This window comes from Nuphar pumila, chromosome 15 (genome assembly GCF_984573655.1).
Source record: "Nuphar pumila chromosome 15, dmNupPumi1.hap1.1, whole genome shotgun sequence".
NCBI classification, from domain to species: Eukaryota; Viridiplantae; Streptophyta; class Magnoliopsida; order Nymphaeales; family Nymphaeaceae; genus Nuphar; species Nuphar pumila.
Window position 1 is genome coordinate 32,094,427 of NC_143263.1, and position 72,089 is coordinate 32,166,515.

Consider the following 72,089-nt stretch of genomic DNA (forward strand, 5'->3'; position numbering starts at 1 on the left):
ACAGAATTTGAGACAAAATTTTGTTGTCGCTAATTCGTGATGAATTTCTGATAGAATTTTTTCTGTCGCTAAAACCATAAATAAATCAAATGTTAGTGATGGATAGTTTTCTCTAGCTAATCCATCTTATTGGCAAAGAAAAAAATCCATCGGCAATTTCTGTGGTTAATTAAGGTTTTTCTGTAGTGTATGCAAGATAAAAAGAGATATAAAATATCTCATTTTTTGCAATTGAGAGTTTCAATCGTTCAACTTTACAACATTTCTATAAATCGTTACTTAAGTGTAAGTGCAAATAGTCACAGGCGGCTGAGTGCAAATCGTCAGACTGAGTGAGGCAGTGAAGGAAGCTGTAAAAGAAAAAAAAACTGCGAACTCCTTGTTACTGAGGCTCTCGACCTCCCTCACGAAGTCATACATCGGTGGCACCCGCCGTCCCCCTTGCTCCTAGCGAGCATGCCGACGGTGAAGATGGCAAACATCTAGCCAGGTGCTGCCGGCAAGTACCCGCAGGGACCATCAACGAGAATGACATTCAAGTCAACGCCATGGAGCTCGTTGGGGAGGTCATTGATGGCAAGCGCGCTGTCGGAGAAGAGGAGGTTATGAACCGGCTGGTAGTCGAAGGTGGCGCTAGCCACCACCGTCCATCAGAGCTCCTTTATCTCTGCCACCTTCGTAGTGTACTACATATTGTAGGCCATCCCCGGCGGACGCCGATGCTCGGCGCTGGAGGGAAACAGCTGCAGTGTCAGGGGAGGTGAAGGGAATTCCTCCGCTAGTCAGCCGTGCCCTGTGGCCCATCGAACAATTATTCTGAAAGAAGGGGATCGTCGGAGGCAACACCTGCCAGTCGAATGCCACTGTCAATGGTTCTTACCGCCAGATAAGAGGGGCTACAAGCAGATCGAATGGCTCCCCTCGCCCGAAATCCCAAGGACCGTCGACTGAGCCCGACGGTTCTGTCTAAGGGAGCAGCCACATAGGAGTAGGGTCGTCCACCGGAAATCCCAAGAACCGCTGGTTGAGACAGGTAGTGCTGTGTGAGGAAAAATGCTACAGAGTGGAGACCCCTCCACCGGTCGACCAAACCTTGCGGCCCGCAGGACGGTGGTGTCGGAACCACAGCGACAGCTGCGGAGGACATTGTTGAAGAAGAAAAAAAAAATCTTTGGGGTTTGAGAAGGGTCGAGAACCCGTTCTTCCTTTTCTGCATTTTTTTGTGATTTTATACTTTTACCCCTTACTTTTTTATTAATGCCAATTATACCTTTTTAGGTTATATTACCAGCCTGCCCTTGTTATTCTTTGATATTTTCAGGAGTGTCTTTTGTTTTTCAGAATAGAGGCCTCGATTTATGAATTTTTTTGGAAACAGGCATGTTCACTGGAAAACAATGGAGACAAGGTTAAAGTGTATTTTTTTTAGAACTGCTCTCAAACACTTTTTTGAAATTACAAAAAAGCTCCTACAAATTTCTGTTTAACTCAAGAAATTTTGAATATTCCGTTTTAGTGTTCTGATTTGTTGTTTTTCCCCGAACTGCCATATGATATTTTTTATTTTGCGAAAAATCATCTCTGGTTTGCTTAACACCTCCTGATGCTTTATCCAAACATGTTTGAATCTATTATTCGGATCATCAATTATTTTTATGAGTTCGATATTTGATTAAGGTAATATCCATAGAAATTAGATATATTATATTTTTGTGATAAAAAAATTCATGGTGGGTTTGGTTTCTTGGATTCTGCTATAATTTGGATTGGATCTCTACCCTGGTATGGGAGAGGTTGAGTTTTTTTTAACAGGCATCTATATTAGATTTTGAAATACTGTGTGTAATCGTAGTTTATTTTTTATATATTTTATGAGTTATTCATGTTTTGGATCATATTAATATATGGATTTAGTATGGCTTAGTATTGATCCAGTTTTTTATAATGGATCAAGTTTAACCGGACTAAGATCCATTAGATGTGATGCTTGGATCAATATTGAATCTGATGCTTGAATCAATATTGGATCTGCTTGAATTTGAATGGATCTAAATAGATCTAGTTGAATATTTTTGGATCCAGGAAACACCAATGAACATGATTGTAATACTCATACTTTTTAATATAAATTGTTAGATTTATTACGTAAGTTTGGACCAAGTTGTGATCCAAAATGGAAGATCTGGTTTAAATATGAAGGTGAAGCAGTATGAGCTCCAGATTATAAATCCAAACTAGTTTTAAATCGTTAAAGACTCCAGAAAACCTATTTAACAAAGCAACTAGTGTTCATTGTGGGTTGGATAAATATCCACAAACCCCGAGGCCCAAGCGGGCAAATACGAACCAAAATTTATGCAATCACCAAGAGGCAGCGCCTACTCCGTTATTTCTCTCTATTCACCTTCTCTCTCTTCTCTCTATTCATTTTTCTCTCCTCCCTCTACTTTCTCTATTATCTCTCTCTCTCTATTGTATCCTCTCTTACTCGCTCTCTCTCTCATCCCACTGCCTCTCTCTCTCACTCTCAACCCCATTAATTTTCACAAACTGACTTGCCCCTCTCTCTTTAAAAACTCACACTCTCTCTCCCTTACTTTAAAATATCTCTCAAACCCTCCCTCTATTCTCTCACCCTCTCATACATAAACCCCCTCTTGAATCCCTCACTCTCACTCTCTTATCTCTTTTCCCCATTCACAAACCCATCACCCACCATGACCACCATCCACCACCCACTTACGTCTGATGACACCGCCCGCCCCTTCATCGATTTCTCCACATTGGTCATGATCGCCAGCTGCACATCACTATCCTACTCAACCATCAGAGACCTCCCTCCGTTCGCAGGTCATTTGCAGAACACCGACCAAGCATCTCCAATTTCTCCCCTCCACTTTCACTAGAACACAACCATCGGGGCTTTAACCCCTGTCGCCAGCCATCCCACTTGACAGTAGAACTCAACTGGGGCTTCTGCCCAGCCAACCACAAGCTACTGGACACCAACTTGCTACTGGCCATCCTTGAATTTTTGAAGGCCCTACTAGCCTACCGCCGTCACCAGATCCTCCTCCGGCCACCTCTTCCCTCCTCTCTATCTCTACCCTCACTCTCAACTGCCTCCTCTATTCCACTGTAAAGGGGAACAAGAGGAAAAAAAAGAGAAGGAGAAGAAGAAGAATAGGAAAAAGAGACAAAGAAAGGAAAAAGAAAGAAAGGAAAAGGAAAGAAAGGAAAAAGAAAGAAAAAGGAAGAAGGAAGGAGAAGCAACTGCCCGTTGTCGCCGCACACCACCGTCCTGCTGTCACGGTCATAGCCACCTAGAGATTTATGCACAACCACCTTGGGATCTGTTCAAGTTGTCTTGAGAAGCATGCCATTGTTGTCTACACACGATTTGCCTCAAAATCTGCATCGTGCTTGCCTCGTAGTTGCCATTGATCGCTAGCATGATCAATACACCACCAAAGTTCATGTTGAGTTCAGGAAATTCCTGAAAAGAAGGACATGACTAGAGAGGTACGATTCTTCAGTTATTTGCCTCATTTGTAGGATAATCACACAAAAATTTGAGCAATCCCTGCCTTGACCTTTAATGAGATATATAAACCCCGAACGATGCTTTTTGGGATTTATAATATATATATATATATATATATATATATATATATATATATATATATATATATATATATATAAATTTCTAAACTAATCAAAGTTGGAAAATTGGCGAATGAGAATTTATAATTGAAGAATCGGAGTATTCAAAACTTTATGAAGTGTTTTGTTTTGTAGGATAACTGTTAAATTTAAAAGATAAAAATAGAATATAAAACTGTATGTTTTGCAGGAAAGAATACTAGAAGTGTTTATTGATATATGTGCATATGTATCAAGGAGAAGTATATATGAATGTATTTTTGACGATGATATGTGATATATACGTATGAAAACAAGCATATGTACGAATAGTCTTGTGATGATGTGTTTGTGTATGCAATAGAGCATACTTGTGAATGATTGCATTGTTAATTGTGTGTGTGTCAGAATATCACACAAATGTTTGTTTGTTTATGGGCATATGCAATGGAGGCATACACCTGAATGTTTGTGATGTGATGCTTGCATATGTATCTGACATACATAAGTACAAATGTTTTTGAAGATGAGGGATTACATGGAATAAACTCCATAAAATGCATTAGAATTTAACTGCATAAAATTTATTTCTTGCATTAAAATTGAACTGCATATGATGTATTGCATGCATTAGAAGATAATTGTTATTTATGAATTGCATAGAAATGAGTGGATATATAATTATAAAAGTATTGTGATGTGTGCTATGAATTCAAGGGTATTGACCCCATGTGATCCATGCAAAAGCAAAGTTTAGCCATTTGCAAATGTGGCAAATGGTAGATCATAAATGAGATACATGTATGTTTGTGTTCTTTCAATTGTAAAAGTGATGGGCATCGACCCACTGTTTTCTCGAATATGAAGGTTCGCTATTCGTATTTGATATTAGCAAGTTTGGCAAATTTCTTGTGATATGCATGTGATGTATAATTTTGATAGTGTAATAAATTTTGAATATTTACTCCAGTGCGACTGTGAATATCGTATTGTTTTGCTATGTATGTTCCTTGCAAAATGACATAACTCAAGAAAAAGGTTTTCATAAGAAAAGAGAGTGCATTGGATTGCGACCAGGTTAAATTCCTGTTGTAGATGCACTACCTACAAACGGGTAGAAGCCCAACAACAGTGCATTGAATTACGCTCAGATTAGAATTCTGACATAGTTGCACTAGTGTCAATCAGGTAAAAGTCTTGTAGTAGTGCATTAAATTTCAATCAATTTGGAGATGTATTTATCGAAGACTTGTCAGGTCTGCCACTTATGCTAAAAATCGAGTTCTTAATTGATTTGGTTTCCATAACTGCTCCAGTCTCAAAAGCACCTTATTGTATGGCTCTAGCCGAACTAGCTGCGCTAAAAAAGTTGTTGCAAGAGTTGATGGATAAGGGGTTCATTAGACCCAATGTGTCACCTTAGGTTACACTAGTCCTATTCGTACAAAATGATGATTTGATGCGGTTGTGTTGACTATCGTATGTTGAATTCAGGCTAAATAAAGAATAAGTATCATCTACTTAGGATTGAGGACCTGTTTGATGAGCTAAGGTTAGCTAAGGTGTTCTCTAAGATTGATTTTAGATTAGGCTACCACCAGTTGTGTATCAAAGCATATGATATTTCAAAGACAACTTTCAGGACCAGATATGGCCATTATGAATTCTTAGTAATGCATTTCAGACTCATGAATGTGTTAGTAACTTCTATGGATCTTATGAACCATATTTTTAGTAGCTATTTAGATCAGTTTGTCATAGTGTTCATTGATAACATACTGGTATATTCAGAAAATGAAGAACAACACAGAGTCCATCTTTGGATTGAGCTAGAAACTCTATGAGAACACATGTTATAGCCAAACTTTCAAAGTGCGAGTTCTGGCTAGATAGTGTTATGTTTTTGAGACATGTCATTTCTGGTAATGGCATGGAGGTAGATCTGGCCAAGGTTGAGGCAGTGTTGTCATGGGACCAACCCAAGACTGTCTCAAAGATTCATAATTTCTTGGGTTTAGCCAGATATTATCGTCGGTTTATCGAAGATTTTGTGAGGATAGATGCTCCTATTACAAAGCTATTAAAAAAGGAAACCAAATTTGTATGAAATCTTTAGTGTGAGGAGGGTTTTTAGGAATCAAAGAGACAACTGACTACAATGCCAGTGTTAGCATGGTCAAGCGGATCAGAAGCCTTCGTTGTGTACAGCGATGCCTCAGGTACTGAGTTAAGTTGCGTGTTGATGCAACATGGTAAGGTGATAGCTAGGGATGCACAACGATCCGAGCCTGCTCAAAGCTTGTTTGTGCTTTAAATGAGTCGAGCTTGAACATGGTTTTAAGGCTCGGATGAGCAAACAAGCCAAGCTTGATCAGCTTACCAATTTTGATAAAACTTGGTAGGCTTGATAAGGCTCGGATACAAGTATATCGATAATATATTTGCAATTTTGTTTAATAAGTCATTGTTAGTGTAATGAGCAGGTTGTTAGGTTTTTATCAAAAGGCTCCTAGTTTGAATCTCGTTTTTCACTTTTTTGCTGTTAATATAGAGTACTTTTAGTATGTATGCATTGTTTTTGGTGTTAATGACTAAAATGTATGCTTTGGCTTGGTGGTGGGTCACTTGGAAAACTTGAGAGAGGTTTGGGTTCAAAACCCACCTTCATCAATATTTAAAAAAAAAAAATTTAATGCCTTAAAGCTCAGCTTGGCTTGAACTTGGAACCGAGCCGAGTCTGGACAAAGCCATTCAAGCTCGGCTTTGAGCTCAAGTCGAACTTGGACATATATATTTTGCACTGAGTTGAGTTTGAACAACCTAGGCTCGGCTCGAACTTGGTTCATGTGCATCCCTAGTGATAGTGTATGCTTTTAGACGGTTGAGAATTCATGAGTGAAATTATCCCATTCACGACCTTGAGTTAGGGGTCGTATCACGCTTAAGATCAAGCATTATTCTTGTATGGTGAGAAGTTTGAGGTTTTCTCTGATCATAAGAGCCTCAAATACATATTCTCTTAGAAAGAGTTTAACATAAGATAGAGAAGGTGGTTGGAGTTTTTGAAGGATTACGATTTCTCCATTACCTATCACCCAAGAAGGGTGAATGTAATCGCAGATGCTTTAAGCAGGAAGGTTACGACTTCCTGTTTGATCAACCAGAGTTGAGAATTAGTCAAGAAACTTATAGCATGGCAGACATTTGTGGAAGAGTATGGAAGAATCCAGTGTTTGAACTTGAGTGCATGACCAGAGTTGTTTGATTGAATTACTCAGCTGTAAAAGTTGGATGTGGAATTCGAGAAATTTTTTAGTGCTACGTGTAATCTCTAGTCCTAGTTTGTCTGTGATAAGGATGGGACTATTAATTTCATGGGAAGATGGTGGATCCTAAGCGATTAGGCTTTGTGGAAAGAGTTACTTGCAGAGGCACACCGATCTAAGTACTCTATCCATCTGAGGAGTACAAAGATGTTCAATGATATGTAGCGTACTTTTTGGTAGAACGGAATCAAGCATGATGTCATTGAGTTTGTGTCCAGATGTCTCACCACCCAAAAGGTAAAGATAGAGTACCAGAGACTAGGTGGTTTGTTACAACCACTAGATATTCTAGAATGAGAGTTGAACGATATCACTGTGGATTTCATAATCTGGTTACCTTGAACCTACAGTCAACATGATGCAATATAAGTGATAGTAAACCATCTCATAAAGTCTTCACACTTCTTACCCGTTAGAGTGAATCAGACTTTGGAATGCTTAGCAGATTTATACATCGAAGAGATTGTTCGGGTATATTGTAACAAGGTCCATCATATTTGATCGCGGCCTGTGGTTGATGTCGCAGTTTTGGCAACTGTTGCAGAAGGCTTTTGGGACGAAGTTGCTAAACCTTATTTTGAGTGATTGGTGGCACAAAAGCATCTATGACCAGATGCTTGCACTCACCTCAATCCCCTTCCGTTGGATTGGAGAACCTCAGGTAAGCCTATTGCTTAATTTTAGTTCATACAGAAGTAGTTTCACTTTGCTTTTGTTCACATTAATAGTGATAAGTTTTACTTTGGATTTGTGTTTTTTGCAGACTCTGCTGATTCAGGGTAGAGGGCAGTTCAACTGCTCTCTTGCGAGTTATTCTCAGAACATTTGGACTTATCCGTGGCCTGACCTGATTCGGTGTGCGTGATTAACAGCCCTCAGTGCTCTCCTCATGTCCTCAGTGTCAAACCAAACCAGACCTATAGAGTGAGGATTGCAAGCATCACATCACTTGCTTCTCTCAATTTCGCCACTGGGCTAAGCCTTTATATGCATTTTTCTTAATAATATTTAGGCAAAACATCAGGGAATAACTTTTGGTGTGCCAAAAAATATGTGAACTTTCACCAACTGGGGCTCCGCTTGTCTGGTAGGACAGCTAGTGCACGTCACCTTGTGTTGGAAGGTTGCACGTTCAAAACCCAATGGTATAGTTGTATATCTGGTAGGGGTGCGCCTAATCCCAGCTTGCTTTTGAAAAACAAAATATGTGAACTTTCGTTTGCACCGAGATGTTCATGGTTTATTTGCTTTTTAAATCTAGCCGTACACGTCCAATCTACATGCTTTGGTTTTATAAGAACCAGCTCTTGGATCATCGGTTAAGATACCTAAGTAGATTTTTTTTTGTGATCTGAAAATCTAGAGCCCACAAATTTTATACATATTCAAGCTTCAAAAACTCCTATTTTTTTGTGGAGGAAAGATAATACAAATGATGATTGGAATTAAATCAACCACACCAATCACAAATACAGGGTTGAATTTATAAAAAAACATTGGAAGTGCTTCGTCCACACTAGAGTTCACACATTTGTGGTTCGTACGGTTCAGTTTCTCAACATGGTGATCAAATTATTATTTTTAGAAATTTTTGTTTTTAGCATTTTTGAAAAAACTCTTCCCACTAGCCTTTGCTTTAGAAAATCTAGTGATGAGTGACTAGCTCTAGCTAGTTTTTCGTAGACCAACAATGTCGTTTATCAATTACTGCTATTTGTCATGAAAAGCTAGTTGCAAAAAAATCCAAAAATGACAAGGGATCATTTTTATCTTTGTCTTGTTAATCTTCATCTTCAAAATTTTCATTTGATCTTTTTCCCAAGTTTTCCTAATGTAGTTGGGATTTAAGGCTTGATGATGATGATTTTTTTTTCTTATGTTCTATGATAAACTTTTCTGCAAAGTGTGATTATTTTTTTAATGAAGGTGTGGTTGTTGTTGAAATGCCTTTTCTTAGATCTTTGAATAGTACTGGTAGTCATGCCTTATCCCTGGCCGAATTAGGTGTGGGGCAGTATTTAGGGGTGTCCACAGGTCGGGTTTGGTTAGGACCCGGGTGAAACCAACTCTGGCCTCGATTTTTGGGTATGGCATCGGGTTCGGATTTGAGTTTAATCAGATCTACCATAAAGAAAAACATACCCGGACCCGATAAGAACTACCAGACCTGGGCCATACCCGTTAAAACAATATTTTTTTATCATTTTTACATTGAAAATTTGTGGGTCTTAATCGAAACTCAGGTCAGACCTGGTCTGTTATCAAATTTCACAAATTATACCTGGGTCCATGTATTAATCGGACCTTCAGGTCCAGGCCTTCTTATTTATCACCATACACAGACCCTATAGGGTTTAGAACGGGTCGTGTCTGGGTAAACACTACCCGTTTACACCGTTAACAGTATTGGACCTACCGGTTAGAAAAGCACGACCTTTTCTTCTGTCTTTTACTCTTTTATAAATTGCATGTTATGATTATAAGCGTGCAACTTTCTTGAAAGAAAATCTAAACGTACCCAAAGAATTTTTTATTTTCACACCAAAGCACAACACGAAGATGTCACTTCAAGAAAAGTTCGAAAGAGAAAACTTTTGGTCAATCGTATCCCTGCTTCTGTGTTGTCAGTACAAGAATCGCACCTTATCGTTTGGCAAACGATTCCGGTGAATCAGCCGATACCGATTCTCAAGTGAATGTTGTAAATCGACCAAAAAATAATAATAAAATATTATGTCGATCAGGACGTGACACAAGTTAATCTATTAAAATAATATAAAAAATTTATTTTTAAGTTTTTTTTTTATATTTATTAAAAAATAACTGATTCAAGTAAATATAGAATCAATTTTTTGGCGATACTATATGTATCGGCCGATATGTACCTATACTGGCAACACTACTTGAATTCATTGGATGGGTCTCTCTGTATTTTGGTAATGTTGAATGGTGAATGTTCTCTCTCTCTCTCTCTCTCTCTCTCTCTATATATATATATATATATATATATATATATATATATATATATATATATCCTTTGTCACAATCTGGGCACGCGGCTATGGCGTGAGCCCATTTTATCTGTCTAATGTTCTTTTCTCTTGTGCTTTCTTTATTTGTTTTGGCTTTTGTTCTTGTTCAGTTCATGGGTTCAACATTTTGTTGATCTTCATGAGTGGTAATGTTGAATTACTTTCGGCTCTATATATATATATATATATATATATATATATATATATATATATATATATATATATAAAGAGAGAGAGAAAGAGTGTAATGGGCAGGTGTGAAATGATAAGTGCTAAACGAGTTTTTCAGATCTTTTTCTTTTTATTTTTAACTTGACTTTACAGGGATCAGCTCTTGAAGTGTTCTGTTCCTATACATGGGTGGGTTTTATAAGGTTCTAAAAATCAACAGTCTATAATCTTTGTAAAATTTTGAAGCTCCGAATATCATTTTTTTCATAAAAAACAGATGATCCAAGTGCGGATTCCTCGTAAATCGATCATTTCCTACACATTTACAAAAAAATACTAAATAGACAGAAAAACCCATTTAACACGTATCAATTTTGCACCTAAGCATTCATATATATATATATATATATATATATATATATATATATATAAAGTAAGGAGTCGTGTTAAACCCATTTGGTGCTAAACCACATGCTAAATAAGTTCTTTGGGCTTTTTTATTTTATTTTTAAAATCTGATCATACAGATGTGATATATGTACTTCATTTTATAGAGATCAACTATTGAAGCCTTTGATCCCAACACATGAGTGGGTTTTTATATAGTTCAAAAAATCAACAGTCCAAAATCTTTGTAAAATGTTGAGGCTCCAAACATCATTTTTTTCATTGAAAACACATGATCCAAGTATGGATTCTTAGTAAATCGACCATGCCCAACACATTTATAAGGCCAAAACCATATGAAAAGCACCATAGAAGATGAAAAACCCATTTAGCACACAATTTAGCACCAAATGAAGGATCAGCTCTTGAAGTGTTCCATTCTGACATATGGGTTTTATCAAGTTCAAAAAATCAACCCTCGAAAATCTTTATAAATTTTTGAGGCTCCAAATATCATTTTTTTATTGAAAACACATGATCGAGGTGTGGATTACTCGCAAATCGACCATGCCCAACACATTTATGGTGTCAGAACTTCCAAAAAAATACAAAAAGAACAAAAAACCCATTTAGCACGTATCCATTACTCTCTCTCTCTCTCTCTCTCTCTCTCTCTCTATATATATATATATATATATATATATATATATATATATATATAGTAATGGGTCCGTGCTAAACCGTGTGCCAAATGGGTTTTTCAGCTTCTCCGGTGCTTTTTATGTGATTCCGGCTCTATAGATGTGTCGGGCATGGTTGATTTATTATGATTTCACACCTGGATCATGTGTTTTTGATGAAAAAAAATAATGTTTGGAGCCTTGAAAATTTATAAAGATTTTGAACCGTTGATTTTTAGAACTTTATAAAAACCCACTCATGTGTTGGAATCAAATGCTTGAAGAGCTGATCCCTGTAAAATCAAGTACATAGATGGTACGGTCATAATTTAAAAATGAAATGAAAAAAGGTCAAAAAACCTATTTAGCGTGCGGTTTAGCACCCCTCATTTTATATATATATATATATAGTCACGTAAAAGCCTCGGGACAAATACTTGGGCAATATCTGCTCCACAGATAAAAACTTTCCCAATTAATTTGAAGGGAAATTTTCTTTTAGGGGTGAAACTTTTGCCTTTCATTGCGGACATAGGCCTCACATTTTTTTAATTTCCTGACATGAACATCCGTTTTATAGAGAACTGCCAAATAAACGTTTAGCTTTATTATTATCTATTAACTTATGTTGAAATCACAAGTCAAATTACAATATTAAAATTTAAAAATAAAACGCTCCAAGTGTTTACCATCTTCTTTCTTATGAGAATGAATGAATATTAAATTTTTTTTTTTAACGACGAAGGAATGAATATATTTTAAATTTCAAACGACAATAAAGGAAACAAAAAAAAAATCACATTTTTAAAAGATGATGGATGTTAACCAGAAGTCCCTATTTGACAGTTGCCAAAAAACTTATGACCCATACCAGTTGTTCCACAAAAGTGAAGCTCATTTTTTAGATTAGTTTCAAAGTTTTTGGCCTTTAAATGAATTTTTCCTCATATGAATCATGTTCCAAGGCATTTTAACCTTTCTAAAAAAAAAAACTGTGTGGAAGAAAGAATAATGGAATCAACTTTTTCCTAGTTGGTTACCAAGAGACAATTGAAAAGGATATGAGACACGCTCTCATCCTAAGCGCAACTTCCCTTTCATAGCGATGTGAGTGAGAATGACATTGTTCCATTTTTAATGGAGGAAGCCCTTCCAGTCCTTAGCTTTGGACTACCGCTTGGGATTATTCTTTCCACAGAGAGAATAATATAGGATGAGAGGGTGCCCCATATCCTTTTCAGTCGTTTCTCTTGGTAACCAACTAGGAAAAAATTCTCATGCAGGAGCCACTGGCCCAGAAGGCGGCAAAAGAGGGAGAGCTAGCGTCAGCAGGAGGGAGCGGGAGATCACTAAGATGCATACACAGGATCGCATAAACATCCACCAAGATTTTATGCACCAGATTATGAATGTTAACCAGAATTTGACAGAAATGAGCATGGTTGCGCACCATCCAAACAAACCACCAAGAGGTAAGCAACCACGGGGGGAGAGAGAGAGAGAGAGAGAGAGAGAGCTGGTTTTGGCATCCGGCTCTATGGTAAATAGGGCTGCCGAGCTTGAAGCATTCAAGCCAAATGTTCAAGCTTGGCTCATTTTTGTGGCTAGCTAAACCAAGTTCGAGCTTATTATAGGCCTGAGTTAAACGAGTCGAGTTCAAGGTATCTTGTTTATAGGCAAAACACATTGTTTTTAGAGCAGGAAGAAACAGGATTACAAAAAGATGCATTAGTTCAGAGCTAGATGTAATATGGTTTTACTATAAAATGTATTTTGTACAAAACAAATAACTCAATCATATGTTCTACATATATTGTAATGGTATAAAATACATTTTTTTACTACTTAAACTCATTCGTGTCAAGCCAAGCTTCATGTTTAACTTATCGAGCCAATTTTAAAGAGCTTGAACGGGTTCTTTACGAGCCGAACATGAGCTGATCGATGGGCGGCTTGGCTTATTTCCTCGCCCCTAATGGTTAACTAAAAAAGCTTCCGGATTCTGAACATCAAAATACATGGCTCAAATTGTACTAAAACGTACATATTAATTGATAGCAAAAGGCATTTAAATATCAGTAAGCAACTAAAATGGACCATTGCTTATTCCCGTTTTTCTTTCTTTTTTGCAAGACTCAAATTCCTTTCTTATTAGAAGAAAAGATATTTCCTTGGGGGCCATGCATGAAAGCTGCTGTCAGTGCCATGACCAAGTCATGCCTATGCTTGTGATTCACTTTTTAGCATTTGGATTATTATCTTGACATGCTACCTTTTCTTTTCTTTTCTTTTGTTTTTTAGGCAGGAAAAAACCCTCTATTACCTATTGCGTATTGGCAGGCCTCAGATTGATAAAAGCCTCGAAGTCCCTCCCGTTCACCAGAAGATAAATACACCCACTTCGAGCTTGAAGCAAGGGATGCCCTCTATGAGTTTCGAACTTGTGACACCCTCATCAACTTGGTGACTTTCACAAGTCACCCCTACTAGATGAGCAAAGGCTTTGTGGGCAGCATGCAACCTTTAATAGATATGACTGATAAGGATGTAGATGGAACTAGCTTTTGGGCAAAATACCAAGGTTGGTTGTGAATTAAAAAATATGATAAATATGGCTAATTGATTTTTTTCTTGACAGTTTTGCCTTTTTGTTGCTTAAAAAATTAAGTGCCTTGGTCAAACCTACTTTTCTAAGTTCTCTTCCAAAAAAATCAGGCGCTTTGATTGAAAAAATCAGGCACCATAAAAAATTTTATCTGAAAAAATTAGGTACCTTGATTGAAAAAATGAGGTGCTATGATTTTGACCAAGGCACAGCTTGAGTTTTTAGGCAACAAAAGGGCAAAACGATCAAGAAAATAGTAAATTGGGTAGATGTGTCATATTTTTTCATTTGCAGCCACTTACGGTATTGTGCCAAAAGTTAATTAGTGCGACTCTAGCATACATGGTAAGTTGGATTTCTCCAGTTATATCTTGATATATCCAGATTTAGTTTAAGTTTTCCTAGATTGTGGACACCATCTCTATACATAACCAGTCAGCCCTATGAATTCATTTTGCACCATTACATTTCAGGTGACTCACGAACAATGTCCTTAAAATACCCTTTGCATTAACACAAACATATCAAGCTGCTGCACCTAATCCCGTTCACCCTATTGGTATAATAATTTCAACGATGTATTGCAAAGGTGTCATCAATTGTTGCTTATGTGCACATATATACAAGTTCCATTAGGCATGGCAAACCTGGATTCCTAGATCAATGTAAAAGTAATCATTTGTTTAATCTTTCTTTTTCATAATAGGGAGAAACCTTTATTATGGTTTGGACGTCCCATTATAGCTTGAGAGGTGGCACATTGACTTGACCCTGTTTCAGTAGAGGGAAGATCAGGTGCTCAATTCACCCACACTTCTCTTATGTTTTTCACATGCATCATCTATTCTTCTTATATGTTCTCAGATTTTCATGTTTTTTTTTTTTTGTGTTTCCTCTCATGCTTCTCACAGTCAGTCATTTTTAGATTTTGTTAAAAATTTAATTCTTACACCAAAAAATCATGAAATCACTTTTATTTTTGTTTTTATGTGTTATATTTTTATTTCCATTGAATTCTTACATTAATTTTTTTAATTCCTCGCTTCCTATACATTTAAAAATGCATAGCTTTCCCGCTTCCGCTTCCTAGTCTGACAACCTTGGTTTTTAACCAGTTATCTCAGCCATGAAATAAATATGGCACAACCAAGTGAGTCCCTCAGAGCAGCCAACCACCAAGTAAATGACGGCATTTAGGTGACTACAAAATTTGAGTAAATTATCATCAGTTCCAACTTTCCAGTACTAGAGGTGTTCCTATCATGCATTCCTTGACCTTCCAATAAGTGTTCAGTCAAGCTTAAACCACAGTTACGAGAGTAAAAAGCAGGCAAAAGAAGCGTGAAGTGTGAAGCGAGCAGTGTTAGTAAATGCTCAGCTGCGTAAATCGAGATTAAGAAACATACGGAAAATGAGTAGGAAACAAGTACAAAACGATACAAAGATGTAGTTAAAACTTGCAGTTCTTTAGTCAAACTGAATTTCAAGTATTTTTATCAAACAATATACATATATTTTGTAACAATAACTTCCCAAAAAAAATACAATCCTTTTAACATGAGAAAAGCGTATCCAATATCAAAGCTCACTTTCATATTACAAGAAAGCTTTTCATTGTTTAGAAGCAACTTGCTCATAATGTTTCAGAAGCATGAAAGAAAGTGTGATTTTAATCTTGAAGCAGGCTTCCAAGGTTTTAAGAAACTTTAACAATGGTTTAAATTATTTATGCAATCCAAGCATGTTATGATGCTCCCACTTCAAAAACTATAAGATTCTAATATATAGGATCAAATGAAAATACAAGATGTTCAAACAAGAAAAAATATCAAATTTTGGAACAAAGCACAGAACTACACTAGTCTTCTACAAAATCACCATTTTTCATGGCACATCGTAACATTATGGAACATGCCACCGCTTGAGGTCTTCTTTTCTGCTCCCCATACCTGTCCCTGTCTCCCCCTGCTCAAACGCTTTGCTTATTTGTTTGCATTGGCACCCTCTCTGTCTAGTTCCTGCATCAATCGATCTTCACAGAAGAATAGATCTTCCGAACAAACCAGAAGCAAGCATAGAAACCTATTGTTCCAGTCAACACGAAGAAAGCATAAGATATAATCAACATGTAGCCGAAGTAGAGAATGCCTGACACTATCTTTGTTATCTCAAGCTTTGTAAAGAAGTAGAAGACTGCATATAGAAAGAGATACAGAGCTGAGGAGCCTGCAGTCAGGTAAGCCCTCCACCACCAGTAGTAATCCTCACTGCATAGCTGGAAGTAGCACAACACGATCGTTATCTCTGCACATGTTATCAGTAAGATGACAAAGACGATGAAGAGGAAGCCGAAGATGTAATAGAACTGGTTCAGCCATATGGATGTCAAGATGAAGAAGAGCTCAATGAAAACAGCACCGAAAGGCAATATGCCTCCGATTAGAATGGAGAAGACAGGCTGCATGTACCATGCCTGCTCAGGGATCTGTCTGGGGATCTTATTCGTCTTCACAGGATCCTCAATTGATGGCTTCTTGTATCCAAGATAACTTCCAACAAAAACCAGAGGCACTGATATTCCAAACCACAGACAGACAAGCGCAAACATAGTCCCAAATGGAACTGCACCTGACGATTTCTCTCCCCAGATGAGTGCATTCAGTACAAAGAAGATGGAGAAGAGAATGGCAGGGAACATGAAAGCAGTCTTCAATGTATTCTTTTTCCATTCTGTTCCCTTGAACATTTTGTACAACCTGGCTGATGAATATCCTGCAAATAACCCCATGAAGACCCACAGGAGAACCATGGCAGTCATTAATCCACCACGATTTGAAGGTGACAGGAAACCTAGCAATGCGAATATCATGGTGACAAGTGTCATCCCAAAGAACTGAACTCCAGTTCCAACATAAACACAGAGCAAACCAGAATTAATTGGTGGCCTGAACACATCTCCATGAACAAGTTTCCAACCGGTTTCTTCCTGTGCTTCATCTTGTGTTTCCAGCTGGTTATAGTTGGCGATATCTCTGTATAGAGTTCGCATCATGATCATGGCCACCATACCAGAAAGGAATAAGACAATCATCAAGGAGTTGATAATGGAGAACCAGTGAATTTGATCATCACTCATGAGAAGGTACGTGTCCCAGCGAGAAGCCCATTTAATATCACTCAACTGTAGGGAAAAAAGAGTTAACAAATAGAGAATAACTAAAGCAAGAAGGAAAATAGGCCAGAAAGTCGATACCTGAAAGGTAACATCATAAGTGAATATGACCTCTTTATCTGCCTCTACTTCCTGGGGAACATTGCTCCCTTGAATTATATTTTTCGTGTTGTCACAAGTTATCAGCCGCGGATTCTTATCATCCCATGGAGGGTTGTACTCATGATTTACACTGATCCAGAAAAAGCAGTAAGATCAGAAAAAACCATAAAAAAACGTGAACATGGAAAATTACAATAGTTATCTGAATATCCAGGAAGACAATATAAGAAGTGAACAATTCAAGATCACAAGTGAAACCACACCTGCCAAAACGGCCCTCTTAATAAAGGAGGTCCAAATTAGAGGAAAAAGTTTCATGACTTCAAGTATGCACGTAAGAAATGGGTCCAATGGAATTGACAGGCATACGCAGCAAAGCTAATTTGACATGGCACTGGAGTTATGAGCCTCCAGAATCAGGATATTTTAAAGGAAAAAAAACTCAGAATGGCTGCATTATGATGCAATTTTGTGAAAAGTGAGAGCCAGGCTAGCCTCTCTCTCTCTCTCTCTCTCTCTCTCTCTCTCTCTCTCTCTCTCTCTCTCTCTCCATTCCACAAATAGCTCCAAATGCCCTTAATACAAACAAGAGGAAATCATGCTAACGGAAAAAAGGCTACTATATATATCATAGTCACCTGTATCGTTAAAGGTAATTTCTCGGCGAGAGTATTTCTTGGAGAGATTTTCAAAAGTTGATAAATCTAGGGAATATCTCAAAAAAGTCTCGGGAGTTTAAAAAATTGGAAAAAATATAAATAACAACAAAAAACCTAAGCAAATAATAAGTTTTGTATTATTTTTCTTTCAAAAGTATAAAGAAACACGGTTTAAAGGTTTTAAAATATAAAAGAAACAAAAAAATAGGAAATGCAAACTTAAAAAAAAATAAAAAATATCATGATAATATCACAATATTTTTTATTTGCAGATAATTTGAAAATATATTCCTTATATTATAATATCGCGATATATTCAAAAAATCGGCGATATCGGTGACAGTGATATATATATATATATATATATATATATATATATATATATATATATGTGTGTGTGTGTGTGTTAATATTTAGGGCTATTGAAGGCACAAAACTATTGAATATAAATCACCTTCTTTTCATATTTTTTTGGTTTTTTTTTTTGTAGATCAGACCTTATGGATGCAATCTACAAGGCTTCTTTAGTAGAAAATGGGTCTTGAATCATGTGATTATGACATGTAATCAGGTTTTCTAAGCGATTCAAAAACCAACAGCCCACAATGCACTAAAAGTTTATGACTCATTTTTAGATTTAAATAACACGATTCACGCTTTGATCCCTAGCAAACCAACCATACTGAACGCATCTACTTCATCAGATTGAGTTGATAAAGCTCGAACCTCTGATTTCTATTTCAATAGTTCCAAACCTTCAATAGAACCAAATCTTAACCATACATATATGGGAAATGGAAACCTACAAAATACAAAACCTACTAAATGAAACATGATAGTAGATTTTCATGAATTTCTGGTGTTTTTTTGAAATTCTGACCATACGGATGTGATCTATATGCTCATTTTTATAGGAATAACTTCTTGGAACATTTGATTCCGATGCATGGATAGGTTTTTATAAGGTTTCAAAAATCAACAGCCTACAATTTTCATAAATTTTTTAGGCTCCAAAGACCATTGTTTCCATCCAAAATGCATGATCCAATTGTCAATTTCTAGTAAATCAATCGTGCTAAACACATGGGGTCAGGATTTCGAAAAAAACACCGGAAAACCACTATCATGTTTAGTTCAGTAGGTTTTGCATTTTGTAGGTTTCCATTTCCCATATATATATATATATATATAGGAAAAGTGGTAACTGCCTACCACTTTTCTAGCCTACTGCCAGCCTACCACATGGAAAGCGGTCTTTTTGGGTTGGTTTTTGCAAATTTGTCCTTACAGATGTGTTTGATATAGTTGATTTGATAGGAAATCATACTTGGATCATGTTTTTTCAACAATAAACATGATTTTTTAAGCCTTGAATATTTATGAAAATCTTAGACCGTTGATTTTTAAACCTTATAAAAACTTAACTGCTTATCGGAATCGGACTATCCAATAGTCAATTCCTATCAAAATGAGCATGTAGAACACATCTACACAGTCAGATTTAAAGAACACATGAAAAAACCCTTCAAAACTCAGTAGGCTGGCAGTAGGCCAGAAAAGTGGTAGGCAGCTAACACCTACGATACTATGTCACATGGGTGCGGGGATTCGGCACTTCCAAAAAAACCGGGTGCGGGGGTGCGGCAGGGGCAAAAATGTAATATATATATATATATATATATATATATATATATATATATATATATATATATATATATATATATATATATATATATATATATATATATATGGTAGCTGTTAAGGTCCATGACATTTATGCCCAACTTACTTTTTACCATTTTTTTATCTTATATGGTTGTCCCCAAAGATGAAAGTGATGAGTTGTGGAGCTTGATTCATTGTTTTTGCCCTTTCAGGAAGGGGGGTCCGGGAGGTCCGGGGGCTCCTCCCGGCATGGGTCCCGCTGCGCGGTCAATGGGCTGGGGTCCAGGGGGGGTGCCCCTGGCGGGGGGTTATAGGGGGGCAGCGCCCCCCCCCCCCCACAAAGAATTTTTTTAATTCCACAACCCATTTCATAGGGCAAAATTTTTTTTTAAAAAAAAAAATCCAAAAAAATAGACAAAAATGACGCTGGGTGCGGTCAACACACCCAGGGTTAGGTTGACCGCACCCGCGTCGACGCGGGTGCGGCACCCTGCTAGCCGAATCCCTGTGACATAGCTACGATATATACTTATAGATATAGAGTGATGAAAACATGCTAGGTTTTTCGGGTTTTCCTCTGTTTGTTTTTTTTGCAATTCTGACACCATAGATGTGCTGAGCAAGGGCGTAGCTAGGGGGGGGCAGGACTGGGCTGAACAGTTAATTTTTTTTTTTAAAAGCCCAGTCCTAGCCCAGCCCTGACTGCAGCAAATAGTTTGATTTGTCCATATGAAATAGATTTTTATTAATAATTGTAGCCATTTTTTATTTTATCTCAAAAAAAAAAATTTTGGGGGCGCTGCCCCCGAACCCCCGACTATCGCACAAATAAATTTTTTTTTGCTACACCCCTGTTTGCCCCCCCCTCACATGAATTCTAGCTACGCCCCTGGTGCTGAGCATGGTCAATTTACGGGGAATTGATATCTGGATCATGGTTTCTCAATGAAAAAACAAAAGATAATATATATATATATAAAATCATTTTTTAAAAGTTTTTTACCCTAATGCACAGAGTTATGTGGGATCTGTGCATCGTGTTGTGGCTGGCATATACAAGCTTTCAGTGCTCGGATGTATGAAATTTAAAGCCAGTGCCTTAACCTGATAGGATACTCTATCTCTCTCATTGTACCGAAAGGTTGTTTTTCCAAAATTGATAAAATTATAAAAATGTTAAAATAGATTAAAAAATAACCACATTATTGTATCTAGTAATAGCACAATATTGCCATGACAATTTTATCAAGATTTTTGCTTTCTCAAATAAAGGTAATATTTAAAAATTAGTACTTTTTGTTTATTTTGAAAAATGAGGCGCCACTTCTTGTTAAAACTCTTGTTCTTAGTCTTTTGGTAAATCTGGGAAACTTCTTAGCATTTAAAGCATACATTTTAATAAATTCTTTGCATAAGTGGGGGCAAAATAGTTAATAAATAAAAAGCAAAAGTGCATTTATAATATCAAATACAAAATAAAAGTAATGAGAATAGTTTCATGATATTTTTACTATGGACACCTTTAAGCCACGACACGGATGTTATTGGCCAAAGTATTATATTTGCACCACATGGATGCACAACTTGCATCCGTTGGCATTCAACGGATTGACTATATATATATATATATATATATATATATATATATATATATATATATATATATATAGAGAGAGAGAGAGAGAGAGAGAGAGAGAGAAAGAGAGAGAGGGTTGACCTGTATGGGTTAACCTCAAAACCAACAATTCGAGCAGAATCAGTCTCAACATCCTTGTGATACATGACTTTGAAGCGCAGATGATTATTGATGAAGTACTTTTCTTCTTTGCTCTGAACAGGATTGCATCAGTCACGGCTGTTATAAAAAAAAATTGACATTGTATGAAAAGAAAGGAACAATTTTCTCAGGTTTAACTGACCCCAGAATAACTTGCTCTGAACCCAACAAGGAACCCATGGTCATAGGTTGTTGCCTTGCTTCCATCCCTCCTTTGCCTCAGGACTGCAACTGGAAGATTGTCCAAAATCCTATTATAAAGAAGCAAAAAAAACTCAAATAATGAATTTTTAACATGGGTCTCCATAAACCCTAAAAGAACTGCAAACAAAGACTTCCATAAAGCACGAAAAAAATGGAAAATAATTATGAGAATAAAAAGCACAAGGTTCCTTACATATTCACCCTGTACTCGTCATCTATTTTCTCCTTAAAGTTCTTTGCAGATTCAGCATCGAGTTTCATCAAACATGCAACTTTGCATGACTCATCCGTTCTCATGTTAAACTGAATCATTATGATTCATATCATGTTATATGCTGAGATAAATGGGTAAGAGAACAGAATGCCAAACTTTTTCTTCTGAGCTCGCTAAGATCACAAAATACCAAAGCTTACCGAGTAAATAGAATTCTCAATGCGGTCACCTCGAAGAACCTCTCCCAGATTCTCTGCGTTGTTCATAACTTTAGTTGGTTTACAATAATTCAGGAAATAGTAGTCATATGGAAGTTGGGTTTTTGTAGATGAAAGCTTGTTCACTTTCACTTGTAAGGTATCACCCTGAGAAGAAAAATGCTCTCCAGCATAAGAATCTTACAAGATATGTATGCTTGGTGAAAGCAGTTGTACAATATAATAAAAATTGCTGTACATAACTTTAAGCAAAAAAAAAAAGAATCAAGAGAACTTATCATAATAAGAAAAAGAATGCACAAAAGGTCTATACCTTGAGCTGTTGCCTACATATTGGTTCTACTATTACTGCTTCCATGTTTCCAGTCATCAGAGCATATCAAGCAGATGCAACCGTCATTTATATCAGGAATATTCCCTTTAATTTTATCAAGAAGGAATACTGAAAGTGCCAAGTCAATCCAAATTTCAAAACAAATATGGTAGTAATCATAGTAGTATCCTATGTCACATAGACACGCCGGGTTGGGTCTGCGTTAAAACCTTGGTTTGAACAAGGTCAAAGGGGTGGGGCATTTTGGTCCCGCCCTACCCGATAAAACAACTCTCTCTCTCTCTCTCTCTCTCTCTCTCTCTCTCTCTCTCTCTCTCTCTCTCTCTCTCTCTCTCTCTCTCTCTCTCTCCAATGACCTCGGGTGGACCTCCGACACTCCAGCGACCTCTGGCGACTGAAGGAGCTCACCTCGCGACACTCCATCGACCTCTGGTGGATGACAAAGAGGTAGGAGTATCTCTCGACGACTGATATAGGGCGTTTTGATGTTTTTTAGGGTATTTTTCAGTTTATATTTTCATACATTTAGTTTAGTTGGTTGTTAAATGTTAAATTAATTTATGTTGTTGTCTTATTGGAAAAATGGATTTTGATTTTTTGAATTTATTATTATTATTATATATATATATCACTGTGTCCCCATACCCACATATTTTTTGGAATTTCCATGTTGTACCCTCTGAAATTTGTACCCATACCTATACCCGTACAGGTGCAGGTGCAGGTGCAGGTGCGGTGCAGGTGTGGCATAGGTAGTACCCGAGGCAGTAATAAAAACAATTACAAAACTTCAAGTAGATATTTAGTTAGTACATGAAATTACTGATATGACCCAAAATCTTAAGGATCACCAAAGTTTAGGCATTCAAATGCAAGAAATAAAGATAGAATGCAGTTGAAATAGCACCAACTATGCCACAGTGACTGCATTGTGGCCTATGAACTGGTATCTACACACCACCAACAACAACTACGCCTTCATCCCAAAATAATTGGGGTCGGCGATATGAACCAAAAAAGAAAATCATTATGGGTCTTCCACATGAATCCTTCTCCTTCAATCATTTCTATCCAATGCCATGTCCTTGGTGAGGTTCAAAGCATTCATATCCTTTCCTATCACCTCCATCCATGTCTTCCTAGGCCTACCCCGACCTCTTTTAACTAATATATTTTCCCATTTCTCCATCCTTCTAACTGGAGCATCATTAGGCCTTCGCCGAATATGTCCAAACCACCGTAAACGGTTCTCTCTCATCTTATTTTCAATGGGTGCAATGCCTACCTTCTTACGTATCTCCTCGTTCCGAATCTTATCTTTTATTGTATTTCCACACATCCATCTCAGCATACGCATCTCAGCTACACTCATTTTTTGAATATGATGTCTCTTGGCAGCCCAACATTCTGTACCATATAGTAAAGCAGGCCTAATAGTCGTCCTATAAAACTTTCCCTTCAACCGCAATGGCATTCTACGATCGCACAACACTCCAGTTGCACTTTTCCATTTCATCCACCCAACCTTCATCCTATGATTTACATCTCCATCAATTTCTCCATACTTTTGAATGATAGATCCCAAATATTTGAAACAATCATCCACCGGTATTTCTTGCTCACCAAGCTTCACTACACTCTCATCATTACTTCGTTGCTTACTAAACCGACATTCCATGTATTCTGTCTTACTCTTACTCAACTTAAAACCTCTTGCTTCCAATGTCTGTCTCCATAATTCTAACTTAGCATTAACCCCAGCTCTAGACTCATCAATCAAAACAATATCATCAGCAAACAACATACACCACGGCACATTTTCTTGAATTGATCTCGTAAGCTCATCCATCACTATAGCAAATAGGAAAGGGCTTAAAGCAGATCCTTGATGTAACCCAACCGTTATAGGAAAATTGGTTGTCACCCCTCCACAAGTGCGGACATTGGTTACTACTCCTTCATACATATCTTTAATTATTTTAATGTACTTGAGAGAAATACCTTTCTTCATCATTGTCCACCAGAGAACGTCCCTAGGTACTCTATTGTATGCCTTCTCTAAATCAATAAAAACCCTATGCAAATCTTTATTCCTCTCTCTATTTCTCTCGATAAGTTGTCTAAGAAGATGTATAGCTTCCATAGTTGAGCTTCCAGGCATAAAACCAAATTGATTCTTCGATATCATGACAACCTTCCTCAACCTAGACTCAATCACCCTCTCCCAAAGTTTCATAGTATGACTCATGAGTTTTATACCACGATAGTTTGTGCAATCTTGTATATCACCCTTATTTTTATATAGAGGCATCAAAGTACTCTTCCTCCACTCATTAGGCATCTTATTTGTCCGCCAAATCTTGTTAAAAAGATTTGTCAACCATTCTAAACCTTTCTCTCCCAAGCATTTCCAAGCCTCGATAGGAATACCATCTGGGCCAACTGCCCTTCTTGATTTCATTTTCTTCAAAGCCTCTGCAATTTCTTTCTTTTGAATCTTGCGCATGAAGTCACGATTCATCTCATGAAAAGGAATAGAGAAGTCTCCAAGATCCTGAGCATGACTTTCATTAAATAGCTTATCAAAATAATTTTTTCATCTCTCCTTAATCTCTTCATCTTTGACTAAAACCCTTTGTGTTTCATCTTTGATACATCTAACCATACCCAGATCCCTCGATTTTCTATCTCTCATCTTTGCAAGCCTATAAATATCCTTCTCGCCTTCTTTGGTATCCAACTTGTCATAAACCTCCTTATATACCTTATCCCTCGCGTTCCGAACTACTTTTTTAGCTTCCTTCTTTGCTATCATATACTTCTCTAAATTCTCCCTATCATATTCCTTCTTTGATATCTACACACCGATGTCCCTAAAATCACAATACCCTTACACATGACCATGTATGTTTGGATCGATCCAACTTTTAATACTATCATTACCTCCAACCAAAGGACTCCATCCCAACCATGTATTTACTTTTTTTACCGACACGAAGGAAACAGACCATAATCAATTGAATTATCATATTAATGCATCTCCACCCATTCTCCTAGCGCAAAAATGAAATTTACTAACTAAAGAGAATGCACCTCCTTCACTAATTATTTTATTTCATTCCACAAGTGAAGACCAGATTTGACATGAAGGGGCTTTACCACGTGTCATATAGGTGCTGGTACAGTTATGACATATGACACAGGTGATGCTGGGATGAGGGACTCACACTAAAATACATGGATATATAATTCAAGGACCTAGATGCTCAATTTAGGTCACTAAGTATAATGGCCATACTGGTTTCAAATAGACATAAGATGACCACTATGGCATGAGATATCGTTACGCTCCAGCTGGTTGTTTCAACTTTGTGTCAACATAAGAGAACCAACCACATTTCTTCTTGGACCTGAAATAGTCACAGTTATGGTTGAAGACAGGCTAACTGTTTATATTGCTGCGATAATGCATGATGCTCATATAATTTAGAAAGCTAGTTTCCAAACCATCCTAAAATTTAGGAAATGTATGAAGATACTTTTTGATCTAGTAATGGAACTTTGAAAATTACCATTTACTGGAACTAAGGGCATGTTTGCAATGCCCTGTAATTCTTGGATCTTCTCAAGATCTTGTGATTGTAAATCACAATCACAGCACTTTTTCAAGGATAGTGAAACATGAGAAAAGTACTAGTTGTGATTGTGATTACCAGCTGTGATAATTTCTGCCTAAAATATCATGAAAGTTGGTCACAAGATTGACCTTATGATCAATAATCGTAGCTTCTACTTTCTCAGCTGTGATTGTTCTTCCTCACCTGTGACTAAAGCAAACATGCCCAAAGTGAACCTAGGCCTAGCTCAAGTCCAAGTCTAACCCATTTTTGGAATCTAAACCGATGCAGGTAGATTCAATCAAGTGTAATGCAGACATAGAATGAATTGTAGCCAAGCAGCATGGCGAGCATAAAGGAAAGGAAATGCTCAGAACGAATTCATTCTGCATCGTAATGCACATGCGACAACTAATGCGTTCATCAAACAAGCATCGAGACATTCAACCAAAAGGAGAGAGAAAATAGACCGACTATCTTTCAACAATTACACCATCGAATGCACTAATTCTGCGCCATTTGAAAATCCCATGACTTCTCTTCATCAATGAATGCGTACACTTTACTATTCAGCTGAGGAATCAACAATTTATCTTCCTCATGAACGTAACATATATCATTATCCAGCTAATCTAAGTAAACGACCAAGCAAACCTAAATAACGAGAAAAGTCCAAAATTAAGTTCCTTTCCTCCTTAACAAAAGAGATACAAACGAATCCTACTACTGTTCACCCCTCTTCCCAACCAACAACATCCACACTCAAATAGTTCCCACTGTTCGGTGCCCAAATTCATAATCTAACTACAGATCCATCGCATGCAATCCCAATTCCTAAATCTTGAATACCAAAACAACAATACCATTATAAATCGACCGATCAAAGAGAAAATAAAATCAAACAAAAACAAAAAAAACAAGGGAACATTAGCAATTGACGATCCCCCAAAATGTGCATTCAGATCAACCATTTCCGGCCCAATCAACCCCAAGATACCGCCAAGAAAACCCCAAAATCCAAGTAACCACAAAAGAAAAACCCTAGATCGTAGAAACAAAAGCAAAAACACTATACACTGAATCAAGAACCACACTGGAAAAACCAGAAATCAACAAATTCAGTGCAAAAGAGGATCGAATCGCTACGCAAATCAAACAGATCCGGCGATGAATTCGCGGCCGAACCTAAGAATCAAAGAAGAAGAAAAGAAAGAGAGATCGGAAAGCAGAAAAAGAAACAAGAAATGGGGGGGTATCGTCGTTTTTTCTTCTGGAACCTTCTGGAAGTCTTGAGGGGCGACGCCGGGGAGGTAGAAGCCATCGACGACGCAGACGAAGCCTGAAGAGAAGAGGAAGGCGAAGATGAGCAGTGCCGAGACGGCGGAGGAGAGAGGCGTCGCCGATCCCATCGTCTGCTGCACCACCAGCAGAAGAGAGAGAGAGAGACTTCCTTGATTGGGTGTGTAACCAAAGGGGTGATTAAAGTGGTGATAATAAAGCCTCTGGAGTCCGCGCCATCGTTTGCTATTTTTTTATTTTAAGAAAATCGCATAATTTATCGGCTATTTACAAAATCCATCTAGAATTTCAGTAATTACAATAAACTACCTAATTTTATCATTATGCCTCAAAACACGCTTATTGCTAAAATCATTCAGTTGAGTTTTTTTTAGTCAAACGAAGTTATTAAAGTGTAAGGATGTAAATGGTTGGATCTAGACACTACGGAGTTCGAACTTAATTGGATCTAGTCTAATCAGATCCAGATTCAAATTAAGGGTCGGGGCACAAAATAACTAAAAACCAAATCAGGATCCAACTTAAAATCATGTGTTTGCATGTATTGAGGTTTGAATTTTAGTTGGATTAGGAATTTACTCCGATTGGAATTCAGACTAAAATGGAAAGCTTGATATCATGTCTGGATCCGATTAGTTAAATTGGTTCCGACTTTAGCTACTGTAACTGACCTGAATCGGAACCGTTCAAGTCCCTATAAAATGTCTTGTAGAAAGCTAAATATGGTTTATCATAAAATATGGTTTTCAAAAATAAGTATTAATATGGTTTTCAAATGAACTGGTGTGATTTATATTTTATACGATGTACATATTATCATAAAATATACCTATGAATTAAGTAGTTAAATGCACATATTTAATTAATTATTATCGTATTATAATTTATCATTAGTTATAATACTTAAATGCTCATTTCAAAATATTTTTTTATAATAATAGCATTATTATTTCTATATATAGATTTCGACAAAAATATTTTACATTAGAGATAGTGCAAGCTTTGCAAATAATCTAGACGAGTTTCTTGAGTATTTGATACGTAGTTAAATGCAAAATGAGATTCAGCGGGAATAGAGGGTCAATAATGGGTCAGGTAACCTCTATTTCATGGTTTGGTCCAAGAATCCAACCAATGTGGAAATGCAAGTTCTAAACCCAAAATTGAAAGCCAGGGCCCTTCATAACAGATTTTGTGAGTCGGATCCTATCCAACCCATGACCCTAGCTGAGAAACTATTTACCATTTTACACGTTGTGTTGACCTACTGAACTATTTTATCTTTTTGGACTCGGATTATGGCACTGTGCACTTTGAAAATTTTGGATCCAGATTCAGGTCTACCTCAATCCTATTCCGGATTCTCACTCAACATAGAGATAAGTATAGGGATGATAAGGTCAGATATGGATCAAGTCATACTTGATCACGCACATATCATCTCCAAAATTTTCAATATGGATCTGGATCTGACTTGGTTCTCATAATAGAGCCCCAAAAGGGAAGCTGAACTGAATCTCTATTTTACTGGATCCGTATATAACGAGCAAAAACTGTTGTTTGTCTTTGACAATGGTAAAAGGAAAAGAGGAGCTAGACCCAATTCATACCAGATCCTGAAAAGTTGAGTTTACCCAATTCTGATCCAGATCTAACTAGTCATGATCTTGTTTGTTTTCAGTCCTACCCAGATTTGGATGGATTCTGCCCAGTTCCAATAATATAAGTCTGAACCAGATCTAAATATGGTCAATAGTCCCACCCGTTTGGATTTCTAGTTAAATGGCTTTAGGAAATCAGTTCCCATCTTCCACGTATTTCTGCCTTTTTTTTCCTTTGGTCAGGATCAGGTTCAAGTATGAGAGAGCATCAGGTGCAATGTGATTGCACACCTTTAGTGTGCTGCCGCACTCGATCACCCTCCATCATTGGGATAGTCCCTCCCAATGCGGGAGGGTGATCAGCACACTAAAAGTATGCACAATGATGGAGGGTGATAAGGTGCAGCAGCATACTAAAAGTATGCAATCACATTATACCTGATCTTACTTCAAGTATGAGCTATTAAGGACAGTGGATCACATCAAGGTTGCCTTGGAGACCGTTCATCACGCCAACTTGAATGGTATGGCTTCATAGCTTGCTTCTTTAATGGGTCCTACAATTTCTTTCGAATCTCTTCATGTTCCAGGTGAATGGCATGTAGAGCAAAAAGAATCTAAAAAACAAAGCAAAAATAAAAGGATGGTGTTCATACTGTGTTCACGAGGGGGATGAACGGCATCCAAGGTCACCCTTACCCCGATCCACAGCATAGAACCAGTTGAGCTCAATCTTTCTCTTGTATTCTTTGTTATACTCAGTTGCTAGAAGTATTTTCCCATCTAAGAGATCCAACTCAATCAACCTAAGTCGATGTTGGGTTTCAAAGGGCATTTTTTAAAACAACAGGTATCATAAGATAAGGTAATTGCACTTGCAAAGGCAAGACCACTTGAGTTCTATACACTAACTCAAATGGAGTTGCATTAGTAGGGATAAAAATGGTGGTATGGTGTGAAAGCAATGTGTCATGCAGTTCTCATGCTAGTTATGACTTGTCTTAATAGTTCTCTCAATTATACCCTGATGGATTTGTTGATGGCTTTGACTTGATCATTACCATGAGGATAATAGGAAGCCAAGAAATATTGAGTTATGCTAACCTTCCTAGACATCTTCTTAACATTTTATTCTTAAAAATAAGAGTCATTATCAATTTGATAACTTTTACCCACTTGGTGAAACTAAGTGGCACCTAAGATGTAGTGATGATGGTTAGATGCAAGAAGATGAACGAAACATATAACATCAAATGCTTACATGAAAAATGATCATGAGGATATAACATAATGTAATGTAGATGACGATTCATAGATAGCATTGGCATGCTCTTGACACTCTTTACCCTTCTTGACATAATGGTTGCAATATTAGTCCATAGTCAGCCAATAGTACCTTGTTCTAACAGGATTTTCTTAACTATCATCTATATGCCAATATATCCTCCGTAGAGCCCACCATGAGACTCTTTCAGGGCTTCTTCCTCATTCAGGCACCTAAGGAGCTCACTACTATATCTTTTTTTGTAGATGACCCCACCTAAGATATAATATCTTTGGGCAATTCTCCCAATGAATTTCTTAACTGTAGGTTGAACATTCTAGGAAAATGTTTTATTCTCGAAGAAGTTGTTGATATCATAGAACCAAGGTTTTTTATTTTTTGGAGCTCAATAATCGGGCGCTTTTGAGCTTGCTTTGTCTCTTATATATATTGCAAGTTGGTTTCTCTATTCTTTCAATTGGAAATGATTTTTTATCCTGCCCCTGCCCTATTTTGATAATGAAAGCAAAGTTTGCTAAACTATTAGCAAATTGATTGTTATCTTTTTCGATGTGAGAGAATTCACAGAAACCAAAATTTCTTATCAACTCTAAGATTAGATCGACATACAAGGTTAACCTTTTTTTTTACGCCCTGGTGACTTGCTTGATTACCAACATTGAATCACCTTGGACACGCACCTTCTTAGCTCATGCTTCAATTAAATTCTTTAGCCTTTGGATCAAAGCTTCGTACTCCAATATATTGTTGGTGCACAAGAAGTCTAACTTAAAGGCATGTAGGATATTTTCACCTCAAGGAGTGATGATAACAAATCCAATTCAAGATCCATTGATATTTTGAGATCCATTAAAATACAAGCTCCAAATTTTCTATGATCATCTTTTGATGCCAAGACATTTTCTTCAAGAAAGTCATCATTAACTCCAGCTTTCTTATTTATGGGTAGGTCAGCTATAGCTTGCTCCTTATTTGATTTTTTGGAGATACATTTCATATCAAATTTTATAAGACTTGCCATCTTGCAATTCTTCTAGTTAGATATAGTTTTTTTTAGAGCTAGTTTTTCAAAGGCATATTTGATTGGATCAACCCTAGACAGAACCTTAACCTCACATGCCATCATATAATGTCTTAATTTTTAGGTTGCTCAAACAAGATCTAGGCATGTCTTCTCCAATCGATTGTATTTTTTTTCATAATTTACAAAGGTCTTACTTATATAATAAATAACATACTTTGTCTTTACCATTATCCTCATACCGGGCAAGTAGGCAACTTAGGGCCACCTCATGAACAAGCATGTATAGTAACAATGGGTTTGCTATGACTAATGGCTTCAACATAGGCGGGTTGAGAAGGTACTGCTTAAGCTTATTAAAAGAGTTTTGACATTCTTTATTCTAGACAAATTTGACACCTTTTCTTAAGAGTGTATTAAAGGATTCATACCTAGTAGCTAGGTTAGAGCTGGACCATCTAATAAGATGAATTTTTCCTTAGTGGTTTCTCAATTGCTTGAGATTGGTGGGTGGAGACATGTTCATGATAGCCCTGATTTTGGCAAAGTCTATTATAATACCAGGCCTGCTAATAATGAAGCCTAGAAGCTTACCTGACTAAACACTGAAAACACATTTTTGGGGGTTCATCTTAAACTTATATTTTCTCAAGCATTTGAAAACATTTCTCAAAGACTCTAGGTGATTTCCCCCTAGTTCTAGACTTAACTAGGATATCATCCACGTAGACTTTTATGCAAAAATGGATATGTAAGAGGGTTTTATTTTAATAGAAAATTATTTTTTCTACTACTGAACTCATTCTTCATACTCGAACTTGACATAAGCAGCTCTGCCCAAGTAAGGTATTTATCTATAAGATTGGTATTTGTTGATGCCCTAGATATATGCTTCTTTGGAGAGAAAAAATGACTCAAAAGTGAGCCCTTGGAGCTCATCACTTAACTCAGACTCTGTTTATGATTCTGACTCTAAGGGGGTCCTAACACCTAATGGGTGCAACTCTTCTTCAAAGCAAGGGCTTTTTTGGTTAGTCTCAGCCCATTCCTTTCATGACCATTCCAAGAAGAGCTCGAGTGGACCATACAATTCATGCTTCAGATTGTTGAGAGCTCCTTGTAGGAAGGACCTTCAACTTTTCCTTGTAGGTGTTCTTGGCCATAGTACCTTTTGATAGCTTTCACATTCTACAAAATCCTTTTTGACCCTTTCTTCCTAGTCAAAATCTCCCGCTGAATGGGTGTAGCCGAGACCATTTGCAAATGCCATGACTTTTGCCCTGATGCTAGGTTTTGTCTCATCTAATTGGACTACATTTTTCTTGACAGAAAGGTCTTCTGGGGTCAATGATTTCCAATTGCCTTAATTAATCATTATAGGATTTGAGATAAAATTGGTAGAAATCATAACAACAATACCCTTTGTCGCCCAATCATTTATTCCTAACTAGAGAGATTAGGGCTATGGTATGACTTGTTTCTTGGGCCTAGGGACCTTGTGGTTCTATTGTTGAACTTAAGGAGGCTTGGGAGCGGGTCTCGGGGTTAATATTCCCAACAACTATTTATTGGCTTAGATAAATATCCTTCATTTAGTTGGTGTTCCTAGTACTAGTACTCAAATTCTATAAGATGCTTTTTGTTGGGATGTTCCAACCACTTAGCATATCTTCGTCAGTGGGCATAAATCTTGATTGCTACTTTGGGTTACTGTCCAACTAACACTAAAGGTTCAATTTACCTTGAAATTTTGCTAGGGTGAACAATTATAACCCCCTTTGGAAGTAGTGTACCTATTGCTCTTAAGTTATGTGTTTTTTCTAGTCATTTTAGACAGAGGTGATCCACTCATAGATGATTGACTCAATTTTTGCATTGCAGCTAGGATCCTATCCCCAGGTACCATATCATGCCTCTCAGTGAAGAGTTTGACTTCTTCATGTAGTGGGAATAATCCTTGAGGCTTTTCATTTGGGCCTAGGTGTTCTTTATGTGGATTTAGGTCCAAAATGCCAAGATGTTTTTTTAGATATCTCATATCATCTTGATTCAAGACGACTATGGTTGAATTCTCAAGATGGATTTTTAAGGACAAGGATGCTAGGCTTTTCAATTATGAACTAGATGGAGAATCAGGTGACTCTTGGATGGTTTCTTCGTTTGCCAATTATGACCCATTGCCTTCTTCTGATATGGGGTCTAGGATGACTTTTGGTTGGATGGTCTCTCATTGAACAAACTTTAGAGGTGGCCTAGGGGAACTTTGAACTCTTTTTTTGCCTTTATTCGTGTACCATAGACTCTCTCCTTAATTTGTTTTAGAGACTATGGTAGAGGTTTGCCTGCCTTGGTTGTTCTTTTCAACACATCTAAAGGGTTTTTATCCCATTCTTAGCAACACATGCCATCCTTTTATGAATTTGGCAAAGTCAAGATATCTCCTGCAACCCCTAAAAGGTGAATCATCGATCCTACTAGAGAGCTTAGTGAACTTAGGCAGCTTTGAGCAATTAAATGTGACCACCTTAGATGGATTTTCAAGTGCTGACACTATGGTTGAAGGGGAGGTCTCCACCCTTTCCCAGATAAAGGGGATGTTTGTCATTCAATCCAACCAAGGAAGCATAGGTTGAGCCACCTTGATGGTTGGATCATTTGCAAATATAATGATGATTTGGTATCCTCCATGGGATTTTGACGCATTGATGGTATGTGGATGGGACTGCCTTTAAGTCATGGATTCATGGCCAACCCATTATAGGATGCAAGTATATCTACCACACAGAACAAGGTTTTATGAGAAATGAGTCAAATGTCTACATCTAGAATTATTGTCCCCAAAGTCATTGTGATATTCTCATCGTACCCATTGATTTGAATCTGATGATCCCTAAACTCAAACCAGGTGATGTCGAGCTTCTGAGTACATATCTATAGTTGGATACATGGTAGATTCAGAATCTATCGGCTACCCATTTTTCTCTCCTACTATGTTAACTAGGGAGATTATGACAACAAACTTCCCTTCCTGTGACTTGGCACTATTTTCATCTCTTACGATGGTAGCATTTTTTTGTTGTGTGCCCTCCCTTGCCACAAACATAACATAATACACTTTTTGATTTGTTCTTCTTGAACTTGAGGTTCCTCTTAGACTTATTAAGATACTTGGAATGAGTATGCTTAGGCTTATTGTATAGGTTACTTTCCATCATATGAACCTTAGAAGCTTGATCCCTAACATTCTCTTTTTTTATTACAATTTTTAGTTTCTTCTTCAATTCTAATATGCTCTAGAAATTCCATTAAAGTCATAAACTCTCTACAATGCTTGAAGGTATTCCTATATTCCTTTCGAGACATAGGTAATTTGGAAATAATAATAGAAACTTGAAAATTATCTAATTGCATTCCTTCAAATTTGATCTTATGAGCGATAAGTTGAAGTTCATGCACTTGTGTAAGAGCTGGTTTATCATCATGGATCTTAAAATCTAAATATGAACTCACGAGAGTTCTTGTTGCCATAGTCCTTGGTTTTGTACTTCTCTATTTTTTTTATAGATTCTTCAACGTAACCATGCTTGAGCAGAGATCAAAAAGAGGGTCAATGTGAGCATTGAGAATATAACCACAACATAGGTAGTCATCATGCTCCCACATCTTGTTTGATGGTTTGATTGACACTGATGATGGAGGTGGGGCTGCATTCACTCCATTGGAATCGACATTAAGAGGAAAAGGTCAAGCAATAGGTATCATTGGGTATGGATCTTTCAACACATATACAATCTCTAAATATGTCAATCTAAATAGGAGCTTTTGTTGATAAGGCTTGAAGTTGGTGCCATCAATCTAATCCAACTTCTCAATTTCATGGTTGATGTACTTCGAGAAGATAATGATAGCTATACTCAAAAACTGTCTTAAACTATTGTAAAATTAGGTGTAAAAATGGTGGAATTATGGGGATTTAATTCTCAACAGTGAGACTGGCACAAGGCATGTTACGTCAATCACTTTCTCTAAGATAGTTTTCATCTCCCACAATGGTGCAAGAAGTTTAAACATCACAATCAAATGCAAAAAAACAAATTTAAAAAATGTTAAGAAATGAGAGAGTTAGAGAGAAAATAAGAAGGAAAATTTCATGTGTTTTGTCCATTCGGGCAAGACTTTTAATAATAGAGCAGGGGCAAACCTAACAGCAATGCCTACTTCAAGGCGCGCACACCCTTTCAGAGTAAAGGATAATATCTGATTTAAATGACTTCAAAGGTCAACCCATTCAAACGATCAAACTCGGCTACTAACTTGGACCAAAACCCAACCTAACCCAACTAAGGCCTAAGTCTAGATCTGGTCTTAGATGTAGGCAAATGTAAATGCAGCTGACAAGCCCCAAGACAGCCTTGCTCTCTAAGTCAAACCTAGCCTATATAAACACACTTGAATTCTTCTCACTTCAATATGTAACTAAACTTGCTAGTTAGTTTGATGTAAGTCTCAAAAACCGTTTTAGCTAAGTCTTTGAAATCATTGGTATGAAATGAGGCCTATAAAAAGAACAACAAAGTATCACACTAAAAAATAAACAAAAGATGAAACTACCAAAAAAATTGGTTATTTATATACAACCTCAAAACAAATTTTAAAAAAACCCACAAAGATTTTAAATATTATTTTGAAACTAAATTTTGCAACAACTTCCCTATCCAGGAGCTCTGGACCATGTGGAAGATACCTGATTGAGATCTTCATTCTTAGAGGTACTTGGTAACCATACCCCTGATAAAATTGCGTTCCTTAAGAAGGTGAGAACAGAAGAGCATGTGAAGGACCCTAGAGGTCAAAAGGCACTTAAATTATGGAGATACAGTCTAGTCAAATCTCATTTCCTTGAACATCGTGAAATCTATTTTATATCCTTGACCATGCTTGACCTTGAATCGTACTCAACCCTATAAGTAAATCCTAAGACAAATGGTCCAATCCTTTTCACATTACACCAAAGTTCAAGCACAATGGGAAGCTTATGCAGTTGAATGTGAGTGTGATATCTCACTTTTCTGACAATAAGTATTGATCCTTTGTGCATGAGACCTCACTCAATTAGGTGAGATCATTTAAAGCCAAGGCTAAGGCTTGGAAGCAATAGTGATCCAAAAACAAACTTGAGCTTATAAAGCAAGGTTTAGAAATGCCATCTCATGTCTACTACCCTATTCAGCCGGCCTGGGGAGAAGGTGGTGACCTTTTTGTTCCAGGCTAGATTCCCATTGGGTGTGCGGATGTCTTTAACTGGTGGGCTCCATGGGTGTTGGTGACTCCACCCAGGGTTTACCTCACGGGGGCTGGCAATCCCATTAGGTTAGCAGCTACCACCTTCTCTCTCTCTCTATATATATATATATATATATATGTATATATATATGTGTATATATATATATATATATATATATATATATACATATATACGAGTGAAGCCGAGCCAAGATTCTTTTGTTCATGCTTGGTTCACATGCCTATATGAGTTGGCTCGTAGCGATCAGTTCGCCGAGCCCAATTTATGAGTTGAGTATTCATGAGCTGATCTGTGGCTAACTGTGAGCTGCTCGTCTCTTTTCCCAGCCCTACAAGGAAGACCATGTCAAAGACCAAAGAGTAAGGCTGGTAAATGAGCTGAACGACTTGAAATTGAGGTGTTCAAGTTTCACTCATCTTTGTGGTTAACTGAGTTGAGATCAAACTCATGCTTTTACTAAAAAGTTGCATTGTTTTAAAGCTCCAAGTAATAGGATTTGAACTCTAGACATCATTGAGTGGACCTTGAGCTGGCCTGTTAATTTACAAAAAATATATATGCCGTTTCAATGCTATCAACAATTGAACTTGAACTCTAAACCTATTGCTTACAAACCAAACACTAATTCTGTGATGTAAAATAATATTTAAAGTATATTGATTACCTTTTAGTGAGCCTACACAAAGCTACCCGAGTGGAGCACCTGTTGCTCATGTTTAAGGGCGCACATGAGCTCCTTGCAAGCTGAGCATGCGGCGAACCATGAGCGGCTCTTCTGGATTCCCATTAAGGGCCCGTTTGTTCCTTTCTCATAGGTAGGGCCTTTCATGGAAAGGGTATGGATTTCTAAAAAATCCTGCCAAGCCAGACTTTCTATGGGAACGTTTTCATATGGGGGGAGATATACAAGAAATGTGGTAGATGGTTGGAAAAACTAGAGCCCACTTGTGTCAGCATAGCACTTTCTCACAAACACCATGCCAATTTGATGTTTGTTTCATTCATAGTGGGTCGAATCGGAGGCAACGGTATGCCAGCTCAAGAATTTTCCAATGAAAATTGCATCAAACGAATGGGCCCTAAGAGTTGAGCTTGCAAGAAAGTATGGGCGAAGTACCAAGTGTTCAGCTTCTAGCTATGAGGATTGGTTTTCTTCTTCGCAAAATTTTGTAGCTTTTTCTATCCATTAAGATTATTTTCTATCTGGTTATGTCCCTTTAAATAAGATTATGAATTAGTATAGATAATGTGCATTGAATAACATATTATGTGGTTCTCAATCTTAATTTGAAAATCAAGATCTATAGCAAGGACATATATTTCGTTGGAATTTGACCGTTTGTCCAAGCTTGGACAGAACACACTGCTCTTGTCCAGCACAGACAAGGACAGACATGTTCTTGTCCAGGACACACTATCCCGAGGAGCTTTCTTTTCTTTTCCTTTTTTTTAGAATACCGACCCCCTTGTGACCGTCCACTCTGTTCTGGGGAGGGGGTCGATCGGAATGAAAAAAACACCTCCCTGCAGGACACGTGAACATGTGGAACAGGGCATCCACACGTTCTGCGTTTGACTGCGCCAGCGCCTCGTGCATCTGCGATGTCCCGCACGACGCACGAGGTGTGCAGTCGGATTCCCCCCTTCATGAACAAACTTTTCCTAGACAAAGTGTGTTGGCTGAACTACGTCACGTACACCAACAGGAATCGGGACTCGATATAAGTACGAGACGTGAAATTGCAAAAATATTAATAAATTATGAAATAATGCCAGTATGTATTATGACGTGTGATTTAATCTCGAAATCCCAAGGGGATAGTCATTTCATACCCCTTCCTATGAAAGAAGCCATTTTTCTTATGAAAGAGGGTCTCTTTCCCAAGAGGGTGAAAATTATGATTGTACAATTTCCAAAATATTTTCAGATCAGGTTATGGATCAAAGTGGGTTCAAAATTGGAGACACCCACCCAAGAACACAGTTGATAAAGGCCGTTTGGTGATTCACTTCATGGGCTTTTCAAATACACATAAAAAAAGGTGACCTTGATATCACAATGCACATGTGGAATACTTTATAGATCATGGAAGCATATTGTAGATCATGGAACCATCAATCAAAGTTCGGTGGATCACCATCCAATGCAAATTTGAAATTGCGCCATTGTTATATCTTATATGACACTATTGTTTCCTATAGCTCATCTAAAACAAGGTATGCCCACAAGGGCTCTGCTTATCTGGCAGGGGCCACTTGTGAATGTCACCAAGTAGATGGATTTTATCAACCAGAGGTCAGCCATTGTGCGGCCGATGATAGGGTTTTTTTCCTTGGACTATTCACAAAAAAAGTACAATAACATACATTTTATATTTATATATATATATATATATATATATATATATATATATATATATATATATATATATATATATATATATGTCTTCACCTTTACTTTTCTTGCATGTGAATAGTGTCACAATCTAGGTAATGTGATCTTCTTGGTAAGTAAAAGTCTCTTGATAAATTTTAAAGTGCTTTCTTCAAGAAGTTCTTGGAAATTGTTGACCTATATGTAATCAAGAATTTAAGAAAATATACACTCTTTGCATTGCACCTGATCCTGTAAACAATATTGGAGATAACAACTTTCTAGAACAGGACTAGTAAGACGTGTGGTTGATAAGAATCCTTAACAGCTAAGGATTTCATCTTTTCAAGAAGTTAAGAAATCAAATCAGCTAAGACAACTCATGAAAAGTTCTACTTTCCCAAGAAATTGCAATTGAGAGAGAGAGAGAGAGAGAGATTTGTTACCTAATTAGTTTGTTTCACAATCCAAGAGATTGGCTGGGACTCAGGGTGGGCAACAGGCCCCGCAGCTCGATGGGCCGACCCGGCCCGCCATGGGTCGGGTTTGGGCCATGATTTTAAGCCTAGGCTCATTAGGTATTGAGCCGAAACCCAGCCCGTTATATACGTGGGCCAAAACCCAACCCGTTATATATGTAGGCCATGATTTTAGGCCCGGGTCGGTTAGGTACCGGGAAAAACTCAGCCCGAGTTATTTATTATTTTTTTAATAATATAAATTTTTTAAAAATTAACTATTGCATAGTAACTTGCATAACTATTATTATTTACCTAATTAGTTGCATGAGAACTTGCTAATTGTTAATTATTACTATTTACATAATTAGTTGCATGAAAACTTGCTATTCTCTCATTAACCTATAATTTCAGTCAAGCATTTATGCATTTTAAAATTGGGCTAGGCCAGACCCGGCCTGCTTCACATTGGACCGCTGTGTTGGGCCATGGGCTTCTCTTCAAACCTGAGCTCATTAAGAATTGGGCCAAAACCCGGCTCATTAGTAAATGGGTTGGGTCGTTGATCCGGTTGGCCCGGTCCATTAGCGGGCTGGGTCGGGCCGATGTCCACCCCTAGCTAAGACAACTCCATATAAGGGAAAGGCATCCAACATGTACCAAGCTTTTGACATCAATAAGAAGAGAGAGAGAGATTTTGACACCAATAAGGAGAGAGAGAGAGAGAGTTTAGCAGCCATGGGCATAGGTTCTAAATAGAAACGAACAATGTAAATTATTCTCGTTGGGGTTTTGTTGTAAAATTATGAGGGTTTAACACCTAGGTTGTCTACCTATTTTCTTGTTTTTTTCTAAGTTAGCCTTTTGGAGGGAACTATACTTTTTTTTTGTTAAGTCCTCACATTGAAGAGTGTGAGAACTTCTCTTGGGTTTCTAAGGGCTAGTTACTCTTTTGAGTAAGGCTCATTGGGATCATGTTAATTAAATTTTGAACCTTGGACTTTAAATTTGTATCTGGTTTTAGACTTGAACTTGGATTTGGGTTTAGGTTTTAGTTTTAGTCTAGTCTAACCCAATTCAACTCAATTTAGTTTAGTTTGGTTTGATTTCATCATAGTCATTCTTGGACCTGAAACATTCTATTTGGTACTTGGGGCAATTTTATCCTCAATTCTTAGATTGACCATGTTGTGAGTCGTTGACCCATCATTTTTTACCTTGACCTGGTCATTGGACCGTTTCATTTGTAGTTGACCATGACTTGAACCTGCCCAACATTCCTACATGGCCTATTGAATACTCCAACATCTCCTAGCTGTCCTATTTATAATACCCTAATTTTTGAAACCAAAATTTTTGGATTTTTTTTTAAATCCCTTTACACGATTTTCAAGAAACACAGTGAAAACTCTTTTTAAATATGATTCAAGCTTTGCGCGGGTTACAGATACAACATACATGTATAAGACTAGAATAATTAAATCAAACCATAATTTGCATTTAAATAAATCAAATATTAATCTCAACTTTATCAGAGTTCTCATGACTTAATCAAAATAATTAAATAATAAAATATCAAGTCCTCTCAAAACCATAAAAAGTTGTGACCCTCTTGGCACCATCTCGAGCCTACTGTCATCACCCCTCAGCCTACTCATTACTTGAAATATTATAAGCAGAGGCGTAAGTCCATAACCTCAGTAGGTAATCACCAAACAGGTGAACACAATTATTTCAATCACATAAATAAATATTGACACATTTTCAGATAACATCTAAATCATACAATATCACAATATCAAAATTAAGCATAACTCACATTTATATAACTAATTATGCTTGCATTCATGTTTTAGAAATAAACATGCTATAATACATCATGCCAATAAAATAACAACTTATACACAACTGAACTATTTCAATGATTCTATTTTGATTTCTTATGTGCCATTTGTCTTCGCACCCACTGGTACACATTCGAGTTCCTAACTTTAATTCAACCAATCCAATTAGAGGTATATTATGCTATGTATTTTATTAACCTCGTTGAATTGAAAGAACCTGCCAACCTCTCACTTAGGTCTCATTGGAGCTGTTCGTAACTGAGAAAAACTTTCAGTGGTCCTGTACGAAATTGATTCCTACTCTACAGAGATTTTAAACCTACCACTTGTGACACATGGTAGTCCAGGCTCCCTACGATTGGAGACAGGGGATCAAGAGATGTTGTCGCTCTCCAAAATAACATGTCGATCCCTTGGTCGTGTGTACCCTCACTCTCTCTAAAGTGGATCACAGTCCAAAGGACTACATCTGAATAGGTCATGGGTATTCTTTAATTATTAGGCTCATGAATTAAATTACGTTTGCACACCACATACACACCCGGGCTCACCAGCCCCATCTCCCCACTGGAGATTCTATAAGCAAGTCTATTTTGACCCATCAGGTCCCACAGTCAATACTGTGGGTACGACCTACCTGAGATGATTGTATGATTATGAGCATGGATATCTTTTCTATCTCTAGTGCACCACAGACACTCATAGGTTTCACCGAACCCTGGCTCACACTCGAGCCACACACATGCTCATATCACACATCGTTATCACCATGTTATATGTTCACATACATACATAAAGGATGCAACTACATGTAATTCATGATTATGCTTAAAGAAGCAACAACATGCGTAACAATTCACTTTATATTGATCATAACTTATGATATTCAATATTCATTAACAATGCATATCATATGAATGGTTATAAATAAAGAATAATATGGAATACATTCAATTTGCAAGGATATAAGCTCAAATATTAAGATAAACACACATAACAATGCTGCATAATATAAAATTCACCTTAGCATCTATACATGTCTTAATATATAAATTCAGATCCCTGGTAACCTATTTTTGGAAAACCCATCAAAAATCACAGATATCGAATTACACCTTCCCAACTTTTTTGGCAATGGCCTATGTCTTACGACAATAGTCCAAGAAAAAGAATTTAAAAATTTCTTATAAATAAATCATGAAAATTCTTAGACTAAAGCCTATTCAAGAAAAATATAAGTCAGATCTTGTTATCTGCAGAAATTTATCCAGGAGAATTTCTCCAGCCTTACAATTTGTTTTTATAAAACCTTTTTTACAGGATCTTCTTATACTTAAAACCTTTCATTCAAATTTTTCTCAATTTATTTTGATCAGCCTTGGTTGGGTCTTTAGAAGTAACAAAATCATGGGTCAGAATAGTCCTGCAGACATATCAGAAAATTAGTGCTTTGTTACAAGGGAAGTTTTGGTCTCTATACTGCTCCAAACAAAGCGATTCAAGATTCCAAATTCAATCCCTGGGTTTATAAAACACTCAAGTATTTTTTTTTTAATTTATTGACTTCAGTTTCATGGAGTTATCGATTTGTTTTTTAAATAGGTTGGGATACAAAATGAGAACAAAAAAACTAAGATTCAAACTCAAGCAAGATTCATCAAGAAAGAATAAGATTCAAGGTAAAGATCCATAAAATCATGATTTTTGATGCTCTAATCATGTTTACATAATCATACAACCATTATTTTCTCATATCCATGCTAGTTTTGGTAAAACAATAACATACAACATTCAAGAATCACAAAAACATCAAGAAATACCTCAAATAGGGTTACATCTATGCAAGAATCATAATAAACCCTAAACATTCATAAAAAAATAGATATTTTTATACATTAATATGTTGTTTAGTCATGCTAAACATGAAATAATCCATCATACATGATCAAATAATCGTTCTTTATCAAAAACATCAAAACCCTAAAAATATTTTTTGCCAAAATCTTGTTTAAATCTATCATTCATATACAAGAACATGGATTCAAGTACATAACAAAATTCTAGAACTTATAAATCATATATTTCATAATTATAAACTAAGATTAACATATTAAACATATTGAAATAAATAAGATCTAAAAAAGAACAAGTTTCTTTCTTCAAATTATTTTTTTTCTTTACAAGTACGTAAATCATCCTGTCTCAAAAACTATTTTTTTTATTCTTTGATAACATAAATCCATAAAAACATATTCTCTAGATTGAAAGTCAATCTTAGAGAGGTATTTCAAGGTATAATCCATCATTGGTTTAGATCTAAAAATCGTCTCACACATATTTCATGCATTTGAAAAAATTGATGCCTACGCGATTGATGTACCTATCTTAATCGGGTTTTCAAACATATATCGACCTTCATCTCCCGTATTAGAAACTTAGAGGAGATTCAATGACTGTTGAAAAAACTCTAAGAAAGAAGAAAAAAATAAGAGAAAGAAGAATAATAAAGAGACTTGCCTCTTTTTTTTTTATAATAAAAACCTGACAAGGGGGTGCCATCCCCCTCCTTGGAGTTCCAAAACTAACAATACTCTATCTAGGGTTAATCCCTAAGATTCCAATAAGAATTATACTAACTAATTTTTTAAATTAATTTAAATAGCTACTATTCTAATCTTACTAAATTTCTAGTTAATTTCATTAATTATGGATCTACTAGAGAGGGGTGTCCCACCCTGTCTAGAGACTTCCAGGGTTTTAAAAAGACTCTCTAAGGTCTGGAGTGAATCCTTCTTGGGTCCAAAACCAAAATTATTCAGATCCAAGAACTTGATCTAAATCTAAAACCCGATCTAGATCCAACAAACCTAATTGGGTTGGATCTAAGAACCAAATAAAAAGATCCAAAACTAAAACTAAATTAAAGATTCATATTCAAACATAAGATCCAAAATAATACTGGATCCAAACTCAGATTTGGATATGATCCTAACCCATTCAAGATCCAAATAACCTTGAGTCACCCATGAACCCCTGTAAGCCACCTTAATTGTAACTAGCACCCCACTGGGTTGGGCATGACTCTTCTGAGTCTCTCATGGACCTAGTTTGAGTCCAACCACTATTGAGTCAATGTAGACTCTCAAATATCGCCCAAATTAACAGATTTTTAACAAGAATTATAAAAGTTAAATCAAAGAAAAAAATTTGTAGATGATACTTTTTACTCTAAGATGGATTGTGCCCCTTAGACTGGGCTGTTTTGGACCTGACAGGGTTATTCTCAACCTTTTGGATGCTGTTTTCATCCTTGGACTTAGTCTATCTGGTAACCTCCCTTCTCCTAGCCATTTGGGCCTTTATGGCTAGCTGTTTGGTCAACTCAAATCATTTATTGCTAGTTGGTGGGTTATGGCCTATATATACCCCAACCCTCTTGCATTTTCCATGTTACCTCTCAAGCTCCCATCTCTTTCCTCTCTTGTCTCTCTCACAAATCTCTTCCCTCGAGCTCTCGAACTCCTTAGCCTCGTGCTCTCTCTCTCTCTCCCTAGTGCTTTCTCTCTAGTGAATTAAGGCATTGACTTAGTTAAGAGTTTGTCTTAGTTGAGCCTAGGGTCTACCTAATTTTGAGTCATGGGGCTATTCAAGGCAGTTTGTATTGAGTTACTGACCTTTGCTAATAGGTGAAAGTTTGGCTGTATACTGGGAGCAAAGTTGCACAAATACCCATTGCACCAAGGACTAGGTCCTAGGTCCTAGGTGGGGCAACTATTGCTTTAAATATAGTGCATCTAACGTGTACCTTCGAGCATACTTGGTTCAAGCTTACTTGTCATTATCACTGAATTAATTTTCCAACAATTTTAAAGTGATAAATTGCAATATGACAATCTCGAAGGTTAAAAGTGGATGGTATGAGGTACACATTTAAGTCTATTTAATTTGGCACATCTAGCTAGATGCTTAAATATATACCTTGTGTTTTGGGTGACTGTATGCCTAGTCTACTTATTAGAACCATGAATGTTTTCATGTTTAAAAGGTAGTAAATGACTAAATGCATGTTCTTTCATTTGGATCCTCCTTTGTATCTGAATTTTGTTCATTGAATATTTTCTTGGATCTATATTCATTTTCAAATTGGATTTTTGATCCATTTTAGATTGAAACTCATCAAGTATAATTTTTTAATTAGACATATAAAAAGACACATTGCATTATCTTATGGTCTTCACTAGATCTTGGATCTAGTCCATTTAGCTATTGACATGCTTCATATGTTTTTGGATATGAATCCATACCTATTGTTCTTCTATATCAGATCCAATTATGCTTATGATGTTTAAAGTGTCAAAGGCATGTTTGTGTGTAGTCTTGTGCTGAGTCATCATACTTGTAACCCACCCGAAGTTTTCAACCAAAACAAAAAATAAATATTTGTTACTGTATTTTTGTTTTCTTGATAAAGGGTTCTTGTCTTTGGTGTCTCCTTTGCGAACTCAGTTTTAGTACACTATTAAATGCTAGCACTTACACACAAGCTAACTTTTTAGAGCTCAGTTTGGTTGGAGCAAAGATATCGATAAGGCCCTGCATAAGAAAAATCATGTATTTTTGGGTTAAAATTTTGGGGCATTATATGATTGATTGTTAGTTAAACAATCTTCATTCAAACACAGAAGAACATTTAAAGTTGACCTAAATTTGTAAGTTTAGAGCATATTCATGTGTATAAATTAGTCGAGCAAGGATTAATCTCAAAGATACAAAATCTTGCCAAAACTTAGCATATCGATTGGCAAAAGAAATTTCTCAAGAAATTGAGTATAAGACATCAAGGGGAATGAGGCTAAAAGCCTATAAAAATAATCATTTATGATGAAAACCCAACCACATAATATGGGTTAAACCAAGTCTAGTGGTTTAATGAGAAGAACAAGTCACTGAGTAATTGAATTGGGCACTTATAATTTTTTTCATTTTTAATATCAAGTGCTCAAAACCTATTAGATGAAGGTTAAGTTCAAATTGAACTCTTAATAAGATCCATATGCCTTGTGAATGAGATGTTTCAAACAAGTTTACACTCTTGATCTTATGTGAGTATAAATGTGAGGTTAGCCTTTTATAAGAAATGGGCTTTATCTATAAAAAATTTATGAAACTGAAATACAACATAAGACCCTTAATATATGACTTCTATATATTGGTAAACACACTATGATCATCTGAAGTGAAAGTTTGAGTTACCGTATTCGAAAAGTCAATTAGAATTTTTAATTCAAAACTAAAACTATTGAGGTTTCAAATTGACTATGAATAAGTAAGCTTGATATGAAGGTTTAAACCTAAAAGGTATCTTCATTTATGCATTGGATCATCATGAATAACTTCTTAAAGTGTTTCCATAATTTTGATTAGGGGTGGCAATCGGGTTATGTTGGCGGGTCAGAATACCTCAACACGAAAACGACCCATTTATTAAACGGGTCAGATGTGGCAAACACAAACACGACCCATTTATTAAACGGGTAACCCGACACGACACGGTTAACCCGTTTAATAAATGGGTCGGTTTGACACGACACGACGACCCATTTATTAAACGGGTCAACCCAATAACATAGACACGATAACCGACCGAGTAACCCGCAACCCGATAACATAGACATGATAACAGACCCGAGTAACACGATAAGTTTATATATATATATATATATATATGTATATATAAACGGGTTGACGGGTTCGTGTAAACGGGTTGGTGGGTTGGCATACCCCTAACACGAACACGACCTTTTAATAAACGGGTTAGGTGGGTCGACCCGTTTATGACACGAACCTGTTTAAGCCAAACCCTAACCCGGCTAAGAAGCGGGTTGGCGTGTTGGATCAGATTTTGCCACCCCTAATTTTGATCTACATGAGGGATTGTTGAAATTTTGTCTCAAAATTATGAGGATTTATCACCTAGGTTGTTGACCTACTTGACTTTTCCTAAGTTAGCCTTTTGGAAGGAACTATACTCCTTTATTTTTTGTTTAGTCTCACATCAAAGAATGTGAAAACTTCTTTTGGGTTTATAAGGGTTAGAGTTGCTCTTTTGGGCAAGGCCCATTGGGGGCTTGTCAATTAAACTTTAAACTTTAGAGTTTGGACTTTGAACCTTGGACTTTGGATTTAGATTTGAATTTGGTTAGCTGCCCTTTATTATAGGATTGTTAACCTTTGACTGTGCTCTTTATGCTGGACCATTTTGGACCTGACAGGGTCATTCCCAACCATTTTTATCCTTGAGCTTAGCCCATTCCGTAAGCTCCCTTTTCCTAACCGTTTGGCTAGCCCAAGCCCTTTAATGCTAAATGTTGGGTTGGGGCCTATATATATCTCAGCCCTTTCTCACTCTCTCCATCACCTCTTAAACTCTCTTTTCTTTCCTCTCTCACTAATTATTTTCCTTCAAGCTTTCATGCTTTTGCTCTCTCTTTCTCCCTCACTCTCTTGAATTTAGGCATTGACTTAGTCAAGAGTCAGCCTTAATTGAGCCTAGGGCCTAGCTAGTTCAAGTCAAGAGGCTATTCATGGTGGTATGTGTTGGGTTGCTCGATGTCACTTAGTGTAGGTGTGGGATAACCTTCATGAGTAAGTAAAAGTTTAGCTACATCCTAGAAGTGAAGTTGCGTGAATACCCATTGCACTAAGGATTAGGTCCTAAATGGGGCAACTATCATTTTAAAGATTGCACATCAAATGCATGCCTCCAAGCGTACTTGGTTCAAACTTAGTTGCCATACCTTCAATAATTTTTGCCTTGTGTGTTTGTTTGTTTTAGTTTAAAACCTCCCTCATTTGTGTGTGCATGCCGCCAAATGCCAAATATCATCTTATCGAGGGGTAGAATGAGTTTGCCAGATTGTTAGGCTAAACTATCATAACTGTAGCGTCCCTAAAAAATTCAACATTTTTAAAACTTTCCCAAACCCAAAATTTTAAGAAAAATTTAAAACTTTTTATTTATTATAAAAAATCACGTGATTCTTAAAAGTAATATGCCCACAAGTTTGTCTATGGCCTTATTTCAACCGTCCCAAATACTAGACGACCCACCTCAGCATAAGTGCAAGTGTATATTAGCCTCCCGATATCAGATCCAGTACAAAATCATTCATAAACACAACTCGATTGAGAAATTCACATTAGTCCTAAAAGTAATATGCCAACAAGTTTATCTATGACCACATTTTCACTATTCTAAATACTAGAGGACCCATCTGAGCGCAAGCACGAGTGTATATTAGCCTCCCACTTTTAGATCTAGTGTGTAATCATCCATAAACACTAATTGATTGAGTTTATTAATCTAAGGATTCTTGCATTTTAAAAAAAAAAACAAAAATGCAAAAGATGAACTTTAACAAAGGTTTAAGACAATTGAGGAGTTACATAAAAGTTTAAAATTTCCAAACCACAGGCAAAACTAATGCGGAAATGAAAAGGCAAAAATTTAACATTCTTCTCATTCTAAAATATTACAACTCTTAAAACTTAAAGATCCAAACATAAAAGTGAAATCTTGATAAGTTTCTAACTATCCAAAATTGTCTAGGTCCTCCAAGGATCGTAGTAGATAAGAGTGGAGCCTTCAAACATGCAGCAACTCGTGCTCCACTTCAGTCTTCCATGTGGTTAGATGTAAATATTAAAGGGCATCAACCATTTGCCCATAGAAAACCAAAACTAACTTGGAGAATATAAATCAAGTTGTAATGGTATAATCAAAGTATAATTTCCATCATTTTAAGAATGAGAGTCAAGGGAATCCACATCAAAACATGCACATGAAATTCAATCATGTTTATCATCAGCCATTGCATGGCATTCATAATTGCATAAATTATAAGCATGTTCTCACACTCATATTCATTTTCATTCATGGCATTTAACATTACAATCATTCGTATCCATGACAAGTTTTCACATAAATGAATGAGAATTTACAATTCTTTGCATGCTTTGAAGTGAAGTAAAATGCAATAATTCATGATAATGTAAACATTCACTTTCTTTATCCCCAAAAGAAGCATGCTCATGTCCAACTCATGACTAAGACATGTATTATCTAAATTATAAATTCATGTCATTTCTCAATATACTTTGCATTCAGATATATAAATGAAACATGCCTTTATTCGACCTTTCACGTGTGTCTCTCACACACAAGCACCTCACGTGTAACAACCAAGCCCTTGGCTTGCATCAGCAGGTCAAATCATATGACCAATATAAACATATATTTTTCATTCACATGTAACAAATCATATGCAATAATCATGCAAACCTTAGTAGTCTCTATATGTTTATGCATATGATATAAGTGATTCTAAGAAATCTAATTAATTGTTTCTATTATTTATTCAGATTCATCTGGTACAAAAGAGGGTATATACATCCAGAAACAACCATAAGAGTATTTATTATTCTATATGTTTTAATTACTCTCTTATGGCTTAACTTATTTTTTTTCGAGCGATTCAACCCTGCAATGCAGCAGTTGGGAGAACGGACCCATGATCCCAGGTCTTGACTTACGTCAAACCAAAATTGCTTATAAAAAATTGAGTATGCATCCCTAACTATACAGAGCTGTAGTACTACCACCTAGGACTTACTGGTACACTTGTCCCCTAACCTCCATAGGATGGGGACAAGAAGCACCTTCGGCCCTCAAAAACACATGTCCCATGAGGCTTATACCACCATTATCTCTCTTAAGAGGACAAGAGATCGGGACGAACCCAACCATCTTAGAAAGTCTGACTTCATCGACGCCTTGAATGGACCCATGATCCAGAGTTATCTTTATTATTAAGTTATAGGTCAAAGCCAATTATTATCATCTCACAAGATAACCCTCTCAGGCCCTCATGCATAATATCAACATTTAATGCTCTCTTGCATTATTAAAACAATTTATGCCATATGCATGATTTAATCTTACATATGCCCATGCATGCTTATAACATAATCATATTCACTTTCATGCATGATCCTATTATGTCGTGCTTTAAACTACACAAGTTCTCATGCATGATTCATTTCTAACATGCTTTCATGTAAGAATAACATTCAACATACTTTATTCATGATTCTCTCACATAAGTTACTATGCATGTACACTTTATACAAGATTTTATTTTTCATATATATTATATATCACATCATTCACACACATGACATACATTAACGTGCATTCGTACTCCCACGCATGATACATACATTCTATGCTATGTACTTATGTTACATGCTTCATACATATGATATGTTTCATTTAGATATCAATTTGCACAGGTATTCAAACAATCATCTTAAACCACATCAAGTCATGCACTCATACAATTCACATAATGCATGCTCAAACATGTACCTGCAACAAACACACTTCATATCTCGCTAACTACAATTATGACAAGCATGATCTTCGAACTACAAAAATAAGATCATTTTTATTCTCATACATTCAAATCATGCTCATCATGATCTCCGAACTACAGCTATAACAGTCCTAGATATCCATAACTAAGTGAGTGTGTGAACAAAAAAGTGTTGCATACAATAAAATAAATCTAGTGTATGATGCATCAACACTACATACTTACCATGAGTATTTACCCAATTTGCATTATTATGCATCACATTGCATTGCATATGGCATTTCTAGCCCCAAGCGATACTTAACAACTAGTATCACTTATCTTTCTTTTTGCATTGTTTTGTACCTGTCAATAAGAATTCACAGTGCAGTATATGTGTATCTCTACATAATTTTTACTATTATGACTAAACTACTAAATTAAGTCTAAAAGCATTTCACGTCCTAATATGAATTTAGATGTGTAATAAATCATACTCGACATATTTCTAGAGTACTTTAAATTGCTATCAAATAATAAGGAATTGCATTCTACTAATTTAGTTTAGAAATCCTACCTTTGCGTCACAAAGTAAGAGGTACAAAATTCAAAAACAAAAAGTCCCACAAAAAATTACAACACAAAATAGTTTATCCTCCTCTCACAATGAGAAAATACACAAGGCAAAACCCTCGCCCTTACGATGTTACTTACCTAATGATAGAAAATATCCCCACAAGGCAAAACCCTCGCCTAATCAGATAAAAAAAATGACAACGATATTTCATTTTAGGGAAGTTAAATGGGGTTTTATCATATCTCTGGGAAACGGCTTCAGCTGGATGAAATCCGGTGAAGAGAGGAGAAGAAAAGTGGCGGACAACAGCCTGGTGGCTTCTGGCGACGATGGATTTGGAGCGGTGGCGCAAATGTTTTCGGCCAGCGCCTGAATGGGTATGAAAAGAAGTGAAAAGGGGAAGAAGGAGAAAAGAGAGGAGAAGTCAGGCTGATCCCCGGTGTCCAGGAGGAGGACGGCGGCCTCGTTGGGTCTTCGGCGGCGGCGCGGGTCAGCGACAGAGATGGATTGAGGGAAGAGGGAGGAGGAGAAGATGAAGAAGGAGAGAGGGGGAGTAACGGCCTCACCCGGCCCTCATGTGCGATAAAAAGGGCAAAAGGGTTTGGGTCCGGTTCGGTCCCGCCCCAAAGAACTTGAATGTCAAAAAAAAAAAAACATAAAATACAACTAAATCGATTTAGCAAATAATAGTCTAATTTTAGACAATAATTTTTTTTCCAAACTAATAATTTATTCAATTAAAATATTCCATAAGTAATTTTATGACCAAAATACCCTTTTTATGAAATTATTCTGAAACCATTAAAACATGTCTTGTTAAGTTCGAAATACCTCAAAAACACCCAACATTGACATTTAAAAGGTAAAAGCAAGTTAAAGTTAATTTTTTATTTATTTAAACTCTCAAAAATTTATAGGTTTTACAATAATCTAGGGTCTTAGGTCTGAATCCTACCTACAATGTTTATCCCCAAGCTTGCCTATATAAATAAAATAATTTTATTGATTTTTTTTCTTATTGATTGAATGTGAATCCACAAGATTTTCCCTTACTGATTTTTTTGCGAGATCAAGATTTGTCTGCATAATACTATTCTCATTTCAAGCTTATAAATCATCTAAATAGTTGTACGTATAAATTACTAATGTCTTTCCTATCTACACCTTTTCGGTTTGGTCTTCATGATCTGATAAAACTTGCCACCGTAGACGCACTCTTTTACATTGTAACTGATTAAATAGCAAAACCATGAAAAGCTTCAAGGTATGCATGTCTAAATGGAAGAAAAGATGGACCAGGTATTACTGCACCTTAAATCCCATATACGACACTATTTTCTTACATACAAATCTAAAAATATGGTCTAGCTAAGTATGTGGCATCGAGCCTTTTGAACTATTAGCTCATATCTTTACGTAGTTGCAACCAACCAAATGGAAGCATGACCCATCTTAATTTTGCATGCAAAACCTTTGTTTTCGATTTTGTTCTCTTCTCCCCACCCCCCAGATTCAGTATATATTGTTAGGAAAACTGCGAGCAAGAAACAACCAAAAGAAAACAAAGAACAAGAACGATCAAACAAAACACAGAAAAAACACACAGAATTACGTGGAAAAACCTTTCCTCAAATTCGAGAGAGAGTAAAAAACCACGACCGCTCAGAGAGAAATCTTATTACCCTTTTCGACAGTTACAAGATGAAGAAAGAAAAGAGAGAATATATACAAGGCAAGGGTGACAACCCTAACCCTAACCAAATTGGGTCTGATCCATAAGAAACCGGGTCTCAAACATAAGCCCAAAAAAATCTTCTAGGGGGGGGGGGTGGCGCTGCCCCCCTATAACCCCCCGCTAGGGGCGGCCCCTCCTGGACTCCCGCCCGCTGACCGCACAACGGAACCCGCACCGGGGGGAGCCCCTGGACCCCCCTTCCTGCAAGGGCAAAAAACTATGAATCAGGCTCCACAACTCATCATATATTACTGTACAGATTTTGGATCTCAAGTCGCTCAATCTTGATCAGATCCAAATGTAGATTGGGATCTACTGCTCGACTCAAATTATGTTTAACGGTTAAGATGCATATGGATGCTCATCCCACGTTTAGGGCTAAACATTCAACCTGTATCAGAAGCACATGTAATGAAATTCTCAGAATGAAATTAAAGGTATTTAGGGCACGCTTTGGAAAAGGAATTCATGTTTGTTTCATGCTATAATAAGTTGGAGATCAAACCAATTTTTTTTTAAATTTGATTGATTTTGTATGAAGATATGTTCGATTTTAATATTATCCAATTAGTTATAGTTCATGATAGAAATCTATTCATATAGATCTGATTGCATGATTTTCACACACACACACACACACACACACACACACACACATATATATATATATATATATATATATATATATATATATAGAGAGAGAGAGAGAGAGAGAGAGAGAGAGAGAGAGAGAGAGAGAGAGAGAGAGAGAGAGAGAGAGAGAGAGAAACATCAAAATTACTAAGGTAGGGGATCAACAAAAAGTTGAGCCCACGAAAACAAAAAAACAACAACAAACCCAAAACAAAGGGCCGAAAGCACGAAGGCAAAACATAGAAATAGGAGAACATAGAGATCAATCAGGGTCTTGAGGAAGAGAAGGCGGCTGAAGGGGGTGGATAACATGGGAGGAGAGGCGCAAAATTGCGTACACATTAGCCAAGATGCAATGGACGAGCTTATTGAAAGCAACCAGAATTTAACGAAAGATCGCATTGTTGCAAGTCATCCACACAACCCACCAAGAAGTAAGAAGCCAAGTTCTCTGGATCAGCCGCCACTGCTTGCAACTGCAAACCCATGGTAGACCCCACAGAAGGTTGAGCGTGAAGGATTCCTATCTCACGATTACTTCAGGCTGATTCCACATACTTTTAAAGAGATCCACAAAGATTGGAAAAGCCCAAAACAAATGGTAGGTTGATTCTTTCGTCGCTTGGCAAAGGATGCACCTACTCGGATACTGAAAACCCACCTTCTTAAGGAAGTTGTTTGTTTATACCCTATCGTGCAAAATTACCCAGGCTAAGAATCGAGAGCGGAGAGTTGGCTCATTCTCCCATAAAAGATGTGGAAGCCAATCAGCCTCAGGAGGAAGAAGAGACTGATACAAAGGTTTGGTGCACAAAATGCCGCTAAAAGCAATTGCCCATTGCAAAAACTGCGCGTTAGGACCGGGATCACCATCTTGCATGAGAATGAAAGACATGACCTTAAGCCACATGCGACTCAAGTGCGAGATATGAAGCCTGCGGGGACGACAGATATAATGTATTGACTCAAGGGAACTGTACTTAGCATGGAGTAGAGGAGCACACTGATTGTCTGGACGATGCGTCATCCAATATTGTTTCACGACGAGAGCAATACTCCTTAGTCTGAGAGCGAAGATCCCCAGATAAGCCATACGCCTTGGTAACACCAACGAGTTTCATCCAACTAGGTGGCACTTAGTCCGAAGGTGATAATCAGACAAAAAAAATCCGTCATCAAACTTGAGAACTTCTCCACACCCTTGGGCATAAAAAATTCTGGGATAGAAGACAAGACATGCCTAATAAGGGTAAGCCGACCGGCGATGAAAAGGTAGAAAGCCTGCCAGAAAGAAATTTTGGTCTGGACTTTTTGGATAGTGGCAGTCCAAGCGGCTGAGGGGATGCACTTTATTTGTAAAGAGAGACTCAGATAGAAAATAGGTAAATCTGAAGTTGTACAACTAAAAATCTGTTGTCTGATGGCTAGAAAGGAAGATGCGGCATTGAACATGGACAAACAACATTTACTGTCATTAAGGAATAAACCCGAAAGAAAGAGGAAAAACCAAATGATGAGCTTGAATCTCAGCATCTATTGCACGATAGCATGGCAAAAAATGATCATGTCATCAGCATAGGTGAGAATATGATGGGAGAATTCCTAGATGCTGATGTGATCGATTATGCCTTTATTCACTGCCTTCTTGAACAACACCACGAGACCCTCGACGATGGCGTTAAATAACAAAGGGGAGAGATGGCAGCCTTGCCGAACATCGTGCCCAAGCTTGAACTGCCTACCTCTTGCTCCATTAAGCTTAATCAAAGAGTGAATATTTGATACCAGCTTGTGCACCCATCGAGAGAAACGGCGATCGATACCGAAGTTGGAAAACATGTGGAATAAGAAAGGCCAATGGATCGAGTTGAAGGCTTTATGGAAGTCAAGCTTGAGAGAGAGAGAGAGAGAGAGAGAGAGAGACCACCTGACATGTGTGACCTTTAAATCCCATGAAAGTTTCTTTCACTAGTATTTTCCTAGACTTGCGATAATAAATCTTATGTTGGACTTATTGTTACATGAGAAAGTATTAATTTCAAATGAAAAAATGAATCACTTTCCCACTTACCAAAACGTGACATCTATGGCATAAGGCTTCAATTTGTGAAACACTTTCCTACTTACCAAAAGATCTATGACACAAAGTCTTCAATTTGTGAAACGATCAATCCTCCTACTAGCGTTCCACTATCAAGGTTTTACTTGCTTAGAGAAGCATTTCAAGTGGGTGGCCCTATTTTATTTCTTTTTTGATATAACGGAAAAACCACCACTATGGTTTAGAATTTAGTTAGCAGCATATGAAATGGTAAAAAATCATTAAATGATGAATACATTATTAAAAAGAGGTTTGCATTATAAAAGATGGATGAAAAAGAACATAAAAAAAGTAAGTTGTGGAAAGATCAGCAAATAGTATGCATGGGTTTAATTCAGTTATATAATTTTATAAAACAAGGTTAAAAAGACTGACATATATATCAGATATATCCTTGAGAACCTAAGAACAAACTTTCAAATTCAAGACTCAATGTGACATGAGCTATTTTGAAAATTACTTTTTAATATAAATTTCGTATTCTAAACATTCCTATCAAAGGAACGAGCTTTTAGCTGATAATAATAATAATTCCTTTTTTTTTGTGTTTTAGCAAAACCAGATCCAAATGTAATCAGACTCGGACAGTTTTAGCAATTTTAAGTCCAAGTCCAACTCGAAGTCAAAACATTCTGCCTAAAGATGTCAAAGGATCCGATTTTATATAATATCCAACTAAATCTGACTTCATTTAGTTGGATTTGGTAGGGCAAAATTGTATTCTATAATAATCGGATGCAGATATCGTTTGGATTTTTTGCAAACGAATCTGATGGAAATCTGTGTTTGATGGATATCTGAAACTGATTACATGTGATATTCAGATTTGGTATGAGCTTTTTCACCTTCCCAACCCGAATCTATTTAGCCAACACCCAATTAGTAGGATCTGATATTGACCACATCCGACTCAAATCTGAATCATTAACATCCCTAATCTGGCCCAATTATATGTAAATGTATAGATTAGGGTGCATGACCAAATCGGATTTGGTAGAGGTTCTATTTATTGAAGACCGAATCCCATTAAGTTGTGTCCAGTTACATGCAACCCGAGTCTGACTTCCTTTTTCTCGTGAGAAATTGAAAATCTTTAATTTTCAATTTTTGGACAAAATATTGGCAAAAAAGTAATTTAAAAATATAAAAACTAGTCTTCACAAAAAAAAAAAACCTTCAAATAAATGAAAAAGTTCTCGCAATATTTTTATAAATATTTACTTATTGACTGCAATTTTTCCTGTTTATTAGCATTTTTTTAAAACCCCCCAATATTTGTGACCATGGTCACATAAACACGCCACATATATGGTGTGTCCTAAGGTTTCAAAATATGCTCATGATCAAAGCCGTGCCGATACAATAAACTCTGGTTGAGACCACGTAGGTATGGTATTGACCTTGTGTAAATGACGATTGCACCTTAGAGAGAGAGAGAGAGAGAGAGAGAGAGAGAGAGAGAGAGAGAGAGATGCTAAAAGAAAACCCTCATCCAGAACCGGGTCACTTAATGGGTCTGCTTCCTTGTAAGGTAAAACTCCGGGTTGAGGACTCGACCACCCAGCCTTACCTGTCTTAACCATGATAAAGCAACGGACAGCCCCCATGCAACACTAGAATTTGATCCTGAGCCTTCAGCTTGACACAGGACCCTGCTGATCACATGGGTAACCAACCATGGTGAGAGAGAGAGAGAGAGAGTATTGACAAGTCAAAGGTTGCAAATGGGATCCATATGCATTATTGTCTAAGAAGAAGTGAACTCAATCATGAATTGAGGGGTGCATTTGGACTCGGGCAATAGACACCCAAAAGGTTGAATTGTTAATCTTAAAGTGGATTTACCCAACTCACTATCTACCCAGTTTCCCATGTTGAATTTCCTGTCAAAAGAGTGAAAATTCCTTTGGCGCACTTAACCACTGACTTTTCTTTCCCAGGAAGAACGAAGAAACCATCCTCGGAGTCAGATACCTGATCACTGAACTATGCCGATCATACCTACGGTCACTTTTCTGGTGGCCTAAAATTGTGGCGCAGTCCTTGACCCCCATAAAAAACACCATGCTTCGTCTTAATTCTGCAAGGAAGTGTCCACATGGGGAATTGAACTTGAGGTAGGGTGATATCTTCCTATCGACGAGCTTGAGACCATATGCGCAACCCCTTTGGGGTCTCACTTCACCATCGACTTACAACTACTAAAGGAGAGCAATTTCCAGCAACTCACCAAGAATTTATTTCCCCTCATTCTCGCAAAAACAAAGAGGAATTGCTCATCTTGTTGGACATATGAATTGGGTCCAACCCATTGGGTGACCCGATTTGACATTAAAAGCACAATGGGTTAATGGGCATGATAGTGAAGAGCAGTTATTGCCATAAAGAAGGAGGTTACGTGAATGTAGATTGTCCACGTTCACTTTACCTCCTCTCCTTCCTCCACTATATAAAGGGCTGACTGGCTGCAATGGATGATGAGTAACCATTGCCATATAGTATCAGCCTCAGTCTAGCCTATATTCAGTTCAGTGGGTTCAGAGTCCTGCTCACCGTCGACCTTAAGCCTAGGCTCATCGTGGGCGTCGAACGGCTGAGGAGAATGCCGAGTACCCTCACGCGCACTCTATGGCGTCTTCAGGTATGCTTTTGTGTATGTTTATGTAGAAAACACCAACATTGAGTTATGGGCCCACGACACCATGCATTTCGCTGCGCGTAGGTGCTTGTAGGACCTTTCAGCGTTGTCTTAATTCTGGCCACGCATCGGTACCGCTGACCGCATGTCACCGTGGGGTGACATGGGTCACCGGTCATTCCGAAAGTCTATCACAAACAACGACAGATGATGGCGATGCTGTATTCCTCACAGACTATTGCCATGGTGTGACAACCTTCACCGACGACAGACCCATTTTATGAGGTGATCGCGCATCATCGTGGGGCGACATGGGTCGCTGGTCGACAACAACTGTCGTTGTGGGGCGACTGCCATAGAGGGTGACTGTCGTTGTGGGGTGACTGCCATTCCCGGCAGCCATACACTGGTGTCGATTGCAGCCCCGATGACCCTTTGTTAAAAAAAAAATAGAGGATCGAGGGTTTCACCTGCGCCGTTGGGTTGCAGGGTAGTTTGCCGACGCCGGGATCACCGCGGGTTGTCGCCAGGAGAGGGGGTTTTGCTAGACCGCTGGATTGTCTGTGAAGTGTGGCAAACTTCTTACCTGTTGCGCCAGTCGCAAAAAAAAAAAGAGGGTTTGAAAAACCCCTTTTGTTCTTTTCTAGTAGTTGCCGACACAAAACCCCTTTTGTTGGAAAGGGGTTTTCTGAGAGGATGCGTGTCGGGGTCACCGCGAAACATCGTCGGAAAGGGGGAGTTATTTTTTTGCCGGTGCCCGTACGATGACGTACGACAATCAAGTTTTGAAAACCCCCAATTTTTTTCCCGGTTTCTTCAGCCGTCGGGCTGTCAGTGGAATCACCATCGTCGAAGCTTCTGCGGGGTTGATACGGGTCGTCAGCAGCCTCTCAGTCGATAGTAGATGCCTGCCACCGCATGTCGCCGTGGGGGCGACGTGGGTCTCCAGGGGCATTTGCCCTTACCCATCGCCATCACTATTGACTGTTGACCGAGTTGAGACCATCGTCGATGTTCGTCGTCGTGGGGCGACGAGGGTAGCCTATGGGGCGACGCAAGTCGCCGGCAATGGCAGGCAACTCCGGCGACAGATTAAAAAAAGGAAGGGAGGGGATAAATTCAGTAGCCTTATCTGTTGTCGAGATGTCACCGAAGGTGCGTCACTGGTGTCGGTCATTGTGGGGCAACGTGGGGAAGATCGATGATGTGGGTTGTCGTGAAGCTTGGAGAGGTGATGTTTTGGTTTCTGAGAAAACCAAATTCCTTCAGTTTCTCAGAAACCGAAAGAATCTTCTGGTTCTTATGTTGTGCACCGGGTCGAATCAGTGCATCGGCTTGATCTAGACCCATATGGGTGGATCGGGTCTGCCCAGAACCAAATCCAGACCCATATTGTTTTCGGGTCTGGGTTTGATCCGGTGACACTGGGTCCTGTGTGGACCAGGTCAGACCCAAGTCCATTTCAGAACAGGTGACTCGGGTCAGACCGGGTATTCTGACCCGGTGACATACCCGATTCAAACCCAAATTTTGGGTGGATTGGGTATGCCTGGATCTATTGGTTGACAGGTCCTAGGATCATACCCGAACCCATTCAATATCTGGGTCTGGGTCTAATCCATTTTAGGGTTAGATCCATCTGTAGGATTCATATCCACTTGGACCCGGACCCATTAGTGATCCAGATATGGGTCTGATCCTAACATGTGGATGGATCGGTACTGGACCCATTTGGGTTCCGGGTCCAGTTTCATCCAGTAATTCGGGTTATGATCGAGACCCATTACAGTTTTGGGTTTGGATCTGATCCGTCAGATCCAAATCCTATTTGGATCGGGTCAGGCCCAGATCCTATTTGGATTGGGTCAAATTCGGATTTCATATGGATCAGAACTAATCCGATACTGTTTTGACTGGATCTAGATTTAGATTGAATTGAATCAGATCCAGAACAAGGTCCTGACCCTGTTTACACCTGAACCAGATTAGGGACTGATACGACCCTTTTCGAGATCGGTTCAGAGCCACTTTTGATCGGTGCTTTTTAGTTTTTTACCATTTTCGAGAAGCTAAGACGTTGTTTTCATAAATATATGATGATAGAAGGATTTTGGCATATGGTTATAGGGTTTTATGAACTTTTGTTCATACTTGACATTGGTTCATAAGGTTCAGAACCGGTTTGGATGCTTGGATGACTGGTTCAGGGTTGTTTCAGACTGGTTCAGGGTGTTTTCAGACTGGTTCCTACTTGAGAACTCTGGGTTATACCCATATGAGCTTGCTTTTGTTATTTTTCATGCTTTATAAAGTGTTTATTGTATAAAAAGCATGACTTATGCATATTAATTTATTTATTCCATGTTGGTTAAGTCATGCATGATGGTTATATGCATTAAGCATGAATTATAACTAAATTCATGACAATTAGTTTATGCATATTAGTTAAAGCATGAACTTATAGTTTTTGTCATGAATATACATGCATTTAAATGTGTGCATGGGCATGCTCCATAATACGAATATGTTTTTGGTAAAAGATCTTGATTCTACCAAAGTGATCATGTAGTCGTGTTGATTAAGGATTCTTTAGACCATATTAAGATTTGTTATTATGCTTGTGTGTGAATTTATGAAACATCGATTCTACCCAAAGGTAGGTTGTTGTGTTCCAAATTTACACAGTGTGTGATAGTAGATGTGTATTCCAGCCCATGAAGCATATTCATACACAAATGTACAGTACTGAATTGCCTCTGGTTAAATAATCTGCTAGTTTCACCAACTGAAGTCAATTCCTTGTGAATTAAAGAGATGGAGCAACTATGAGTATTGTCGTTTCTACCAAAGTGGAATGATAATGGATAAACTATACTTGTCTTAGAAAATGTGAAAATAAGGGGTCTCATATTTACCTTTTCAATATAAATCTCGTATAGAGCAATTCATCTTTCACTCATACGAAGAATACAACAGTCGTTCTGAAGGCTGTCTATGAGAAGTGAGAGCGCTCAAAATGATGTCCATAAGAAGTGAAAGTATTCAAATATTCTTAGCATATTGTTTTTTACAATCGTGAGTGACTAAGAATGTTTGAGGTGTCATCTCTCACTGCAAGACAATAAAAGAATTTCTAAAATTTATTGGGACAGAAATTATTGATTTTATACCAGATTTTATGTCAGGCTATTTGAATAAAAAGCTTCATTATGGATCTTAGGATTGTGGATTCTATTGAGAGACCATTAAAGATCTTTTGTGATAATGAAGTAGCCGTGTCCTTTTCAAATAACAACAAGAGCTCAACATCGTATCAACACATGGAGTTAAAATATTTTGTTGTTAAAGAAATGACTGAGAATCATCTGGTTTGTATTGATACAATTAGGATGAAGGAAATGACTGCAGTTCCCCTTACTAAAGGGCTAGCCCCGAGATTGTATTCTCAACATGTAAAGGGGATGAGTCTTTTTTATTCCTTCTGATGTATGACAATACATTATATGTGATCACATTTGTGTATATGAATTTGATTCTCAATGGCTTTGTATATTGTTGATTTTGCATAAAGGATCTCTCATATGGGTTAAAGAGAATAGTAGAATAACAATATTAAAGGACCAATAAAATAGGTAAGAGACCAACCTATTCATAAAGGTGATTTCAACATGCTTAAGCACTGAAGGTGGATTATAGTGTAGTACATGAGAATATGACATTTCATAAAGGAGTGTTCATCTCCATGACTCATATGATTCATACTTGTGATAAAGAGTAGCATGTAAACCCACATAAAGAATTAAATCGAGATAACAGTTTAAACCTCGATTTAGTGCACTTTTAATATCAATGGGTCAAGTGGGAGAATGTTGGACATATGGATCGGGTCTAACCCATCGGGTGACTCGATTTGACATTAAAAGCACAGTGAGTTAGTGGGCATGATAGTGGAGGACAATTATTGTCATAAAGAAGGAGGTTATGTGAATGTGTATTGTCCACATTCACTGTACCTCCTCTCCCTCCTCCGCTATATAAAGGGCTGGCTGGCTGGCTGCAATGGATGATGAATAACCATTGCCATGCAATATCAGCCTCAGCCTAGCCTACATTCAGTTCAGTAGGTTCAGGGTCCTGCTCACCGTCGACCTTAGGCCTGGGCACATCGTGGGCTCGACCGGCTGAGAAGAACGCCAAGCACCCACATGCACACTCTATGGCGTCTTTTGGTAAGCTTTTTGTGTATGTTTATGTAGAAAACACCAACACATCTTTCCCTATTCCTTGCCTCAACTCCCCTAAACCCCTTTCCATCCATTTCCCTGTACACTAGGACCAAAATACAATCCTAGATGAATTCTATGCATTAATTCGCTTAATGGAACACTTTTATTGATATCATATACCTATCAATGTAAACCTGCTTTTGGTATCAAGCAAATCCATATTTGGTGTCTTTGAAGAATGATTTCAGAAGATGAGGATCAAGAGTCGAGATAAATTAACAATCATATCATTAATGAAGCAACAATGATGAAAATAAAGAATGACTGAAATTCAACAAAGACACTCACAATTCACATACTAATATTCAGGAGTAGGGATATCATCATCTGCTGGAGTCAAGTGCCACTCAGCATCAGCATCCTGCACCATCCCCTTGTTCCTCTCCACCCACCATGAGGAAGGAACCAAGTACTCTTCCTTCAAGAAATCACATGATTTGTTCACCAAAGCAATGCTCCTCTTGAGCTGCAGCTTGAATTCCTTGTCCTCCCCTTGCCATCCTGCTACCACATGCAGCATGGCCTGCAGGTTATGCCAATCACTTGGGTTCTTAGAGTCCTTCAAGTATGTTGATTTCCTTGTATCAATCACAAGTTCTACACCTGCCCACTCATACCCCAGAGCATTCCCAGGGTAAAGAGGGATTAAATCAATGCAATTGTTGACATGCAAAACCTTGAGATTGGGAAGCCTATTAAATCTTTCACAAAAGCCTTTGTTTCCAACCATTGGGCTTCCAAACACAAAGGCTGCAACAGGTATTGGGTCCTTGTTTCCCACCTTGGTTAGCCCATTCTCCACAATGTCAAAGGCACTCAAAATTGCTAGGGAGGCACCCAGACTATGCCCCACAAATGTGATGCTCATTTCTTCATCTTGGTACTTCTCTACCAATTGCTTTATGAATGTGAAGAGTTGTATCCTGGCACTTGTTTTTGTGAAAGGGGACCTTGGGTCATCACTAGTGTAAATTGTGAGCCAACCATCCATGACCTTTGGGGTGCCCTTGCCCAAGAGACCATCCCAGAAATGGTGTGGTTCTTGTGTGTGGAGTAGGCTAGAGATGGATTCTTGGGTTGGCTTGAAGACATCTACCCACTCAAGGTCTCTGGTCGTGCCACGCCAAGCCACTAGTATGTCGCGTCGGCCCTGGGCTCTGGCAGCCGAGTCCGACAACACGGCGACGTAGCCCATCCAGTTGGACTCGCGACTCCACAACTCGCGTGACCTGGACTTCATGAAGACTGATTCAGCCACGTTGACCTTGGCTGTCGCATAGAGGAAGTTGTGGACAGTGTAGTCCGGTTCCGAATCGGGCCGGACCATGGCGAGCTTTTCAAAGAAGGATTTCTTGCCATAGCGGCTGCTACCACAGTACTTGGAATGTTGGTCATTGTTGAAGGTGTCATAGGTGGCTTGGCAAAAGTCACCACACCTACAGATCAGGGAGCGGAGGCGAGGGTGAAGTGGGTCAAGAAGGCCTGCCCAGTTGTTGCTCCCATGTAACTCCCGCCATGAAGGGTCTGAAATTGCAGCCATTTGACAGAGAGAGAGAGAGAGGTGATGGCCTGAAAGAAAGGGGAGGATGCTTAGATTTTCAGAGCTGCTATGTTTTTTCATAAGAACTATAGTGGGTCATTTTAGTAATATGCTATTTTTTTATTGATCACATCCATCATTGTGCATTTTGATATTTATGCAATGGACTACACTTGAATATTTTTTGTGTAGGGGTTCATCTTTTTCTGGAGTGGTTTCTTTTAAAGTGGAAATGTATGGTCGCACAATGATTTTGTTTAACTACCTGTCCTCATAAAAAAATACAAAGCCTTCATTTTTGGGTTACGAGGGGACTACAATAAGTGGATGCAATTGAGTGCAGATCAGGTCAGGGGTAACCCACACGGTATTCCCTCGCACGGAAATGAGATGAGCCGCTCGTTCGAAAGCATGAACAACCAATGTTAGTCTCGACTCAGCTCATATAGACTCATTTTATTAATAATAAATATATTTTATGTTATACAATGAAAATGGTTTAAGTGTTTTGGCTTGCAAGCAACAAGTTTGGAGTTCAAATCTTATTGCTTACAAGTTTGAAATAATTATTTATTTTGTAAATGAACTAGTAGTTTGAGCTTGGGTTAGTAGGTTTAGGGTTCAAATTTTATTAGTTTCTAATTTAATTTTTTTTTTTAAATGAGCTTGCTTGTGCTCAGCTCATTTAGCTCGGGCTTTTCATGAGCTCAAGCTCGGCTTGGCTCGATACAAGAAAACAGTCAAGCTTGAACACCCTCTATTCCGTTTGTCTGGCTTATTGACCAGCCCTAGCTCTAGGTCGCTCATGGCATTCATTCATGCAATGAATGTTATCCACCTGCCATGGATGGGTTACTTATGTTGCAAGATGAGTACTCAAAAATCTTTTTGGGAGATGTTCATGCTTTAGATGAATGACATCAAGAGTGTACAAAATGGACCCACCTAGGTGGTATCCCATGTGGTAAGCGGGGTCCTGTGTCAGCTGAAGGCCCAGGATCGAATCCCTCTGCCACATGGGGTGGCTGTTGTTCTGGTAGGGTCAGCCTAACCCCAGCTTGCTTTTCAAAAAAAAAAAAGTATCAACTGAGCGGCGTGGTTGGTAGGAGCTGTCAGTGCACGTCTCCTTGTGGTGAGATGTTGCAAGTTCAAAACCCAGTGGTAAGTTGAATGCCTAACCACAGCTTGGCTTAAAAAAAAAAACAATTGGTGGATTAGGTTGGGTTGAATGTTCGACAGGAATCTGACATGTTACTTCTGAATACAGATCCTTAAAATAAGAACCAAATGTGCATTCAGATCGGATACAGATTTTGCTTTGTCAGGTTATTATCTATTATATGACAACCGGATTCGGAATGGTATTTTATGTTAGATATATCAATGTATTGAGATCAAGTCTTTTTCATGTAAAAAGCTTGTTAGTAGCATTACACGTTTTGGATTCAGATTCAACTCAACCTGGTTTAGTATCATTGGGATTAATTTGGACTCTGATTCATCGAATGCATTTTGGATTCACTCTTGGATCTAACATGATCCAACCCATATTTGACGTGTTAGTTAGGGTAAGACTGGTCGGTGGGCCTGCAACGTCAGGAGTACCTATTTATTTTAGTGTATCTTGTTGCAAATTTTATATATTTCTTCACAGATTAACCATGAAAGTAACGTGTTTGGCTTGAAGTACATCACATTTTAAAAGAGAAAATTGTTTTCTTGGATCCGAAAGCAAAGTCGGCATCTGGTTTTTGACGAGGTCTGATCATTGGTGATACGACATATCCCCTTTGGTCAGCCATATGTCATTCCCACCATCCATGGCCATCATCATTACCGTCCATCGTGACAATCAACAGGGCAAACTCTAATAATATGCTATTTAACCAGTTGTTGTTGAGTATCAAAAGCTTATTACGTGCAGTGCAATTGAGAGCAGATCAGCTAAAACGGTGGGTTACACCATTAATGTGAAACACGCCAACACTAGAAGTCACACTCCATTGATCATGAGGGCAGGATATGCAAGAAACAACCCGTTCCTTCTTGCAACTCCTCCTCTCAGAAGGCAACTAGAGTTGAGGTATGTTTTCACATCTGAAAGCTGGTCCCACTGTTTCTTCTATTAAAAACCAGTTGCTTCTTGAACCTCTCACTCCTGATGAAGTGCTTTGGGTTTATATCCCAAATTGATAGCGACAACACACTCGGCCTTGACGGGTTCCAGCGTGCTTTTTTTATTGGCAAGCTGGGGTTAGTCAGACCCCCTACCAGAATACAAAGATTATAAATGATTGCATATCTGAGAGAGAGGGAAACTAGTCTACAGGTTTGTCTTTCCGAACCCGTTTCCTGCAGATACAATTCAGACAATTCATCATTGCCAAACTACAAGCACAATAGTTTTGAATATTCCACAACTTTCGAATGATGCATTGGAACGATACCAACCAAGCATGCTTCAATTTTTTAGATAGAGGCATTTTGTAACACTCAAACTGGTGCAAAGTTTTCCTCCAGACTAACTCTGCCATGGGACACGCAAGGAATAAATAATTAGTAGACTCTTCTTGATACACAAACAGCACAATGATTACTCATCGATATTTCAAATCTTTTAAGTCTTTCAAGATTTAGAAGCCTGTAGTCTATTGCAAATTTAAGGGCGAGTGTTGCACGTGGTATGTGGTCACCATGCCATATATATTTATGTAAATCGAACAAAGTACCCTTCTTTCTATGGATCTCCCAAGCAGATCTAGTGGAGTAGTCGCCTAAATTCCATCCTTAGCTCCTTTGTCTGGTCTACGTATTCACCAGTTTTGTAATTTTCTCATAATGTTGTTGATTACATAACACCAAAACCACAATAGTTAGCACACGATGATGCTCAAAGTGTTGGACATAATGTGTTCGGGTCCAATCCACGGGGTGACCCGGTTTGACAGTCATTAGTGGGTCACATTAGTGGCCACATAATAGGGTTTGTGGGTGGGAGTTACATGAATGAGGAGAGACCACATTAACGTAACTGCTTATTTCTCCCATTATATAAGAAGGTAGGATGCAACAAAGATGATGAGAGATTCGTAGCTGTAATCCTACCCAAATTCCACATCCAGTTTACGTGGTATAGGGTCCTGCTCACCATCGACCTAAGGCTTGGGCTCATTATGGGCGTCGACCAGCTGAGAAGAACGTCAAATACTCTGCACGCGCTCTATGACGAATATAGGTACGCTTTCTGTGTTTGTTTTACAAAAAATGTCAACATTGGGTTATGGGCCCACCACGCATTCAGTTGTGCATGGTCGTGTAGGGCCTTTCAATGTTGTCTGAATTCTGGCCACCGACTGCATGTCGTCGTGGGGTGACATGGGTCACCAGTCATTCCGGCAGTCTGTCACAAACAACGACAGGATGACGATCATGATTTCTCGCTGACTATTGCCATGGTGCGACAACCTTCAATGGTGCGACAAACCCATTTTATGAGGTGATCGCCCATCGTCGTGGGGCGACGTGGGTCTTCGGTAGATGACAACTGTCACTGTGGGAAGACTGCCATAGAGGGTGACTGTCGATTGCCATTCCTAGCAGTCGTACGCTGGTGGCGATTGCAACCCCGATGACCCTCTGTCAAAAAAATAAAAAAAATAAAGGATTGAGGGTTTCACCTGCGCCGTTGGGTTGTAGGGTAGTCTGCCGGCACCTGGATTGCCACAGGATGTCGTCGGAAGAGGGGGCTTTGCCGGATTGCTGGTGGAGTGCAACAAACTCCTTACTTATTGCGTCGGTCATCAGAAAAAGCAGGGTCGAAAAACCCCATTCATCAAAACCCTTCAGTCATCGGGCTAGGGACTTCGGTCGGTGTTTTTTTTGCCGCGGAGGTGCTGGGCCAGTGGCGGCCTTGTCGGCGCCGCTGGCAGCCCGGTGGCATCGCCGATTTATCGGTTGTTCCGGCGGCAGATAAAAAAAAATTTATAACTCTTACCTGTCATCAGGGTGTCGCGGAGGTTGCGTCGCCGTAGATGCATCACCAGAGGTGCATCGCTGGGTGAGGGGACTGTCGTCGGCTGGGCACCGACGTCGGTCGCCGTACGGTGACATGGGGCGATGAAGAGGAGAAACCCTTTTGATTTCTCAGAAAAATGCAAACAGAAACCCAAAGGTTTCTGTTTCATTTTAACAGTGGAACCGGATCGGGTCCAGTGTGTCGACCCGGTGACAGGCCCGATCCAAACCCATTTTGGGTGGATCGGGTTTGCCGTTTATTTTTGGATCAAACCCTGACCCATAATTGTTTCGGGTCTGGGTCTAATCCAGAAAGATCTGGGCCCCGATCGGACCGGGTTAGACCCGGGTTCTGTTAAGGACCGGGACAGACCCGGGTTCATTTTGAATCGGGTAAAATCCAGAACATTTTCGAGTCGGGTCAGACCCGGGTCCAACTCGGGGCTTGTTCGGATCAGATCCGATCCAGATATAGTTCGCACCAGGACCGACCCATGTCCAGTACGGGTCGGGTTAAACCTGGTTCCCATTTGAACCGGGTCAGATCCATGTTTAGCAGGATCCATACACTATTTGGACTGAACCGAATCAAGAACCTGATTCGACCCTTTTCGGGACCGGTTCAGAGCCATTTTTGACCGATTCCTTCCATTTTTTTACCAGTTTCGAGATGCTAAGACCTTGTTTTCATAAATATAAGAAGATACCGGGATTTTGGCATACGATTATACGGTTTTATGAACTTTAGTTCATATTTGGTACCAGTTTATAAGGTTCAGAACCGGTTCAGACCCTTTGATGCCCGGTTCGGGGCCGTTTCAGACCGGTTCATGGTGTTTTTAGACCGGTTCTTGCTTGAGAACCCCAAGTTTTACTATTATAAGCATGCTTTTGTTATTTTTCATGCTTTATAAAGTGTTTATTGTATGCAAAGCATGAGTTATGCATATTAATTTATGTGTTTCATGTTGGTTAAGTTGTGCAAAGCATGAATTGTAACTAAATTCATGATAGTTAGTTTATGTATATTAGTTTAAGCATGAATTATATTATGTTATGAATATACATGCATTAAATGTGTGCATGGGTGTGCTCTATAATACGAATAAGTTTTCGGTAAAAGATCTTGATTGACCGATTCATGTAATCACCAAAGTGATCTGAGTCGTGTTGATTAAGGATTCTTTAAATTGTATTAAGATTCATTATTATGATTATGTGTGAATTTATGAAACATCGATTCTACCCAAAGGTAGGTCATTGTGTTCCAAATTTACACAGGGTATGATAGTAGACGTGTATTCTAGTCTATGAAGCATGTTCGTACCCAAAGGTACAATGCTGAATTACCTCTAGATACATGATCTGCCAGTTTCACCAACTGAAGTCAATTCCTTAAGAATTGAACAGACGGAGCAACTATGAGTATTGTCGTTTCCATCAAAGTTGAACGATAATGACTCAACTATGTTTGTCTAAGAAAAGGTGAAAATAAAGGGTCTCAATTTTACTTTTTTATCATGAGTCTCGTTTGAGCAATAATAGTAATACCTTTTCGTTCCTTGTTGTATCAGGTTCCTTCCTTATCGATGGTTCTAGTAATATCCCCATTTTAGATGGATTGAATTTTTCTGATTGGAAAGAAATCTTGTTATTCACTTTGGGCTATATGGATTTAGATCTGGCCCTTAGAATTGACGAACCTCTTGCTCTTACAGAGTAGAGTACAACCGATCAGAAGGTTGCCTCTGAGAAGTGGAAGCACTCGAACATACTTAGCATGTTGCTTTTGCAATCTCGGGTGACTAAGAATATTCGAGGCGCCATTTCTCACTGCAGAACAATGAAGAAATTTTTGGAAGCCATTGAGGCTCAATTCATCACTTCTAATAAGGCAAGGGCCAATACACTCATGTCCAAATTAATGTCTATGAAATATGCTGGTGGCAGTTACATCCGACAGCATATTTTGAAAATGAGGAATATTGTGACTCAACTGAATGACATGAAATTCGCCATCTCTGACTCCTTCTTGGTCTATCTGATCCTAACCTTGTTACCTACTGAGTATGGACCCTTCAAAATCTCCTATAACACACATAATGATGAGTGGTTTTTTAATGATCTCTTGGCCAAGTGTGTTGAAGAAGAAGAGAGATTGAAGGGTGTGAGAGTGCCAAGTGCACATATGGCCTCTTATAAGGATAAACAGAGGCCAGGGCCAAAGAAAAGCTCTTTCAAGAGGAAGAATCAGAAGAAAGCCTCTGGGGAGAATTCCAACTCTCAGGCGAAAACCAAATCCTAGTCAAGAGGCCCTTCTATAAAGTGTTTCTTCTACAAAAAGAAGGGGCATAAGAAGATGAACTCTTTGAAGCATAAGAAGTGACTTGAAAATAAAGGTAATAAGTCATTCGTTTCTCATGAGTGCAATCTAATTCATATTCTATTGCATAGTTGGTGGATTGATTCTGGTGTCACGGTACACATTGCCAACTCTTTGCAGGCATTTCTGAACAAAAGGGAAATAACAAAGCATGAAAGAAGCATCTTCTCAGGAAATAGGATGTGTTCGCATGTCAAGAATATTGGGACCTGCAGAATTATGTTGAAGTCAGGATTCATATTGGATTTGGTTGATACATTCTATGTTCCATCCTATAGTCGGAACCTGATTTCAATTTCAAAACTTGATAAGTTTGGCTTTGTATTTAAATTTGAAAATTCTAAACTTATTATTATAAAAAAATCAATGAATATAGGTTCTGCATATATGTGTGATGGTTTGTATCGATTAAGAACCAAATTCCAAATTTGAGAATTTCACTCCATTGAGAACACAATGATTGACAATAAACATGGCTTAAAGGATGATCAATCCTATTTGTTTTGGCATCGGAGGTTAGGATATATCTCGGAAGAGAGAGTCCAAAGACTCATGAAAGAGAGAATTCTCGGATCCCTTGATTTTACGAATATAAAGCTATGTGTTGATTGCATAAAGGCTAAGCAGTCTAACACATATAAGAAAGATGCCAAACACAATAATGAAAAGTTAGAAATAGTGCATACGGATGTGTGCGACCCTTTTTCATTGTGTTATATGGGTGAAAAGTATTTTGTCACCTTTATAGACGATTACTCACAGTATATGTATCTCTACTTATTATTTAAAAAATCAAAGGTCTTTCAGTTTTTTTAAGGACTTCAAGAAAGAAGTAGAGAAACAAACTGATGAAGTTATTAAAGTTGTTAGGTTTGATAGAGGTGGTGAATATTATGGTCGTTTCACTGAGATAGGATAAAAGAAAGGTCCATTAACACAATTTCTAAAAGAGGAAGACATTGTACCTCAGTATACCATGCTTGGTAGTGCTTACCAGAATGGTGTAGCTGAAAGAAAAAATCGTATGCTTAAAGAAATGGTTCGAGCGATGTTGAATCACTCAAACCTTCCTTTGACCTTGTGGGGTGAAGCTCTTAGAACAATAGTGCATATTCTGAATAAGGTTCCTACGAAGGTTTTTCAGATGACTCCTTACGAGTTATGGACAAATAGAAAACCTTCTTTATCATATATGCACATATGGAGATGTCCAGCAGGAGCTAAATTCTATAATCCACATATAAAAGCTTTTGATCGTAGAACAACTAGTGGTTTCTTCATTAGTTATCCAGAAAGATCGAAAGACTTTAGGTTTTATTGTCCATCTCATACACCACAGATAGTGAAAACAGATAAAGCAAGATTTCTTAAAAATGGTTCTGTTGGGATAGATGCGTCTCAAAATATTGATTTTGAAGAAATGCAGGATTCAAGTTTCACACCTGCTAAGGATAAAGACTCAATTTTCTCTATCATTGTTCCTTCGAGTAATATAAGAGAAAGTCCAGTCAATGAACATCAATCCCAACTAGATCCGATTGTTGATGAGGATATACAATAACAACAAGATACAGAGGCTCATTTTCGACCATCTTTAGCACCTGTATGGAGGTCCACTAGAATAAGAAAATCTGCTATCCTTCTGGACTATGTGGTGTATTTACAAGAGTAAAATGATTTCAAAGACATTGATGAAGATCCATTCACATTTGCAGAAGCCATTGAAAGTGAAAGATCAACACATTGGATTAATGCCATGAAAGAAGAGTTTGACTCT

General features: G+C 37.9%; 2 protein-coding genes across 3 annotated transcripts; both read right to left on the minus strand.

Annotated features, from left to right (window-relative positions):
• Positions 1 to 15,602: 15,602 nt before the first annotated feature.
• LOC149815031 (transmembrane 9 superfamily member 7-like) lies at positions 15,603 to 27,268 on the minus strand. Of its 2 annotated transcripts, none has more exons than XM_089989722.1 (7): positions 27,083 to 27,268; positions 21,837 to 22,001; positions 21,616 to 21,725; positions 21,361 to 21,469; positions 21,159 to 21,271; positions 17,097 to 17,247; positions 15,603 to 17,024 (listed from the first exon to the last, which is right to left on the minus strand). In XM_089989722.1, exons 1-7 carry the CDS (start codon positions 27,212 to 27,214, stop codon positions 15,867 to 15,869), a joined length of 1,938 nt encoding a protein of 645 aa, XP_089845848.1. In that variant the 5' UTR covers positions 27,215 to 27,268; the 3' UTR covers positions 15,603 to 15,866. The 2 variants fall into 2 exon arrangements, with proteins under 2 accessions (XP_089845848.1, XP_089845849.1); XM_089989723.1 differs by lacking the exon at positions 27,083 to 27,268 and adding an exon at positions 22,168 to 25,623.
• Positions 27,269 to 62,594: 35,326 nt separating this feature from the next.
• LOC149815032 (phospholipase A1-IIdelta-like) lies at positions 62,595 to 63,915 on the minus strand. Its single transcript, XM_089990190.1, has one exon. It carries the CDS (start codon positions 63,913 to 63,915, stop codon positions 62,674 to 62,676), a length of 1,242 nt encoding a protein of 413 aa, XP_089846316.1. The 3' UTR covers positions 62,595 to 62,673.
• Between the last annotated feature and the right edge of the window lie 8,174 nt (positions 63,916 to 72,089).

Excerpts from the sequence above, each read along its gene's own strand:
- LOC149815031 (XM_089989722.1), bottom strand. The coding sequence starts at position 27,214 with ATGGGATCGGCGACGCCTCTCTCCTCCGCCGTCTCGGCACTGCTCATC. Across the intron at positions 22,002-27,082 it reads CCCCTCAAGACTTCCAGAAG|GGTGATACCTTACAAGTGAA; the intron begins GTTCCAGAAGAA and ends TTTTCTTCTCAG. Across the intron at positions 21,470-21,615 it reads GACGAGTACAGGGTGAATAT|GATTTTGGACAATCTTCCAG; the intron begins GTAAGGAACCTT and ends TCTTTATAATAG.
- LOC149815032 (XM_089990190.1), bottom strand. The coding sequence starts at position 63,915 with ATGGCTGCAATTTCAGACCCTTCATGGCGGGAGTTACATGGGAGCAAC.